At 43.3% G+C, this 53,927-nt stretch overlaps 1 protein-coding gene across 2 annotated transcripts; it reads right to left on the reverse strand.

Moving 5' to 3' along the window:
• Window positions 1–2,600: 2,600 nt before the first annotated feature.
• TP53BP2 (tumor protein p53 binding protein 2) lies at window positions 2,601–47,731 on the reverse strand. Of its 2 annotated transcripts, none has more exons than XM_045537100.1 (18): window positions 47,601–47,731; window positions 34,919–35,066; window positions 29,187–29,300; window positions 25,515–25,597; window positions 23,486–23,587; window positions 20,836–21,010; window positions 19,964–20,145; window positions 19,445–19,609; window positions 18,828–19,056; window positions 17,400–17,510; window positions 16,938–17,086; window positions 15,723–16,185; window positions 13,772–14,544; window positions 11,804–11,941; window positions 10,953–11,086; window positions 9,191–9,357; window positions 6,235–6,434; window positions 2,601–3,402 (listed from the first exon to the last, which is right to left on the reverse strand). In XM_045537100.1, the coding sequence occupies exons 1-18, from the start codon at window positions 47,625–47,627 to the stop codon at window positions 3,361–3,363; spliced, it is 3,402 nt and encodes a 1,133-aa protein (XP_045393056.1). In that variant the 5' UTR covers window positions 47,628–47,731; the 3' UTR covers window positions 2,601–3,360. The 2 variants fall into 2 exon arrangements, with proteins under 2 accessions (XP_045393056.1, XP_045393057.1); XM_045537101.1 differs by lacking the exon at window positions 47,601–47,731 and adding an exon at window positions 40,086–40,179.
• Between the last annotated feature and the right edge of the window lie 6,196 nt (window positions 47,732–53,927).

Consider the following 53,927-nt stretch of genomic DNA (forward strand, 5'->3'; position numbering starts at 1 on the left):
ATGACGCCATTAAAAATCATGCTCACCTTCACGACACAAGGTTGAGCATAAAGCAAGAGAACACAGAATTACTTAAACAGTACACCCTCGACTATGCACCTAAAGAGAAAAAAATCATAGTGAGACAACAAAGAAATATGCCCAAGTGTGAATAACGCCTCCAGGGTGGTCTTCCCCCGCTCCTTCGTAACTTTTTCTGTGCTTTTAAATACTTCTATAAGGAGGTTTGATATAAGGAAACTTTAATAACAAAATAAGTAAATAAATAAGTAAATAAATAAGTAAATAAATAAATAAATAAATAAATAAATAAATAAATAAATAAATAAATAAATAAATAAATAATGGTGTTCTGAGACTAAGGAATATAAAACTAAGATCATCGCAGTTTTCTAACTTCCTTCTTCGTATATTTGCGTAATTCTTTATTTGCCAAGTACCTTTGTGCACAGCACTTAGTAGGATGGTCCACAACTCCGAAGCACGCAGAGGCAATGGGGTCGGGAAGGCAAGGTTCCTAGGCAGGCTCACGGGATGGATCGGTACATCCAGCAGCCCAGGACTGGAACCCGTGTAGCCTGTCTCCTATTGCTGTTGAAACATAGTAACACAATCTCGTAGTTCGCAGATCAGAAGTGCAACACTGGTCTCACTGGGCTCCCGCGTTCTTTCTGGAAACCGGGAAGATTCCTTTCCAGGCAGGCCCATTCAGGTTGGCAGCGTGCACGTCCACGTGGCTGCAGGACCGAGGACGCCGTGTCCTCGCTGGCTTTCAGCTGGGGTGTTTCTCAGCTGCCACAGTCCCTGGCTCACGGCCCCCTTCGTCTTCAGAGCCAGCAAGTGCAGGCGGGGGCTGTTCCCACGCCGTCCTCCCTCCCCTCGGCCTCGGTGCTCCTGCATCCTCTTTGCTTTGAAGGGATCTGATGACACTGGGCCCACCTGGCTGATCACCCTATTTGAAGGGCAGGTGATTAAATTAACTGAAATCTGAAACGTCCCTTGAAGCAGCATACAGTAAGTCATCACTTACTGTCACGGGCAGGTTCTTGGAAACTGTGACTTTTAAGTGAAAAAATGTGTAACAAAAAACAGCAGGCCCTCAAATAACATAGTTTCGTTCAACATTGTTTCATTATAATGATGAGAAAAAAAACTGGTTTCCTTGTATGTCATTTCACTTAAAGTCGCAGTTTCCAAGAACTTACCCGTGACGTTGATACAAGAGAGCGGGTCTCAAAGGGGGGTCTGGACAGAAGGGCCAAGTGGGTTCTTGGCTTCCTGCAGGAAAGAATTCAGGAGTGAGCCGACGGAGTAAAGCAAAACCAAGTTTATCGAAGTAACAATGAAACAGAAGGAAGGGTACTCCACAGGCGGAGAGTAGCCCAAGTTTCTGGGGTTTTATTTTATACTTTTAAAAAATTTTATGTTAAACAAGGATTATTCATAAAGTGTCTGGGACAGGGATGGGGAATTCCCAGAACCGAGGGTCCCCCCACTTTCTAAACCATATGGGGTAACTTCTGGGAGTTGCCATGGCATTTGTAAACCGTCATGGCACCGGTGGGAGTTTCTTTAGCATGTTAATGAATTGTCACTGCATAAAAGCAGCAGTGAGGGCAGCCAGAGGTCACTTTCATCCCCGTCTTGGTTCTAGCTGGCCTTGGTCAACGAGGCCTCCGGTTTTATCCGAGACCTTGGTTCAAGTCAGGTCTTACGACTGCTTACTGGGCAGGGCCTGCTGTTTCCTGTCCCAACAGTTAAGTGAGGACTGGCTGTACCGAGATTAGTGCTGGACTGAGTCACCAGGGAGCGGAGGTGGACGGGGCGTCTTTAGAGTTCTGCCTGCCACACGTCTCTCGCGCTGAGTTCATGCTGTCGCTCCTCCTTCATTACTCTGCAAGGCATGGCATGTTCTGCCTTTCATCTACCTTGCAAAAATGGGTGATCACTGGTTCTTCATTTGTATCTTCTGTTAAATGCAATAGTCCCACTAAGCAAATGGGTTCCAAAGCAATTCACAAACTCAGTAACACATTAATAAAACTGTGTGGAGATTTTGCCTACATAATTTTTCACTCCACAACTCAATGTTCACAGCTCTATGAAGAACTTGAAATAAAATGAGTAAACTAAAACTGTCCATTAGAGGTTCCAGGTAAAAGGTATTAGCAGGCTTCTGTCACCGTGATTTCTAAGATCTTTTTTTTAAAAAAACCTTAATTTTATATCAAAACACACTCAGCTGGGCTTGGTGGCTCATGCCTGTAATCCCAGCACTTTGGGAGGCTGAGGCAGGAGGATCACTTGAGGCCAGGACTTCATGACCAGCCTGGGCAACACAGCAAGACCCCATTTTAACAACAAAAAAAAACTGAAACCATAAAAAAAAAAAACAACCAAGCTCATGAATTGCAAAAGTTTTCTGTAAGCAAAGAAATACTTTCTACATTTGATCACTTGGCTGCTAAAGAAATCTTATTATAGTACATACATTTGCATTAGGCAGTTTGTCATTTTTCAGCTGAAGAAGATATCCCAATAGCTTGTGACCTTTAAACAAGGGCTGTTTATGACATCAAAAATGAAAACCAGTGAAAAGCTTAGAGTCAAAAAGTTCAATTTATTACAATTGTTTCTAAAATCAGCTATGATCTTGACAAATGTTATGGGTAAGTCTATAGCAAATCTCTAATTTCTGAGATACAAAAGGCAATAAATATAGATTCAAATTCAGGCTAAAAACAAGATTCTAAATCTAATTACCAGTAGTGTAGCTTAGTTTCAATATTCCAAATATATGTATAATTCTTAAGATGCTACAAGAACTCAGACAATGAAGTCATTGCTCACTGACGACCAGCTGACAGCTCTTCACTGACAATATACACGAGTATGGCGCCGTCCGGCCTTCATGGCGGCCCCCGAGGGCCTGCTGGTGCTGGGGGACAGTCGGAAACAGAGCCACGATGACACCTGTCCTTCTTGGCAGGAGGACTGGCATAGAAGCAGGTGCTGAAAATGCCCACTGAGCAGGACATAAATGTGACTTCCCAACCGTCCAATACATGGTCCTATTTCTTGTAGAGAGCAGGATCGTCACTGTGTTTTCCGAGTGCTACGTGGGCACCTCTGCCCGGCCCCGGGTGGCGTGCTCACTGATCAGCTCCACTGCAGCATGCTGAATGTTCTCCAACAGTGAATTTTTCCATCCTTCATTTTTTTCCAGAGACATTCTTCATTGCATTGAAGCTACATAGTCATTAAAATAAGTCTTTTAAAATTTTTGCCAAAAACAAGTGTAGTACTTCTTCTCAGTGATAATAGAAATTAATTCTTCATTAACGAAAATTCCATGAAGTTTCAGGCCAAGCTCCTCTGCCGTGGTTTAATTCTTGGGTATAGCTGTAAGACAGTTAAAAAATGTTTACATACTATACAGATGTGTGGGAGTACAACAAATTTTCAAGAAGTAATGGAGGGGCTGGGGACGGATGTCACAGGAGGGAAATCAAACTAAGAAAAGTGCTGTTTCTGGCGTGTGAAGCCCCCACAGCCGCCCAAGTGCACAAAGGCTCATGTTCAGCAACGTTCCATCAGCCAGGCTGCGAGAGACAGTCAGAGGTCACACATATCCGTCACCTGTGACAATACCATGGAACAGTGATATAAAAACACACAGCAATTCTAGGCATTAAATCAGTTTGCACGGCTTGTTGAACTCTCACCGACATCTAACAAGGAAGACAAAGGGGACCTGCAATGTGCTGCGTGCCCCAGCATTTGGAGCTGCTATTACCAGGGAAGAGAGAGACGAAGTCTCTTTTAACTTTACTCACAATGGATGTAACATTGTGTCATGACCTGAGACTGTCGGTCTACAAATTTAAGGAAGGACAGGTGGAGTTTTCTGCTTCAGAGTTTTGTAGGTCTGTTTTCCCTAACAAGAGCTGGAGGGGAGAATGTTAGTGAGGGTTGCAAGGTCTCCACTCTCGAAGCCAGGAGCAAGTCAAACTAGTAATTCAACTGCCAAATGGAACAAAAACTTCCCTTCCCTCCTCCCTTTGACAAAAGGGAGAAAAAGGTTTACTGAAAGAAAGTAGAGTCAGACTTCCAGCCAAAACTGAAAAACTACTGGTGGATCAAATAAAAGATTATTTTTCTATCTGACAAAAGATATTTAACCAGTGCAATTTTTTAGACTCATATCTGAGCCCAGACTAAAACTTCAACATTTATGCACTTTCCTGTTTTGGGGGAAAAACATTGAAAGAAACCAAAAAAAGTTGCATAGGGGAGACTTCTAACCAGAAAAGATTTCCAAAGGACTAAGAATATCTAAATTGGGGGCCAAAATGGAAATTTTCAGGCCAGGCTGTTGCGAGCCATACACACAAGATAGAACTCAGAGTCTCTGACCAGCTGCTTCTACACTTGGGAACTAATTCTCGCTGTTCTATTAACCACAGGACCTCTTTGAAATTTAAATAATTCAAGAGATCTACTATACAACATGGTGACTATAGTTATGTATACTTCAAAGGTGCTAAGAAAATACTTTAATATTCTCACCACAAAAACGTAACTATGCGAGGTAACACATGTCTTAATTAGCTTGAGTTGGCCATTCCACAAGCACACACGCTGCAAAACACCATGTTTTATACCACAAATATATAGTTTTTGTCAATGAAAAAAAAAAGAAAATTAAAATAAAAGGCTCAAATAAGCAATCAGCTCTAAGAAGGTCGAGCCCTTTCCCAGATGAGACTCCAGCGAGGGAAGTGCCCGTGGACCGTGGGGTCCCTGGGGGAGGACAGCGGCCGCGCAAGACGGTGCCCGTCTGTGCCAGGGGCTCTGCGGAAGCAACGGGTGGCTTGAAAGGGAACCACCGCTACGTTTCCACTGTCCTCTGGTATCTGAAGGCTTTTTTTTAAAAAAGGGTTTCCATACACTAATTTTTTTCACTTTCGTTATTCTTTATAAGGTAACTACGGTCACACAAGTGGACACTGTCTCAACGCCAAACGTCTGTGTCACAGCGAGCTCTGCATCAGGGAGGCAGCAGTCACAACGCAGGAAGTCACGACACTGCACGTGACAGGGACAGCAGCGGGGAGGGCCGGGAGGTGCCGGTGCGAATCCAGACGCCACGTCCAGCGCTGCGGTCGGGCCAGGGAGGGCAGGGGACGGCCCGACGCCAGAGGAGAGCCCCCGCCTGCCTTCCGCCTGACACTTGGCGAGAACACCAAGAATGGCACCTGCTGGTCGCTCTCCAGGAGCCCCTGCGCTACCCTCGCGACAATCCCGCCTTCCTCCGCCGCCCGGCGACAAGCGCTGCAGGCAGCTCTGAGGGGACGTGGCCGCCACCTGCACACGGGCACCCCACCTGCACACGGGCACCCCACCTGCACACGGGCACCCGTACCACTCCCAGCCTCCCTCAAGCCCTTCCTCACTTCCTCACCAGAAGCGGATTTTGCAAACAGTTTTACGCGTTTATCTCAATCTCTCAATTACCCTTATAGTTTCTCTCACTCCCTTCCACACACCCAACCCATCCTGTGCACGTGCCAGTGCACAAGAGAACGGCTCAGTCTACGAAAGAGCTTGTACAAAGTCTTGGGACTCGGTGTTACTCTCGCTTTCCCTCCTGTCCCACCACACTCCAGCCCCAGAGCGGGAACCTGCGGCCCTGGGGCCACATGCGACCTTCTGGATCCTTGAGTGTGGCCTTTTGACTGAATCCAAATTTTACCAGGAACAAATCCTTTTAATAAACAGATTTGTTCTGTGAAGTTCGGTTTCGGTCGAGGGGCCACACCTGGGGACGTGGAGGGCGGGCCACATGTAGCCTTGAGGCCACAGGTCAGATTTTATTTTCTTGGTTTTTATGAAATTTAAATCAAATAGGAGAGGAAAAAACAATGACTCCTGTCCTTCCTGCCCTGTTCAAGCTCTCTCCTAGATGTGCAAATCCTGATTGTATTGTCCAGTCTGTTTACAAATGCAGGCAGGACCAGGCAGGGCCCCTGACCCTGGGAGCTGGCAAACATCTAAATGTGCTACGGAATCACCGAAAGTGTGGCTTCAAGTCGAAATCCAAGACTACCGAAATGTTTAAATTCTATGTCTCACCAGCCAAGGGCAGCAAGGTACACGTGTCCATAACACACAGCAGCTTCGGCAAAGCCCTTCCTGACGCACAGAAACGCCGTGAGCACCGGCGAAACTCACCCCCAGCAAGTTGCGCGGAACGTAGCCCTCCCTGTCGCTGAGGCGCGCCCACCACCACTCGATTTCATCCTCGTCCTCCCTGCGGACGATGGCCATGCAGTCTCCTTCCTTCATGGGCAGCTCATCGTCATTCTGAGGTTCGTAATCCCAGAGTGCGTAGATGACTCCTTTATTCATTATGCCCATTTTCTCCTGAACTCCTGAAATCGTGACAGGAAGATACAGGGCAGAATATGCAAAGTAACTTTTAGCTACAGGAAACACAATGGCAACCAACGGGTACAGGATGGAACGTTAGAACTGTGACATTAAACATCCCATAACTCAGTTTCCCAGGTGGGGCTGGGGTGTAGTGGAGGCCAACAGCGTACAGGGAACACACAGACACGCTGAGCTTTGCGACCATCTCTAATGCCCTCCACCATCCAGCACCGTACTAGCATCTCTCAAAACTGGTCTTATTCGGAGTACAAAAACTTTTGCAAGCCCAAGAGCTAAAAACAGAAGTGTCTAAGCCTAGGATATTATAAAAGTGACTGCCATGCCTATCGGATGTCACCCTGCTCCTCAGTGTAAGGACTAAGGAACTCTAAACACATTACATCATTCTTTACCTAAAACTCAGAGCGGATGGGAAAAAAGACCAGAAGTATTGTATCTATTAAAGTGGTTTCTATCAATTTCCAAATGGGGAAAGATAAAAGAAAAAATTATGAAGTATGTCAGAATGCAAAAATTTGGCACCTTAGACATTACATAAAAGTCTATGTACAGTCAACTCTAAAATAAGGAGAATCGGAATTCTCAGATGTTGAAATCCACAACCTGGGGAGGGGAAAATCCTCAGAAGTCCACTTTTCACCACAGTTAGTAACGGATTTTCAAATTAACTACTTTAAATTTTACGTTTCTCCATTCATACCTTCCTATCCTAAAGGGCAGTGCTACTAAGAAGTAACAGTCATCACCTGGCAGGCGAAAGGAAGAAAGCAGACAAGGAAAGGAATTAGACAATAAAGTCTCAGAAATTCAGAGTTAATTATTATTTTCACACCTTTATGGTTTTACAAAAGCCAGGAAAATATCTGCTTGCTTTTGAATAGTCAGATTTTTCAATTTATGTGAGCACTAAACTATTAATTATGAGCTGCTGATTCCTGTACTAATTAATATGATATAGCACGCAGCACATCTCTCTCACTCTGGGCAAAACTGAAACAAGAAATGAAACTGCCTTTTCCAGAAGAAAGTTCTACCACTCTAAAGGGTCAGGTAAATGTCCTGTTTAAATGAGACATGCAAAGCACGACAGATTCACAAGGACAACACAACCTGATGAAACTACAATTCCACAAAGTTTTGAAGCGGCCAGACGCACTGTCTGTCTGAGATGGGAACAGAGAAGGGGACAGGAGAGAGATTCTGGATATTCCAGTACACTCAAAACAACAGTTCAAGTCCCAGTTTCCAAGAAAGCATTAAGAATGGAAGAAAATTTCTCACTACTTTGCTATTTACTAAATTAAGAGCTACAAATTACTCTTTTAAAAGTTTTTTGAGGGGCCTAAAAATATGCTCAATATTACTGGTAATTTGGGAAAAGCAAACTAAGGCCACGGTGAGGTTTCATTCCAAATCCACAGAGAGTCACAGGAACTCCCTGCTAAATGTGTGTCACCGTGACCTGGCAATTCTACTGGTAGATACACGCCTGAAGACAAGCACAAAAATGCTCACAGGAGCACGGAGGGAAGTGGGAAGGCAGGCCGGCCGGGAGGGAAGGAGGAAAAGAAGGAGGAAGGAAAGAAAGGAGACAGTTCACATGTCCTTCAAAAGTAGAATGAAAAGAAAAACTGTAGTATAGTCATCAAATGGAACAGTACAGCACAGTGCAAATAAACTACAGCTACATGCAGCACAAGTGAATCTCAAAAACAACGGTGAATGAAAAAAGCAGGCCATATATTAATGTATACTAAGATATCATATTAACTTCAAAATATCATGTCACTATATCAAAATATCCTATGGTTTGGAGTTCAAAACAAAAAAGTGATCAAAAATATCAACAATAAAAACTCACAGTTGACAGAGCTGAAGAGGGAACTTGAGGTTTGTGGTTCTCACTCTGACCCCTTCCCTTCTCGCCTGGCGCTTGCAAACAGGCGGAGACGGGGAGTCGGGGGGACCGTCAGACACAGGCAGAGGGGTGACTCTAACTTTAGGGGTCGTTCAACCAACTGGTAAGGAGTCTCTGAGAGCTTGAGCAGTATGGGGTTCTGGGACGTCCTCAACTGTCTCTGTCTTCCCTCCTCCCTCAATTCCTCTCAGGCCAAACTGAAGAGAAAAATTAACCTCAACTTCTAAGCCTTGCAAGTAAAAACGCCAGCCAACATACATCCACCTAAAACTTCAAGTCCATTTTTCTCTAGGCACAGATCTGACGTTAGCAATCAGAATCATAAACTCAACATCAGGAAAACAAAAGAGCAAAAAATTTAGCTCCAAAATATGTGCTACCTTTATTTTACTTTATAACAAGTTTGATTTTTAGGAAGCTTGGACCATTTGGATTATTATACTGATTCTGCATTTCTCTTGATCATCCTGGAAGGAGAGGACTCTGCTTGCTTATCTGCAAAGATACGCCATCCCGGGTAAGAGCTAAAGCCTTAACAGAGCGTCTTTTGATGGCCAGAAGCCATTAACCGCAGTGAGGCAGTGGCCGCAACTGTCTTTTGCAGCTGAAGGCGGCCCTGACAATAGCTGTTTCTAGGCACACAGACAGAAGCCGTATTATTATCTGTGACCAAGGCTGTCCTATTTTCAATGCCCAGGACTGTGTCTAACACGAAAGATTTTTCCCAAATAATAAAGATACTTACCGAATTATATGCTACAGATACAGGATAAACGGATGCAGTAACTAACACATCTGCCTCTACTTGCCACGTACCGTAAAGAAACTGCGAGCACTGAGTGTAGCCCTCCTCCATCTCCTCACACTTGTCTGCCGCCGTCTGCATGTCGCTGTAGGTCATGGCAAACACCGCGGCCCCCGACTCCACCAGAAACTTGCACACCTGGACGTTGTTGCAGGAGGCAGCGCAGTGCAGGGGGGTCCTGCGAGGGGAGACACAGCAAGGGCTAGACATGGTTTCCCAAATCGCATGACACCTGCTGCGACAAGGCATCTCTGGAGAAAGTCCTTGAGTCTCTCACCTGTTAACACTAAGCCCTTTCTTACGAAAACCTCTTAAACGGTTTTTTAAAACCAGCTCAACATGGGTGACTGAACCCAGCAAAGAATTTTACGGCCACAAATGAAAATGTCACAGAGGAACAGACCACACTGGGGCTAGGAGCTTGGGGAAGGGTGAAAAGGATCAAGGAAATGAATAAAAAGAAATCTGTATAATAATTTAAGAAAACCAGGATAAAGCCTGTTTAGTCCCATGTTCCGGAACACCTAGCCTCGTTATTTCTGCCAGGGTGGAGGACCTAACAGCCCTTAAATTGCATGACTTCGCTCCAAACATGTACCTTTAACTACCCCTTTATCATCACCAGTGTTGCAGGAATTAACTTGTACATAAGAACTACCATTGTACGTTTAAAATCCCAAATTAAATTATAATTGAAAAAATATGTCAAATCGATTCAGACCAGAAAAGTGACTGTAAAATACACACATTTCAATCTATTTTAGGTCGCTGGTTAGCAGGAACCTATTAATGCTATTAAAGAGAATCTTCTCCAGCATCTGAAAGGTCTCGCAATGCCTTACTTACAAATGACCCAGACCAACAGTAAAGGTGTAAGAAGAGCCGGCAGCACCCAAACTCAGAACCTGAGTTCGAGAATGTCAGTCAGGCTCCGAAATACTTAAGATTTAGTTCCCTTACTCTTTCCTTTCCCCTTCATTTTATTCCCCTCGGGTACAGTCTTTAAAAAAAAATTTTTTTTTTATTCCTCATCTCCCATTCCAGAACACTATTATTAATGGTCTGGTGACTATTACTACAGATTTTTCACTGCATGGTTTTTAATAATAAACAATTATATACAATATAAACTCCCAATATCAGGGACACAAGGGTATCAGGACACATTAAGAATTTGCTGTGTACGCTGTAATGTTAAACCAAAAAATTGCATATATATTAGCAGCTTAACTACATTTGTATAAGCGTGTAAAAAAGAGCTTGTAGGAAATACATGAAAACAGTAATAATGGTGTTTATCCCTCTAGACTGTGGGGACACAGATGGTTTGTTTTCCTCTTATTTCTCTATTTTGTACATTTTTCCACAGTGTACACACATTACTTTTATAAATATAAATTTTTAAAAATTGCAACCAAAATGCTTCTCCAAGTATTATTTAGAACAAAAAAATTGGCAAACAACCTTAATGTCAACAAGAGGGAGACAGTTACAATGAGTATACAGTCAGCTGGTAGCATAATGAGGCTCATTTAAATTTATGCATATTGTGTATGCAATTTATATATGCATACAAGAGAATGTGGTGTTATAACTGCTTTCAAGATTAAGAAAGAAACAGGCTATAAGATTAAAATACTAAATATATAAATATAGTGTGATTACAGCTTTTTTTTCATCCTACATAGGAAAAAGCCCATTTTTTGTATTCTTCCACAAAAATAACACACTATAATTTAAAACTAAAGTTTGGAGCTTAAAAGGAAAGCTTACCATCCGTCACTGTCAGCAGCATTTACATTGACCCCAAACTGCACCAGGAACTTGACGATCTCCGTGTGGCCCGCACACACGGCATTGTGCAGCGCGGTGATGCCTTCGTCGTTGGGGAGGCTCGGGTCATCCACCTGCAGCAGCAAGAAGCGTCAGCGTTACTCCAATTTCTGGTCACCTGAACGAACTGTCACAGCTAACTGGCTCCTTAGGGTCAAGAGAACAGAAATAGGCTCTTGTGGCATTTTTAAAACTCATAATTAAAACCTATAGGAGCCAAAGAAACTACACCAAGAACAATTCTAGAAATAAGACAGACAGAATAACCACATTAAGTAGGCAGTCACTATAAAAAAGTTTTAAAAAAACTGAAGAAGTACCAGAAACTATATCCTTATAGTCATTGTTGTTTATGTATCCTCCCAACTTTCCACCACAAATTAGTTTCTAAGTAGAAGTTACATTTGCTATGGAAGGGGAAGAAAGGTCAACTAAAAATATTTTAAATAGTAGCTTCTGAAAAGAAAGGACTGCATCTCCAACTAAATACTGTACGGCACAAACCTACACATGAACAATGTTTAAAGGACAGAAATGATCTCCTTAAGAAAGAAACGTATTCTGGAGGACTCCAAGTGAAAACTGAGCTGCTACATCACCAAAATGCTACAATCACACTTTTAAAACAGCACAGCCTATTTTGGAGCATGCTCAAAAACCCAAAAAAACCCACAATCCAAAAAAAGAAAATGATTTAAAAATACAATTTCTCTACGGCGGCGGCTTTCTAATTACAGCTCTAAAACAAAATACAAGGTCACATTTAACAAATTTACTAATTATAATCATACCTCATAAATAATTCTCTGTACAAGGTCAAATTCTCCCTCCAAAGACGAATCTAACAGTAAAGCCAGGGGGTTGAATTTCACCCTCATTCCATGAGCAATGCGCTCCGAGCCGGTTTTACGCAGGTTTGTCCTTTTGCCCTGCAAAGGAAATGGGTGGAAAATTAAGGATCCTGGTCTAAGCAAAAGAGACCATCAACAACAAATGCAAAGGAACAACTTCTCAGCTAAGTTAGTGAAAGGAACTTTAAAAATATATTTTTAGCACATTTTATTCGAGTATAAAGTTATTCAAAAAAGCATTCAAATCAAATACGCAGGTTAATGAATTTTCACGAAGTAAAGAGCCATGTAGCAAAGTGGGAGGAACTTTATGAAACCGAATGAAATCCCATGTGGGTAACACATCACAGCACCAACTAAGCCAAACCCACACTCTTCAGCTGGGCAACAGCACAGCTCAGAACTACAACAGCTAACATATACTGAATGATTATTCATTCAACCCTCACAGAGACCCCATGATCCCTGCTTTACAGACAAGGAGCTAATTAAGGCACACAGCCAGGAAACCGGCAGAGCTCAAGTTCAAATCCAGGTACTTCCTCTTAACCAATTCACACTGCAATGCCTCTTCAGGGGTAAGCATCTAATTAAGGTAAATAACACAGATTATTAGTCTGTCTGAGATATACCGCGGAAGAATCTTACCAGTCTTAAACTGTTTTAATGAGTCAAGAAAAAAAAAGAGAGGAAGCAAAATTTTAAACATCCTATAAAACAGGTTTCTTAAATACATCCAGCAAAGTGGAAACATTTCCTGAGGTGTGAGATAGATACACAACAACAAAAAAGGAGAAGATATAACAAACAGCTGTAGTGTGGACTGGCTTTGGCCAATTTCCTTCCTTTTGCATGTTTAAAACTCAGATGAAGAGAATCAAGCCTGTGAACTTAGGAGGCACAGAGTTGTTTAAGAACTGTTGACTTCTATTTAAAAACTTTTTCCTAGTTTCAAATGTTTACTACATAAAAATTGTAAGGAAGTGTTTACTGTAACCAACAGTTAAAATAACTCTGGACAATCATTATCTTTGAACACTATCATTGCCTAAAAGATATAATAAGGGATCAAACACATAAAGTACATTTTAAAAAATCCTCCAAGAAGTGTTACTTTGCTTCTGACCAGGTTTTAAATTCACAGCTCAGCATCCTCCTTCTTGCTGTGCTTACTGAAATAAAATGACTTCAAATTAAACTGCGAAAAAGCAAACTCCATTTAGATATTTTGGGATTTTTATTTTCTCTCATCTATTTCAAAATGACACGGTAAACTTTCAAACAAAGGCTTAGTATTGGGAAGGAGTGTGAAAAACCTGCTCAAGTCGAAACATGCCAAGTTTTAGGACTTGCTGTTAAACTACCAAGAAATCTTAGGGGCCATCCTGTGAGCAGAGATTTTCAAAGGGGTGTTCATCACACCCCCTGCCCTGAGACCCTCCTTGGTCCCACGTTATCCGGAATCCTTCCAATTTTAACACTGTTCTGAGATTTCACCTGTGTCATTAAAAAAAATTTTCACTGACAGAAAAATTTTGAAAAAGAAGAAAATCACCAATGAGCAGTTACACCACCTGACTTCACACAGCCAAGCCAGCAATCAGAAGTTTCAAACCCAGGTCCTTTTAGTCCCAGTCGAGTGACGCTTCCCTACCGTGTGACGTCAGCCGGAGAGGAAACGGCGACTGTGGTGTTTATGGGACTAAGAACAAAACTCTGTCTCCTCCACAAAGAAATGGGTTCTTTCTAAAGTACAAAAATGTTCTGTATAGTGGATATATCGCATTTTGATGACATTTGTAAGATCAACTCTGTGCCAAGGGAAGTGTAAAAGAAACAGGCAAACTGGAGAAGGAGAATGTGACACCCACAGAGACCGAAATGGCCCCGAGCCGGCGCGTTACTTACAGGAGGCAGAGAGACCTGCCCGGTGATCTCGGGCGGGCGCATGCTCCCCGCGTCTTCTCCCGGCCCCTCGGGCTCCCCGGAAGGGTAGGGCGGGGGCGGGTAGGGAGGGTACTCCTCCAGGTACACGTCGAGGAGACGGGGAGCCTCTGGGTTTGGTTCTTCCGCGTCCTGCTGGAGGTCCGGGCTGCTGTCTGGGACTCCTTCGGGCACATAGTCAAGGCCCGGAGGAGCCGGCATGTCACTGTTCTCCGGACTGGCACTCCCCACAGCCTCGGGGGACAAGGGTTCAGGAGCCAGAGAGACCACCTCCTTCTCGGGCTCCACTTGTAAATACGGATTCTGGATTTCTGTTGGGCTTTCTGAGCCGGCAGGCCCTGAAGTCGACTTAGATGGGTACGACGGGGCAGAGATGGTCTCCATGGCAGCAATGGTGGTCCTCTGATACAAGAGTTTCTGAATATTTGGCCCATTAGGACCTTCGGGCTCTGTGATAGAACTACGCTTCTTTAGTGGCCTTGGTGCGTTAGACAGTTTCTTCCGCAGGGCTTCTAGGTCAGCATCGCTCTGGTTTCGGTAAGGATTCGATAAGAAAGGCAGTAACTTGGTCGGGCTGAGCGGTCGAGGAATTCTCTCATTTTCATGGTTCTCCTGAACTGAGGAAACGGGCTCCGTGTCAGGTTCTGGACTGCCGGGCTTGCCCTGCCCGCTGGAATAAACGTTCTCTGGGTGCTGCTGCTGATTTTGGGCAGTGGCAATCACAGGCTTGCCATATACTAATTGGGAAAGGAGGGGGGAAGCCCTGATTAGCATTAATTAAACAAAACTGGCCAAGTAACAGAAATAGCTAATAATAACTAAAGCCTCTTTGAATTTCATAGCTATTACTACATAATGCCCTTCAAATATAACTTTTTGAAAATAACAAATGACAAAGCAAGGGTTACATCTTTGCATAATAAACTTATTACAGAATCAAACCCCCTATTGACTGTAACATGCACCATTATCTCATGAACAATAAGAAATGTTGCCAATTATAAGAAATCACTGATTGTAGCATCTGAATTTAGACCATCACAGTGTGAAAAACGTTTAGAACCAATGAGAACTGGTAATCTCCCATGTGTCCACATTACAACTAACAGGCATACTTTTCAAAAGCAAATTAATGTGAGAAATCATATTTGGCTCATAAAATTATTAAGAACCACTTATATTTACCACTCCCAACATTCTGATTATGTCAAAATTATCTAATTCCCCAATTATTCAGTTTTCACCAAAGACCCATGAAAAGAAAGGAGTGAGAGGTAGCACACACATTGATTCTTTGCTGTCTAATTCCCGTTATGACATCTTAGGTTCCAATTACATGCTTATTTCATGACTAAAAAGCTATTTCATTCAATTAAAACACGGTCAATTTTATTCCAGTGCTATAAACTAGTAATTTAGAAAGAACCCAATAAATTTCCAGATTGTGTATGTTTAACACAAGCAAATCTTATTATGTTTTTACATTTAACTAGTGGCTCTGCCCTCATTAGAATGACTTAAAATACAGTAGAGAGTGTTATTTTTCAGAAAATATACAGACAGGGGCAGCTGTCCAACCCTGTATGTGCCAAGACAGCTGATCAAACCGACAGGGAAGGTGCGCGAAGGTGCAGCCTGCCAAAGCGTCATGCCCTGTGCGTTTGCCCCCTGCTCACCAACGAGCCCCTTCAGACCCGAGACCACGCTTCATTCTCCTACTATCTTCAGAGCCCACTGCAGGAGCTGACATTAGCCGCACTCTTTAAACTCCCAATAAAGAACAGAAGCCAGAATTAAACACAGCTCCTAGAACAACATCAGTCAAAATGGGGACTAGTTATTTTGCCGTCTGCTGAAAGACGGCAGCTTTGGCACAGGACTTAAGCACGTCACCCGTGAGGGTACAGAACCTTACCACTGGGGAAGTGTGGCCCGCGGGTGTGCGTCTTGGTCAAGGCGCTCTGCACGGCCTGCTGGAAGTTCTTCCCCGGAGCCTGATGCTGCGTGTACATGGAGTATATCGAGCTCGCCGCCACGGTCTGGGGCTTTCTGAAGGGGGGGAGCAGGGTGTCTTTGGAGGGCTGGGGGGTGAAGGGCCGGACAGCAGCAGCAGGTGGACTTTCTTGCTTTGAGCCTGGAGAAGGGGTCTGGTCTTGGCCAGCGGAAGGCACACCGGGAGACAGCAGCACTCTGGGCTGCTGCCCTGCGGGCTTGGGTTTATGTCCCATGGATGCGGCAGTTGCTGACAATGGCTGAGGATTTCCATCGGCCTTAATGTCTGAAGGCGGCTGATTAGTTTGTCCAAAATAAGGCAAATTAATCTGTTTTGGTTTTGTAGGAACAGGAGGTGGTACCTTAGCTACATTTTTATTTGAAGCCTGTAACACACACATATACAAAGCCAGTTAAAACACTGTATAACCAGGTACACAGGATGGTCTAGACAACCCAATTTCACAAGTCTAAGTATAGACTATAAAAATATTAGCTCTACATTTTTAAATTATTAAAATCTCTGTATTTAATCACATTTAATACAGGACTTCATTAATGCAATACAATTCCTCCCCATATGACTTTCTCATTTCCACTCCCTACTGGGCAACTGTAGGTGCCCGCTTGAAAACTTTTAACTGCCAGCCGTCTTCGATAGCCACAGATGGCACCGATAAACAAAAACCATTCTTGTGCATTGGAACTTCATGCAGTCTGCCACTGTGGTAAAAAACACCTAACTTGGAGCACTTACCCATAACCTGGTTAGCAAAGATTAAAATCCTAGCAGTTATAGAAGATTCACCATCAAATTGTTTGATGTAACCTAAGCTCCAAGTTTTGAAGAAATAAAGATATTTGAACAGCACAAATAGGATGCTCTTTAATGCACTTACATTGTTTACAGAAAGACACAAAATGACCCGGAAGCAAGCATGTTGGCCACTCCCCAACAGGGTCTGAGAACACAAACGGACTCAAGCAAGGGAAAGTAAAACACCACAATGCTGTTCCATTTTGCAATCTTCCAGATGCATCTTGTTTCTTCTACTCTCTCATATAATCCTTAATCCCTCCTAAAAATAGCACTACAGAATGGCTATTAGATTTTAGAAACCAGGACATGCTTAAGTACCTGAGCATCCCTCAAGATATCCTCACTGCTCTGGTTTTTCCTCAGGGTGCCGAAGGCGGGCGGGGCAGCAGCCTGGTCCACTGTGTCAAACATGGAAAAGGGACGCACCTTCTTCTCCTTCTCCCTCAGCGGAACCTCTCCATCATCAACTGAGGGCAGAAAAAATCACAATGATATTCCAACTGTTTGGAACAAAATTTCTCATTCACTCAAAAGTTTCTCTCTCCTACATCTCTCTGAAACTCTATGCCTACTAAGTGCTTTCCCATTTTTAAATTAAACTGATAAAAGAATAACCCAAATGCTACAATGATAGTATCATAATTGCCCAGCTAAACTAAGGTGTTCTGGTAATAAATACGAGTTTGAACACACTAGAAAACGAACTCTCTAAAAAGAATACACAGCACCTTTTAGCTGAGGAAAATACAACGGTCAGGAGTAGCACAGGTCAAACCCCACCTGGGTCCAGAGCGTTGCCGGCACCGTGAGGCGCAGACGCAGGGCCCGGGCTCGGGAAAAGATCTGCACTTGCCGGACTCCAGTCAGGGCCGGCCGCGTGGATTTTGGAGCCTGGAACGCAGAAAAGCAGCTACAGGTAACTCAACATTCTGAAGAGATTCTTAATGGTTCATTTTATCGCTAAGACTTTTAATCTCTAAAAACAGCTTTAAATTCCAGACTCACAACATCCTAATAAATTCACTTAGAAAGTACTGTATTTGATTTTACATTTCTAATTTAAGATTCTCCCATCTGACTCAAGCAATTTAAAATTAGTCATAGCAAACAGAAAGTCTGCTAGAACCAGTAAAGACGTTATTCTTCAGTGTTAGAAAACATCACCATCACAGCCAGAAAGTGAGTTCCAACTCTGCAGACCGAAAAGTCTGAGGTGTATCCTATAAAGGATAAACTCAGTGATGCACAACAAAAAGGCAAAAGTGTGGACTTTTAAGCCAGGACTTCAACCAGTCTTTCACAAATCAGTATATTCAGGTTTTAACTAATTTTAAAAGCTATGCTTTTTATTTTTCCTTATAGAAACAAAACAAATGTAACTTTCTACAATAAAATCCAGACCACATGGCACTATTACGCCACAGTAGTAATTATGGCAAAATATCGAATACTTTTAAAATTAGCTATTTCTTGCACATGACAATGATTAGGGAAAAGAGCCAATACTGTTACTTTTTCCCTCCAAGGGTCTGAAAGATAAGGTCATTAATGGATCTTTTACTCTGCTTTTCCTACAAGTCTCTTTTTATTTTCTCCTCCCACTACGAAACTCTGCCTTGCACCTCCCCATGCATCTGAAGATCACACAGAATGCAACAATGACTAACACAAACAGCCTCTGCTATTTTCACTTTTAATCTCCCAATGTTTACCTTTATTCTAAAAATTATCAGCAAATCCTCATGTGCAAGCACACATGAATACTTAACAGCATTCATCAACAGAACAGATTCACAACCTCACGTTTTGTAAAGATGATGCCACTGACACTTGCATGTATGGTGTTTTCACACAAAAAGAAAAGTTCTCAAGTTATTCACATCTGATCAAAATGTCCTTAGTAACAAGAAAGAATTTTTTAAAACAATTTTCAGATTTGCGAAAATATTATTTCATTTCCTCAACAGAATTTTATTATTTAGGGTTAAAAAAAAACCTTATTATTGCACAACTATGATATATCTATAAAAAATTAAAAAAAATAAAAAGTTATCCTTGCCCTAGCAGAGAATACAAAGGACTTTTTAGAATTTAAACATGAACAATGAATACAAGGACAAATTTTTTTTAAACTCTAACTTGGGAAAAAGAACACGAGGATGGGAAAGAATTATGCTGTGTAAAGACTTACAAATGACCTGTTTTTACCTTTAGTCTGCGAGGCGGCTCCGGATCTCATGTTGGGCAGGGTGTGCGTTTTCATCGGCCCCTCTGAAGGCTGCGTGACCAGGGGACCGTCTGGCAGGGCCGGCTTCACCAGCAGCTCGGGCCTGGAGGGCATCCGTGGCATCGTAGAGGACTGGATGTAGGGACCTACCGCAGCCACGCGGCTTGGGGCTGACACCGCTTGCTGGGGAAGATTCCCATCAGACGAAACCTTCAGGAAAAAGCGCAGGTCCTTCAGCATTAAAAGTCACAGTGGATGAGGAAACTCAGAAAAAGCTGTGAAATTTTCATAATTTTTAAAATAAGCCCTTTCAGAATCTACCCATAGAGTTTATAAGAAATGCTCCAAAATAAACACACTCCTCAGTGACCTCTCACCCACACTTTATTACAAGTATTAGAAAGCAAGACGGAGCTACGTAGGTAATAACATCAAACAGTGAAAAAGCAGTGGGTTATCTTTTGAGGATGCAGAAACTCCATCTGTTTTCTGCGGGTGCACTGAGTAGTGACTGAGGAAGCTGCTTAGGAACCACTGACCTCACTGGGCTGGTCATCTTCTCCCTCCTCCCCCGCCCGTCACCAAACAGCCCACTTACTGGCAGATTTTCTTTTTGCTGCAGAGCTGCCTTCTTCTTCCAGAGCCGGTCCCTCAGCTCATTAACACGCTTGTCCATGACTGCCACTTCTGAATTACGCTTATTCAAACACTCCCTCTGTTGCTGTAGCTTGGCATTCTGCTCTTGATTCAATTTGTTTCTTAACTGAATAAAACAGGGAGGGGGGTAAAAAAACATAGCCAAGGAGTAGGAAGAAAAATCTCTCAAACAGAGAAAGAACCACATGGTTAACTATTATACAATTTCTAAAAATGTAAGTTCCCTCCTCCCCGTCCACACTTCTCATCCCATGGTTTAAAATTAAGTGACGTCTGTGCTAGACCACCAGCTGTGGTCAGGAGGAATGCGTCCAGTTTCCTGTCTCAGGCACAAGAAAGTTTATTCTAGATTCTCTGGTGTTTAGGTTCCCCCCCCACAGCCCTGCCCCCTTCCAGGGAAAGCAGCTGAAATCCAGCACTTCCTGCTACAGCTCCGCGTCCCGGGGACGGCGTGGTTCACCTGCAGCTCCCTGTACAGGCGATCGAGCTCGGCCACGGCGGACTGGCCGTCATGGTGGCCGTCGATCCTGCCGTTCTTGAGCATCTCCAGCTGTCTGGAAAGTTCCTCCACTTTTGACACAGCCAGAACGAGTTCCCTCTGCTTCTGTTGGAACAGACTGTTCATCTGTTCGATTTCCTCCACTAGAATGAGAGAGAGAACAGCAACAACAGTTGGAAAAAAACAAAAAGAAAAAAACGGGCTACTTCCCAGGCAACCGGGCTTTACAATAAACTTTCTAATAAAAAGTAGAAAAATTTTTCAGAATGTCCTAGAACAATCTATCTCTTTTAGAAGAAACTGAAATCAACACAGACATCTCTAAATGTCTGTGCTTCTGTCTCAATGTAATCTTTATCTAGACTTTGTATTATGAATATTAAATATCAAACTCTAAATTTTAGAAACAATGAAATTTCTTTAGAACTTTCCTCCTAATTTTATAATGGTAGATAGAACTATTAATTCACTAAAATTTTGCTTAAAATGGCGTTGTAATAGATGGAGTCATATGAATAAAAATCTTTGCCTTTATCAAATTTTCAGTCAAAAAATATTTAGAGGGGGGGAAAAACTACGACATATTCCAAAGGTATCTTAGAAACCTTGTCTAAAACTTTTAGCAGCTGAATTCAATTCAGAAGAACCAGAAGCATCACAACTGCAGTGAATTATATTTTTCTAAGAATTTCTTTTACAGTTACCTACGAAGACTCACCTTATTCTTCTTACAACAATTTATATAAACTTACTACACCAAGGTGATCTTTTACACCAAAACAATTTAACATGTAGCCTTTGGTATTACAGTAAATCTACTAAGAGCAACTCACCAAGCTTCCCGTTGCTTAGCCTCTTCTGTTCCACGTGGCCTTTAAGTGCTCTCACTTTTTTAAGCTTAGCTTCCTGATTCTCAGCTATTTCTTTTAGTTTCTTAAGCTTCTCCTGCTCAGCAGCCTGTTGCTGTTGACGCTGATCTTGTTGTTTCAAAAACTTCAGGCGTTGTTCCTAAGGATAGAAGCAATCATTCGGTGTATCACTTTAAGCAGGTCTACCACTAACCTCGAAACGATCTATCTGACCACAAGCTGTAGGTGCTGAGACTGCGGTGCACCTGCAACACTGCTCTGGTCTCAGCACACATCCTGCACACGGCCATCAGAATCACACTGGGAGTTTGTTCAAAATAAACACTCCTGAGCCCACCCTAGAATCCTCAGAGGTAAGATCCAGGAGTCAGTATTTTTTTTGGTGTTGCTGTTGAGACAATCTTGCTCTGTTGCCCAGGCTAGAGTGCAGCAGCATGATCACAGCTCACAGCAACCCCAAACTCCCGGGCTCAAGTGATCCTCCTGCCTCAGCCTCCTGAGCAGCTGGGACTGCAGCCACCACACCCAGCTAATTTTTTCTATTTTTGGTAGAGATGGGGCCTCCCTTTTGTTCAGGCTGGTCTCGAACTTCTGACCCCAAGTGATCCTCCCGCCTCTACCTCCCAAAGTGCTGAACTTATAGATGTGAGCCACCATGCCTGGCCAGTTTTCATAAACTGCTGCAAGAATTTTAAGAAGTTGTTCATACAGAAATGAGCAGCAGTATAAGAAAGTAGGATCTGCAGTAAATTTAGAGTCAAACCCAAGCTCTGCTACTTATTAGCTATGAGACCTTGAACAAATTCATGTAACCCCACCAAGTATACAAGTCTATGTTTCCTCATCTGTAACATACGGCTGATCAATAGTAACTACCTGTTACTGCAGTGAGGATTAAATGGAATGCGAAATGTAAACCTCTGAGCAGTATCTTACCTAGTATAGTATACACTCAATAAATGGTAACTGAAAGAGCTTAACACCTTTAGAAAACTGCAATTATGAAATGTGAAATTTTTTTTCAAACTGAGTAACAGAAACAAGTTATAAATCAGCAGTAAACTACTTCTTAGATCAAAATGCCTAAAACATATAAATAACATGGAAATAATTTCAAAATAAGGACCCTGACGTTAGAGATTTATTCTGTAACAATCTTTTTATTTGAATACAGAACCTCGCTACTCAATGTCACAGCGCATCAGCATCACCTGGGAGCTTGTTAGAGATGCAGAATCTCAAACCCTATCCTGTACCTACTGAATCAGAATATGCATTTGCAACAAGATCCCTGGGCGATTCACATGCATGTCAAAATTTGAGAAGCGAGAATACACAGGATTTTGAAAAAGATGGTATATTACAAACAGAAATGATACATAGGAACCCTAGGAAGTATTACATGTAAGTCCACAGTGTGTGTTGAGAACTGCCTTCAAGAACCACTGGGACCGGGCGTGGTGGCTCACGCCTGTAATCCTAGCACTCTGGGAGGCCGAGACAGGAGGATCGCTTGAGGTCAGGAGTTCAAGACCACCCTGAGAAAGGGCAAGGCCCTGGCTCTACTAAAAATAGAAAAAAAATGAGCCAGGTGTGGTGGTGCCCACCTATAGTCCCAGCTGCTCAGGAGGCTGAGGCAGGAGGATCACTTGAGCCCAGGAATTTGAGGTTGCTGTGAGCTAGGCTGACACCACTGCACTCTAATCCAGGTGCCAGAGTGAGACTCTGTCTTAAAAAAAAAAAAAAAAAGAACCCCTGGCCATTACTTCAAAGCCCTACTGGGTCACCTGCCATGTCAGACCATCAATTGTCTACCCCAGCTACAGTGAACTTACAGTCACCAAAGGAATGGTCAGTTGCGGATACTGGGTGCTTAGCCGAGGGATTGAGAAACTACAGCCTACAGGCCAAATCCAGCTTGCTATCTGCTTCTGTACACAAAGCTTTATTGGAACACGGCCACACCTATTTGTTTCTGTATTATCTACAGCTGCTTCCAACAGCTGAGTTGAGTAGTTGCGACAGAGGCAGGACAGCTTGCAAAGCCTAAAACACATGTGTGTAGCCCTTTACAGAGAAATGTCTGATGGCAACAGGTTTCGATTAGAAGCTTATGGGCGGCAGCAGAAGCCCCAGTGAGACTGATTCTGGTGGTTATGGAGAGCCTTCTCTTATTTTTTCCTGTTGACGACCAGACCCAGGATCAATGTGTAGGTAAAGAATGTCCCCAGAGAGAGGCAAGCAGGTTGTCAGCAGTGCCCAGCAGCAGAGGGGACAGTCTCAGCATCAGTAAACTCTAAAACTCCTCTTGTCGGGGCCCAGGGTAGTCCCTAGCAGCAAAGACGCAGGGCGCTCTGTGCCTTTCCCATGTGACCGACGCCCAGCACAGCGCAGTCGACTTCGATCAGAACCAAGGGTCAGAGTATCTGGACAACCAGGACGGTAAAGGCTCCCAGCAAACGCTGGCGTGAGGGTTCACAGAAAGCACCAACAGCAGGTGACTTTTAAGTTGACAGCATCAACTCGTATCTGTGAGGTAACTGGCTTAATAGTGAGGGTAGAATGTAAACAACCTCACACATACGTTGACAACAGTGGCCTGTTAAGACACTACCTTAGTGGCCAGCATTTGTTGCTGGGCCTCAATCTGCTGCTGCTGGCGAGATGCCATTTCCTGAAGTTCAGCAAGAGTCAGATCCATCCTAGGACTATTAACCTACAAGTGAAAATACAAACACACACAACCCAGCTTACTCTAAAATGATCACAGAAGATTCCTCCCTCAAAGGTTTGTTTATACAGACCACGGATCTTTCAACAGTTAGGGACATAAATGGAACAACTGAGAATTACTTTGTTCTGTAGTTAATTTATATCAGGACAGTGTTTGATCATATTAAACATAGTACTGAGGAATCGACAGCAAATCTAGAATGCAGTCACCAGAACATCATTTAAAAACACTTATAGCACTAAAAAATTCAAGATACAGGCCGGGTGCGGTGGCTCATGCCTGTAATCCTAGCACTCTGGGAGGCCGAGGCGGGGGGGATTGCTTGAGGTCAGGAGTTCGAGACCAGCCTGAGCAAGAGCAAAATCCCATCTCTACCAAAAAATGGAAAAAATTAGCCAGGTACAATGGCACACGCCTGTAGTCCCAGCTACTTGCGAGGCTGAGGCAGGAGGATCGCTGGAGCCCAGGAGCTTGAGGTTGTAGTGAGCTATAAAGATGCCACTGCACTTTAGCCAGAGCAACAGAGTGAGACTCTGTCTCCAAAAAAAAAAAAAGAAAAAAGAAAAAATTCAAGATATAATGCGTCCTCAGGAATAAAGCAAGGACATCTACTCTCAAAACATCTACTCAACAATGTCCTACAGGTTCTAGCCAGTGCAATAAAATAAGAATGGAATTAACAGCATCTGGATTGGTAACAAAAAAGTTAAAATGCCTTTATTCATAGACAACAAAATCATCTATGAAGAAAATGGTATGGAATCCATAAAAAGCTACCAGAACTTGCATTCTAGAGCTTGGGAAGCAAGAAACGAAAAAAGAAAAACAAAAGCTACCAGAACTAATACGTTATGTAGCAAGATTGTGGACTAAAGATCAATATGCAAAAATGAATTGTATTTCTATAGATTAGCAACAAGAAGAAATTAAATTTTTTAAAAATGGCATTTACAATAGTATTGGAAATATGAAATACTTAGAAATAATGTACAGTGGCAGGAAGTAGACCCAATAACGATTCCCTGGGAATGGGAAGGGAGGCAAGAAGGAAGAATTACAAAAGGACACAAGGAAACTTTTGGAGGTGATGGATGTTTTCATCACCTTGATGATGGTGACAGTTTCACACATGTATACGTCTGTCCAACTGTATACTTTAAATTTGTGCAGTTTACTGCACATCAATTATACTTCCATAAAGCTGTTTTTTTGAAAAAACAAACAAACAAAAAAAAACCTAAACCCCAGGAAGAAGGGGATACATTGTGTCCCGACGCACTAAAAAAAAATCCTGTTTATGGCTCAAATCATTTTATGACTTATAAAATCTTCCTTATATCATCCTTTCATCATTGTAAGATAACTATAAGATCAAAGGATAGAAAAAGGGAGAATCTGAGGAAAGGCACAATACGAGCAAATGGTACTTCTGGATTTTAATGTAAATTTACTGGAGATCAGAGAAAGGTACTTTAGCTATTAATTAAAATTCTGAGCTCTGAAATGTCGTTAAGCATACCAAAGATACGTGCTCATATATATACACATGTACATGATTTATATGCAACAGGAGTATAAACATATGATTTTCCATTTTCCTAAAAGCAACAAATAAAATCACCAAAAACAAATAATTCCCCAAACTTGTTCAACATTTATTTTGTTCTCAAGTTGTGAACAAACATTTATTTTGTTCTCAAGTTGTACATTCAGCATATAACTTCCTATGATAAACAGCCATGTAGAGATCACTAAAATTAATATTTTCTATGAAATAAATTTAAAATAATCTTTAAAATAGGACCATCCTTAACCAGTTGAACAACAAAGTAATGAAGAATGAGATTTAAAGGTTAAGAAAGCGGTATCATTGTGGTACATATAGCATGGACTAAAAACGCTCACTTACGCCATTCTCCTTTCTTCGATGTTCACCAGGAACTTTTACACCATTTCTTTTTAAACTTGGATCCTGAGATCTTGGTCCACTTACTAAGCACAAAATTCAAAAATTATGCATTAACACTGGAGTTGAAAGATATTATAAGTACCAGTTCATTTCTGAATTCTGTTATTGCTGCTTGATACTTTAAAGTTGAACATATACTTCAAATAAAATATTTTCTATTGTCAATGGAGTTAAGATCTCCTAATTCCGCCTATTTTGGAAAATCAATTACATGGAACAGTGAATAGTTAGCATTAAGAATATCATACGCCACTTATTCATTAGGAAAGCTGCCTGATTCACATACCAAAGGAGGAAATATTAACAAAACTAATGCACTTCTGACTACAGGTAATTCATAGAATTTGTTTATAGTTGCTCCTCCTAGTTCTCTGTTTAGCTACTCAGTAGCAAAATCAAGAAGAGCTTCACTGAAGAAAATAACTAAAAATTAAATCAATCCATCCTCATATTCATTAACAGTGTTTTTAATTTATTATGGGAAGGAAGCACTTGAAAATAGAACAAGTAGTATTTTGATTATTTGGTTTATTAAGAACATATTGTGGTAATTTGTAAGTACTGTGAAGTACCTCCCCACTTTTAAGAAAAAAATCTGTTTTCTTAGTTTGGGAAAGTACTGACTGGAAAACACTGTGTATTCCACTCTTTTGGCTAAAAAGAATTTTTCAAGCCAAACTATATGGGTCTCTCAGTATTACTTAACGCATCATAAAAAGAAAAGTCATAATTTAAACTAATATAAGAAATAAATAATATCAACAAAGAAAATTTTAAAAATAAATTAAGCTCATACCTATACTTCTCAGATATTAAAACAATTATCAAATTACCTCCTAAGAAATTTTAGATTAAAATTTCTTTTTAATCAAACATCTATTATACCAGCCAGCACAAATTCCCATGTCAATAAATACACGTGTCTCTCCTCAGAGCCTGGGGTCACACTTATATCTAACTCTAACACGTTAGCTTTATTTTTTAAATACTGCTCAAGGCCGGGCGCGGTGGCTCACGCCTGTAATCCTAGCTCTGGGAGGCCGAGGCGGGTGGATCGCTCGAGGTCAGGAGTTCGAGACCAGCCTGAGCAAGAGTGAGACCCCGTCTCTACTAAAAATAGAAAGAAATTATCTGGCCAACTAAAAATATATATACAAAAAAAAAAAAATTAGCCGGGCATGGTGGCTCATGCCTGTAGTCCCAGCTACTAGGGAGGCTGAGGCAGGAGGATCGCTTAAGCCCAGGAGTCTGAGGTTGCTGTGAGCTAGGCTGATGCCACGGCACTCACTCTAGCCCGGGCAACAAAGTGACACTCTGTCTCAAAAAAAATAAATAAATAAAAAAAAAAAATAAATACTGCTCAATTCTCTGACAAAATAGCTCAGGTAATCTGTCACAACATTTCTGTAAGAAAAGAAAACTTCTATAATTTAAGCATAGTTGCTTTCTTTGCTGCCTCAAAGAGAGCAATTTAACTAACTTCTCTTTTGTATAATCAGTTACATAATTAGAGCAAATAGCAAGAGCTTTAAATATAATTTCATATACATCCTGGGTCACAGGTCCTAGTTAAATTTAAAAAAGAATATACTAACAGTCTCCTAATCCTTAACCTACAAGTCTGAACCAAAAAAAGCAAATTAATTCCTTACTAAAGGAGACTGGAACGCAATCCTGTTTTACTCCAGTTTCAACACTGTGTGGCACTGGTGTTGTGGAACACGGTGAAAACAGCTCCTTTATCTTCAGATTTTATTTCTCACGTTACAAACACACTGAAACTGCACATTGCACTATTGGGAGACTATTTAATAATTTACTTAGTACTATACCGCAAGATATTTGAATTGGTAGATGAACGGGTAAAATTCAACTCATTCATTAGAAAAGGATGTATGCAATGTAAAAATAAAAATAAGATTCAAATGCCAATTTAAAACTACAAAAAAGAGGGCCTCAGGAAAAAAAAATACATGCTTACTTAAAATAAAATGACAGACACCAGTGATACTGAAAGGCAAGCAGGTAGCCTGGCTGAGGTGATTCAGGTTCCACTCCTGGCCCTGCCTCTGGGTGTGTGGCCTCTGACAAGTCACTTAACCCCTAAGTATCAGCATTTCTCATCTGCAGAGTAGAAGGGGCCAGACTGAGTCAAGTCTGCCCCCACCCCCACCCACATTGTAAATTTAATCACTTCTAATGGTCAGACACCATACGGACACTTTGTATTAAAACAACAGTTAGTAATAAAGCTGAGATTTTATAACATTCATAATGAACATCCGTTACCTACATTCTTACTCCTAAGAATTTATATATGGAAGTCACAAATTACCCTCAACTTCCCACTTTAGAAATGTCATCGTTTTGCAAATACGCAGTAATCCTACTTCAACCCCGGCCCCCCCTGAGAACACAACTTCCCTGTGGATCTCAGATCTGAAACTGCCCGTCCCCCATCCTGCGAGACCTCCAGGCCACAGGGACCGCTGTGTCCCCAAGGTCTAGTGCTGCTTCCAGCACTCTCTCTCCACACTCCTTACTGTCATCTACGAACTCTGGTCACAAGCCCCGGTCACTGAAGACGCGACCAGCTGACTCCCGTGCTGTCTCCACCTCCAAGGCCTGGTCGAGGACTTTACCAGCCCAACGCTGGCTCCCAGTTCTTTCCAAGGCCCAGCTGGGACCACACCACCCAGATGCGCTCTACCTCTGAAATTTCCAATTCAAACATTCTACTTTTGACCACAATTTCCTTTCCATCTGCCTGTCTCACTCACCTCTCACTGACCTGTTCGTTCATGGAGCTGAGACCTGCAGTCCCTAACCCCCTGTGCTCTTTCCCCACAGCCGCCACCTCCACTTCTTCCCCACCCAGTTCACTCGTCACCTTGTCTCCTCTCCCCGTCCCACTGACCTTCCATGGAATTTGTCTGGATAGATGGGTCAATCCAACTGTTTCCCTCTCCGTACAACCCGCCTGGGCTGCAGAGCACCACCGGAGAAGAACCCCGTATGATGTCCTGGTCTCCAGTTTCAACAGGCCCCGTGGCTCCCGGCAGCCTGGCTTCCCCAGGAAGCACCTCCCCTCTTCTGCACAACAGCCCCAGCTCCCACCCACCCCCACCATCGCTTTCAGATGACTCTGCCTCCCACCGCAGAGACAACAAATAAGTTTCCAGATGAGAAATCCCTCAACCGACTCCCACAAAATGCACAAATTTAACAGCATCTGCCACAGTTTTCTTTCTGTCCTGTCACAACAGAAGAGGGATCCAATCTCTCCATCAGGGCTGCGGAAGCACGTCCTCAACAATCCTGGCCTCTCAAGTATTCCCTCTTTCTTAGAGTTCAACTTCCTGCCCGGTTGACCCCTTCCCACCTACATTAAAAAACCAGAGTCAAACTTCTCCCATCTTCAAACAAACCACACCCTCTTCTCACCCCCAACATTCAGGTCTTAAAATAGTGGTCTACCTCCACTGTCGCAACCTCCCAACCTCTCCTTCACCCCTCAAATCACCTGGCTCCTCATTGTGTGCCATCTACCATTCCCGGCTACTCTAGTGCACAAAATGAAAGCTCACACATCTGTCAGGATATGCTACCTACCAATGTCCCTGCCCGGGGGTCGTTCATGACGAAGGAAGAAACGAACTTCATTCCTCTGACTTCCAAATCGTTGAAGAACATCAAACATTCGCTCATTATCAGCAACTGGACGTTCTAAAACAAATGCATAGAAATCACATTATCTTTAGGTAAAAGGATGACAAATATGTCATTTACCATCCATCCTTCAGGCAAAGCGTACATTAGGGATGTAGGAAATACCTAGCATCTTAGATACTTTTTTTTTTCATTGTAAGAACTCTTAGAAAACACAGTATCACAGATTTCCACACAAAAAATCAGTGTCAGGCCAGTGTAGAGTACTAGAAAGAGGATGGATCTCAGCTTGCTGTCAGGAGGTTGAGAGTCTAACCCGGCAGCTCCTTACTAGCCACAGGCATGGCATTTAACTTCTGTAAGTTCCAGAAGCTTCTTGAAAACCTATTAGATTAGATGGTCCCTTCTAACCTAATATACTATGATTTTCTAAATATACAAAGAAAAAATAAAAGCAACTTTCTAAACAGCCTGGTTTTTAAATTATATTTTCTAATATAGGCTATTTTGAAATTATAATTTTATAAACAATGTTAAAAAAAAATCAGACATCCATTTCCAAATAAAAGGCTATTTACTGCAGTGAAAACATATCCATTTGGCCCCTCTTGCAGCAAGAATGCCAGTGCCAGAACTTTCTGAAGACAAAAAGGGCACAGCTAATAAAAATGGCAGCTTCAGGAGAAACAATGTATGTCAAGCTCTCCTCAAAAAAAATCTCCAATCTCAAGGGAACTAGATATGAAACTAAACAGACAGAGGAGGCAACTGCTTAAAACCAAAGAAACTCCAGTAATGTCAACATAATTTTTAAACACAAGAATGTTGAAGAAGCCTAAGAGAACTCCACACACTTACCAGTGATCAAAGACACTATCTCAGCACCTTAAGTCAACAACGTGGCCAGAGGAGGCAACAGCCAAGCACAGGCAACTTCGTGAACTACCCTGAGCCTGGCTGCCACAGAGAAAGCAGTTCTGGTTCTACTTCCAGTAACATAATGTGCTGTGTTGACAGAGACCCTCCTTTTCCACACCACACGAATTCTAACTAAGACCCTCCGAAAGGAAACACCCACAGCTGAAGAGATATCTTCCAAGAGAAATTCTGAGTAGACCCTTCACCCACCCCCACAAACACACGCGCACACACACACCACAAGCTGTACTCAAAAGAAGTACAATCTCCAGGTTCCGGGAGCAGAGAGAACTCAAAGGAAGCGAGGCAACTTCCAGGCCACGCTGGCTCCCAGAAGGGCGTGGACCTTCCTACAAGCTCCAGGTGCGAGGAGCCCCATGGCCCTCTGAGGGCAGAAGGTCGGTGGAGGCCGACGCAGGCTGAAACAGAAACTTCAACGGCTCTCAAAGCCCCTACGACACCCTGTGCTCCACCCACACCCACAGACGTCTCAGCCAAGGACAGACCACATGTATGATGGGGGTCCCACAAGACTGTAACACCGTGTTTTCACTGTGCCTTCTCTATGCTTGGGTATGTTTAGACACACACACTTACCACTGTGTGACAACTGCCTACCGTATCGGTACAGTAACAGGGCAACAGGGCATACCATACAGCCCAGGTGTGCAACAGACTGCACACCACCTCGGTTTGTGAAAGCACACTCTCACGAAGCTCACACGGCAACGAAACCATGTAACAACACCTGTCTCAGAATGCAGCCCCACGGGGAAGGGACGCGTGACTGTCACCTGTCTCAGAATGCAGCCCCACGGGGAAGGGACGCGTGACTGTCACCTGTCTCAGAATGCAGCCCCACGGGGAAGTGACGCGTGACTGTCACCTGTCTCAGAATGCAGCCCCACGGGGAAGGGACGCGTGACTGTCACCTGTCTCAGAATGCAGCCCCACGGGGAAGGGACGCGTGACTGCAGCTCCCTGCCACGGCACTCCTGCTCTGTGAAGCGGAACGTGCCACTCCTGGCCCTCCTCACCCTCGCCAGCACCCGGCTGCCCTGCAGGTGGAGCACATCTGTTCCCGCAGTCGTCACTGAATCACCCGTGTCTGTGGACACCGCGTCTCTTTGTGCACTGCAGGGTACCTGACGGCGGCAGGTAACTTCCAGGTGACCCTCTCGGTCAAGCACAGTCCCCAGCTCTTAGCAGGTGTCCAAGAAACGTGCACTAAGCGACTACACGAGTGGGCAGGGAGGACACGGCAATGGAAGGGGAAAGAAGGGCAAGAAAAGGTAAGGCTTTAACACAGATGAAATGACAGGAGAATACACTTGTAGCTCTGAAATAAGGAACGGTTTTTTAAAAATAATACACAAATAGGTCTGAGATCCAGAGTAGAGGTTTTCTTTTTTTTAAAATACGTACAGATCAAGAGGGAAAGGCAAAAGCCAAAGGAAACTTGATCAAAGGATGGCCGGGCGCGGTGGCTCACGCCTGTGATCCCAGCACTCTGGGAGGCCGAGGCGGGAGGATCGTTTGAGCTCAGGAGTTCGAGACCAGCCTGTGCAAGAGCGAGACTCTAGTCTCTACAAAGAATAGAAAGAAATGATCTGGACAACTAAAAATACATAGAAAAAATTAGCCGGGCATGGTGGCGCATGCCTGTAGTCCCAGCTACTCGGGAGGCTGAGGCAGGAGGATCATTTGAGCCCAGGAGTTTGAGGTTGCTGTGAGCGAGGCTGACGCCACGGCACTCTAGCCCGGGCAACAGAGCAAGACTCTGTCTCAAAAAAAAAAAAAAATAGAAACTCAATGACCAATAAACAAATGAAAAAACAGGCAGCCTCACGGGTAATCAGAAAAATGAAAATTTAAAGAAAAGACAAGTTTTCAGGTATCAGTTTAGAAAAAGTTAAAATATTATTACAATTGTTGATGAGGGATACTCTGAGAAATAACTGGAAGGGGTATGAAGTGATATAATCTTTGTGTAGGAAAATCTGGCAATAGATATATATACATTTTAAAATATGTAAAATCTTATGTTAATTTGCTTCACTACAGTACCTTTTTGCTATTATGTATCCCATCACATCATGTTGTATACCTCAAATACATACAATAAAAAATTTACTTAAGAAAAAATATGAAAACTTTTAACCAAGGAATTCCACTTCCTGGCATCCACCCCCTACAGAAATACTTGCACATGATCAAAAGAGGTTCCTAAAAGGATTTTTACTACAGCACCTACAGAAACAAGAGAATTAACTTAACTGTTTGTTAATAAAGAAATCACTAGATCAACTTTATGCATCCTGTGGAAAATTATGTGACAATTACAACACATAATGATGTCGACTTACACATACTAATCTGAAAAGACCTCCAAGCTACGTTGTAAAGTAAAATAGTAAACCGCAGGACATTGATGTATATGCTACTATTTACATAAAGAGAGAAACAAAGCACAAAACTATTTCCATAGTTACTTATAAACAAAGAGAAACGGTCTGAAAAACTATCTGTTAAAATCATAAGTGATCAGGCCGGGTGCGGTGGCTCACGCCTGTAATCCTAGCACTCTGGGAGGCCAAGGCAGGAGGATGGCTCGAGGTCAGGAGTTCGAGACCAGCCTGAACAAGAGCGAGACCCAGTTTCTACTAAAAATAGAAAGAAATGATCTGGACAGCTAAAAATATATATATAGAAAAAAGTTAGCCAGGCATGGTGGCGCATGCCTGTAGTCCCAGCTACTCGGGAGGCTGAGGCAGGAGGATCACTTGAGCCCAGGAGTTTGAGGTTGCTGTGAGCTAGGCTGACACCACGGCACTCACTCTAGCCTGGGCAACAGAGCGAGACTCTGTCTCAAAAAAAAAAAAAAAAATCATAAGTGATCACATAAAGGGATCAGGGATGGGCTTAGGAGAGAGACATTCATTCTGTTTGTATTATTTCCTTTATTACAATCTAGAACACGTTTAGGTGTTATTAAAATTTCTTTAATTAAAAAATTATAAGAAATGAAACCCTTTACACATCGCCATCACACAGTAAGGTTACTAAACTCAATGAGCAAGATGCTAGAGAGGAAAAGGAACAGGTAGAATCAAGAGTTTCAAGGAAGAGATTAAAGCCTTCGCAAAGAAAGAACACTCCTTCCTCTAAGAAAATGAGAAGGGCGGGTGGCAAGAGAGAATCTGAGCTACAGGGAAGAGAAACTGCAGAAGCACACAGCGGATGGAGTGGATTATCACAGTAAAGTACAAAGCAAGGTAATTTGCGGAAGGAGGTTACCGCAAAGAGCTCGAAAGCTCAAAAGTTCGGTTACTCATTCGGTAAATATTTACTGAGCACCTACTAGGTGCCAGGTACTCTCCTGGAGCTGTGGATACGGCAATGAACAAGACAAAAAAGGTCTCTACTCTTAGATAGTTTACACTCTAGAGCGTCTGTTTGGGGCTACAGGTATTAAAGAGGTGATAAACTAATATATACACACAAAATCAGAGAGTGGCGTGCACGCTGCAAAGAATTAAATCAGGGTGACGTAACTGAGAACTAACTTCACAGCTACTTTTAGCAGGGAGCTCAGGAAACCTCCCTCTGAGGAGGCAATGTTTTAGCTGAAATGCAAATGACCAGAAGGAACCAGAAATGACAAAATCTGGAGGGAGAGCGATATAGGCCATGGAAATAGCTCCTGCCAATGACTCTAACGTAGGGTACAAGAGCTTAGCCTGTCTAGTCAAGGAACATTTAAAAAGCTGCAGGAGGGGACAAAGAGGAAAATGGTACCAGGTGACAGCAAGGACAACGAAGCTACAGGCCTTCACAATCTCAGATAAAGAATTTGGATTTTATTTTAAGAGGAAGAGAAGACACTACACAATTTTAAGCAGGAAAAGTGAAATTATCCAATTTTATTTTAAAAAGATCACTTGGGCTTCTTTACATGGTTGTTCCAATCTGGCTTCTACGGAAAGAGAAAAAGAAGAAAGTAATTCAGAGAGAGTGCAGAAGAGCTTCTAGAACATCCAACTGTAGGAAAGTCAACCAAAGATGAATAAAAGGACTTGCTTGAAAAGAAGTAGGGCTCAGTTGACGTTAGATACCATGAATGGTGTGAGCTCAATTAACACAGTGTGTAACTTGCTCTGGGGACAGGTGGCATCCCCAGAGGAGAAAAAGGAAACAGTGGGAGTTCACCCAGGCTGTGTAGAAACAAGGCAGAAATGATGAAAAATTACTCCCAGATCCACCAACTCCTGTGGGGCCAAAAAAACCCACGCTGCCCCACTTTGGAGCTCCAAAGAACCACGCTGAGGGACTGATTTCGAGGCTTACAATAACGCCCACGAGTTCCCCGCTGCCACCTGCCATGACAGCTCCTCAACACTGGTAGCTTTCCCTAAAAACCTACAAAAACTTTGGGAGGGCAAACCAATCGGGATGCCTCAGATTAATTAGTAAACCCTCAACATACAAAAGATACTTTTGAGCACCACAGGTTTGACCACAGGAATCCCAGGTGACCTTTTATATTTTATTCTATGGTGTTTTCACTTTACTGCAGGAAAAGAAAAACAGCAAAAAGACTTTGTATGCCACAACAAAGCCGGACTGAGAACACCATGTTCCGATGGACACGCTACTCTACATTTCTCCGCGGAGAAACGTGAGCACTCACTTAGGGCCACGTTTATAAAGCAGAATGAATCAAAGCGGGACAGCGCGCAGGCTGTCTGGTCTCTTACCGGAGCCACACCACACCTCAGCCAAATGGCAGTCGCTCTCACCAGGCTCCTTGCACAGGTCTACCACGTCTCTGCATATTGTTTCGGGAGTAACTGGGACTTCCGTGAAGTGCTGCTCGTTGTTACTGAGGTACACGGTAAGAAACATCTAAAAATTAAAAGAGAAACAGTTACCAGCACTGTCTGCATTGACGGTATTCACCTTAGATTCCTTCCTCCCGACAAAATCTCATTTGGAAGGGCAAATGTATGCACTTCAGGTTTTGGAATATTTGTAGATAACCAGTTGAGCATCCCTAATCCAAAAATCCAAAATCCGAAATGCTCCAGCGAGCATTTCCTTTGAGCATCGTGTAAGCACTCAAAAAGTTTCAAATTCTGGAGCATTTCAGATTTTTGGATTAGGGATGCTCAATCTGTATTAAATTATCTTCAATTAAAAGATAAGATCCAACATAGATGAAGCTGTAGGAAAGGTATTCACTCAAAAATATGATGATAGTATTATAAATTGTTAAAAATCACATTTGGAAAGTAAAATAAATGATGTACCAAAAGCCACAGAATTATGTATGCCTCATTACCTTACTCCTGGGAATTTATCCTAAAGAAATAATTGAAATGTAGTACAACCTCTATGGAAAACAGGATAGAGATTCTTCAAAGAAACAAATGCAGACCTGCCATTCAGCCCAGCAACCCCACTGCTGGGTACCTTCCCAAAGGAAATGAAGTCATTTTATCAGAAAGACATCTGCACTCGAATGTTTATTGCAGCACAATTCACAAGTGCAAAGATGTGGAGTCAATCTAAGTGCCCATCCATTCATGAGTAGACAAAGAAAATGTGGTATGTATATACCATGGAGTCCTACTCAGCCATAAAAAGCAATGAAATAATGTCATCTGCAGTAACTTGGATGAAACTGGAGACCGTTATCCTAAATGAAGTATCTCAGGAAAGGAAAAGCAAATACCACATGTTCTCACTAATAAGTGGGAGCTAACAGATGGATACACATGGGCACAAAGTGACATAAAGGACGTGAGAAACCAAGAAGGGGGAGGGTGGGAGTAGGGGCAGAGTATAGGATACAAACTTACCTACTGGGTAAGTAGAACACTATTCTGGTGATGGGCACACCAAAAGCCCTGACTTAAGCATTATATAAGGTACCCATATAACAAAAATGCTTGTACCTCCCTTAATATTTGGAATAAAAAAATAAAAAATAAAACACATAAATTTTTTTTAAAAATTGAAATGATGAAAAACTCTAAATGCCTGAAGATTTTCACTACAATGTTGGATCTATATACAGTAAGATGGAAAACGAAATATCCAGCAACGTGGAAAAGCTTTCAAACAGGGAAAACTTAAGTTAAAATTATTTGCTGGCAGGACTATGACCCAGCTACCTACTACTGTAAGTATAGAGTGTTAGGAAAATGTTAAGATAAAGTTATAAAACAGAATAATACTCAGTTGTTTTATAACTTTAAAAATATATGTACCATCTAAAATATATGTACACATGAAATGACTTGTATGGAATACATAGAAATAAAATCAGTGACATGAGAGGCAGGTAGAGATACCACTTTTAAATTTTTTAAATCTCAATGATAAAATATTTTTACAATAATTTACAATTTAAAAGTATACTTAATAAAATATAAACTGTGATAAAAGAATGCGAAAATATTTCATGAAAAGTGGTAAATGTGATTACTACTTGTTTCTACCTCTTATAGTCATCAATTTAAAGAGAAAGAAAACTCAGGGAAAGGTAAAACCGCCATGCTAAGCTGTGCCAGGCAACCTACAGACACACTGCACAGTAATTCACGCCAACGTCACATCCAAATGAAGACTTGCCCTTCCAAAAATTCAAGGTCACACATAATTTCCATTTTAAAAAAGAATGGGTCATAGATTTATTTTAAGAGTCCTGTTTTTATAGAACATGTACTCACTGTAACTACAATGTCATGCTATTGATATAAGAATGACTCATTTTCAAAGAGGAATTATTTCAGATTAAAACTTGAAAGACTTTTCCAAGAGGAGATGCAAAAAAAAAAAAAACTGGCTAGAGCATTTACAAGACATTTACTTTGAGTCAGACGCTAAAGTGTATTCATTTGATTTAGAAAATCACGTGAAGCTGCACGAGAAGAAAAAAGGAACCAAGAGTATAAGATGTTCCCTAGCACAGGAAGGAAATTAAGCTTTGCAGTAACACCTTTGGAGTTTTGATTTATAAAAACTCAAATCCCTCAGGTTTACTTAAGAGAAAAGAAGAGAAAATTATGCTTTAAAGAAAAATGAACGATCTGTAAAAAGAGTGACATCAATCCCCCGCAAACTTTGCAACTCGCAGGCAACGCCCCACGGGAACAGCCAGGAAACTATGCTAGCAGTGAGGCTGGAGAAAGGCCTGAAGGGTTCCTGGTTTAACAAGTCCTCCGTGAGAGGTAAATGTAAAGCATTACTTATTCTTTATCTGTGGTACCCCTCATAAAGGAAGGCCCAGATCACTTTCTGTAAGAGGACTCCACTAGGCCTACTAAACCCTGCTCAAGCAAAAACACCTCTCTCAACACGATGATATAGAAAAGGGATTTAATTAAGACATAACCAAAGCTTCTCCCACCCTCTAACTCACACACAGCCGTTTAGCCCGACCGTGGCTCACAGCACTGGCAGAGGTTTGGCGATGAGGTGCAGACCACTCTGGTCTCCAGGACCCCCCGCCTCCTGCTCCCCGAAGACCCGGCTGTCTGCTCCAGGGGCCATAGCCGGCAGGGCCCGCACACGGAGGGTGCTGGTGACCATCTGGCTCCCCAATTCAGACAAGAGCCACCCTGGCTGTGGGCGAGGCTTCCAGCCTCCTGCAGGAAGGTGCTGCCCGGTCACCCCAGCCTGGCCGGTCACCCCCACCTCCCCAGTAGCTGAGTGGCAGCCCACAGGGGGACACCGCATCTTTGAGTCCCTTCCCTCAAAGAGACACTCTCTACTTCCCTAACGATGGGTTCCGACCTTATTACGGTCATCGCAGGAACACGGCTTACAAAGGCCTATTATGATTTCTCAGCTGTTTCCCCAGCCTAGAGTTTACTCTTGGGGCCACTAAACTGCTTTTTAAAATCTTCATCAAGTACCATGATTTACGTCTACCCATGTTCCATCAGGGCTCAAGGACATCAAACCTACTTCCACACTAAGCGCACTGCTTTTTACCAGGCGTATTTTTAACGTTACCCATCAGTTTCTACCAACCAAATTTGAGTTATTCAAAGCAAAATCATAAAATCATATTCAAAGGATTTTTTTATATATCATAAACTATTCCTCTGGTCATTTACAGCAAGTTAACATAATATGGAAATCAATAACACAGGAAGGCCCAATAACAATTTGAACAATATTCTGATTAAAAAAAGTTAATCGCACATGGACTATCCTGGCCATTCACTCAGTATCATCTAGAGTACATAATCATTTTCTGAAATAATCAACGTTCTAGGGGTGAAAAATGAAAATGAGTATTCTATCAGAAAGCAGCCTGCTAGTCGCAGATGTCTCGTAAGATAACTGCTTCCCGTACATAAACAGGTAACAGGCAACTCTGAGAGTCACAGGAGTGATACCGTATCAAAGTCAGCCTCTGTAAGGAGGCTCCTGGCTCTACGCCTGCTTCTCGGTCCTAACTCCTTGCTGACTCCAACATCTTTCATTCATTCATCTGTTAGGATTTATTGAGCACCTACTGCACAAGCACAGTTTAAGCAATGGGAATACGGTGATGAGAAAGCTTGCATTCTTCTGGGCAGAGAGGAGAGACTGGTGAGACACAGATGAGCGCAGTGCACACAGTGACATGACAGAGAGACGTACAGAAGGGACGAAGGGGGGACGGCTGATCATGATTAGGAAAGGCACCTAAAGGGAAGGGGGGCATGTGAGCAGAGCCTGACGAAGCCAGCCCCTGGAAACATCTCGGGGAAGAGAGTCCATGAAAAGCCTCTGGGGTGGGAATAAGCCTGGATGGTTCCGTGACCTGAGAGAAGGCCAGTGTATCCGGAATACAGACACACACCAACGAGGGCAGAGGGGGAACCAAGCACCGCCTCCCGCAGGGCCTTGTAAGGCAAGAAGGAGGAGTGAGGGTCTATGGCAAAGCGAAAGTCACTGGAGTTTTCAAAGTGTGGTCCCCAGACCAACAGCATCAGCATCACCTGGGAACTTGTCAGAAATACAAAATCCCAGCAGGACACAGTGGCTCACATCTATAATCCCAGCACTTTGGGAGGCTGAGGCAGGAGGAGTTCAAGACCAGCCTGGGCAACACAGCAAGACCCTACCTTATAAAAAATTTTTTTAATTAAAATTTTTAATTTTACAGGCATTTGCCTGTAGGTCCTAGCTACTCCAGAGACTGAGATGGGAGGATCGCTTGACCCCAGCAGTTCGAGGCTGCAGTGAGCTATGATTACACCACTGTACCCCAGTTGGGTGAGAGTGAGACCCTATCTCTAAAAAAAGAAAGAAAGAAAAAGGAAAGAAAGAAATACCAAGTCTCAGGCCATGCCCCAGACCTTCTGAATCAGAAGACGGAGAGGTGGGGCCCAGCAATAGCACTGAAGTTTAAGGACCACTGCATTAGAGGGTTTTGAGTAGGGAAGCAACATGAAGCTAAGTTTCTGAGTAAATTGCCATAAATAATATACAGTGTCAGTTACACTAGCAGATAACAGCAGAGTATATTCATCTGTATAGTATATATTAACTATCATAACGCCAAGAGTTAACCCAATAACAATACTGAAACAATCACAATCCATATACATTGGTATTTATCTTTGCATATTTTGAATTTCAGGGAATTTCAATTCAACTATAAGAAATATTAAGACCTAAAACTTATTTTAAATTATCTACTCCACAGTTATACCCTCAGATCAGCAAATGAGAAATCTAAAGACACCCACATTTTCCTCACTTCTCTCCGTGGAGTAGCTCACCTGGATCCCTGCGCCCGGTCCCACAGTGCTGATGTCATCCTCACAACGAAAAGACCACAAACTTCCTCCCACCCGCCCTGCACACCCCGATCTCCACCCAGAAGTAAACTTTCTCTCTGCCCCTCTGACCACCACTCACACTGTAGCTGTGTCTCTGTCTTGTCGTACTGTTCTACGCATGTCCTTAGGACAAAGGTTTTGGTTCCTAAACGCTTCCAGTTTTTCTCCCCCTCCATTACATCTCAGTCCCCAAAAAACTATCTCAGATATTACACTCAGCATATCTGCAACACGTGTTTGTTCAACTAACCGATGCTGTGATTCATGGATTCCAAGTTCCATGGAAGATGGGAAAGTTAACGTTCTGATGAGAACATGACCAAGAGCATGTTCACACCATGAGGCATCAAGAAATGTGTGTCCATAAATGGTATGATCTCAAAGTGAGCTTTTCCAAAACCAGACAATATCTCAACAAGGCATTCTGCTTGTTTTGGGATACATTAAGAAATCTTTTCTCTCTCTCCCAACTATGCCTGAAGCCGAATTTAGGTAGATTTGAAATTCTGAATATATCCTCCACAGCAACTCACCTTAGGGCTACTCTGCTTTCAATATCAGTCATAAACAATGGACAAATAAAGTAAGAGAACTAAACAAACATTTAATTCCTCCCCTGCCTCAACTGTTTATAAGTTAGTGTTGGTCCGTTTCCTTCTATGCTGAGCACAGCTGCTTTGCAGGCACATACATCTTGTTTTATATAAAGGTACTGTTATATATTCCATTCTGTTTTGTACTTTTATTCACTAAGCACATTTTTAAGCTCCATTCATGATGCTAAGAGTACAACCAATGCATTGTTTCTAGTTCTTTCCCTTCTACCGCCCACTTTGCTATGGAAGTACTGGAAGGAACTACCCTCACCAAAGAAATTCAAAAATAAGTCCATAACCATTGCAATCTTGAACACAGCATGAGTTTGCAGGAAGGCTTAGTTCAAATCTCATTTCTGCCAGTGACCAGGAGTAAATCACTTAAACCCTTTTGAATCTCAAATTCTTTACCTGCTGAATGAGAATGGGAAGATCAACTTCCCAGTGTGATAAGGGGATTAGACAGGACGACCAACCTAAAACATCCTGCAGCGTCAGGCACACAGAGGTGCTCCACACCTGCCCTGGGAGGGAAGTTAGAGAGACTTCCAACCCACCCCCATTTACACATAAATTGTCTGTTCCATTTGGGAAGAACAGTAAATTGCCCAACCATTTTTTATTATTACTACCACCAGTAGTTTAAACTGTTATTCTATAATAGGTTATTCATTATAGTTTTCTGTACTTGCCTATGCTTGTGTCTTAAGGGATTTTTGGTTGAAATGTTTGAAATTTAAACGAAGTTTTACTAAGTTATAAATCCGTTTCTAGAAAAATAATTGAAGTATGCATTTCAAAAGTGAAAGTTCAGTACTTACCAGCCAAATGAACGTTTTCATTGAAAATCTGGTTCTATTATCATCCAAATAAGTAGTCTGCTTTTGAATACATTTTATGTAGGAAGAAAATTAAAATGACCATAGTTGCTAACTCTATCAAACTACTTTTTCTGCCCATCACCTAACAATGTTTAAAATTTGCATTTCTTCGATAAGACAGATTTCTTTTGATAAGAGAATATGCAACGTGTTTTAAGAATCACTGCCTCCTTAATACTTTGTGCTCTGAAAGGATCTCTTAATAAAAAACTTTTTGGCTTGCCCCAATAAGATGTAGAACTTTAATGCCTCACCTACCACTCCAACATAAGTATACACTTCATACACATTCACATCATCTACGTTTTCTTTTCGCGATTACATCTGATTAAAGAAAAATGTTCTGTTCAGTACTTAGCACACCAGCAAAAAACAAGTATTTAACAACACACTGACTGCCGTGAGTTGTATTTAGCTCATGCTAGTATTGAGCCTGGGGCCTCGTGAAGCACATATAACTCACATGTCTCTTTACCCTGGGAGCCGCGTGGTGCGCAGGCAACTCTCGCTGCCATGCCGTAGCCTACATGTTACATGATGGGTGGCCCCTGGGCAAAACCCTGCAGTTGGTTAGTGAAAATCTTACTGGTTGATGTTCTTATTGTTACAATTAATATTGACAATTTAATTCTAAAAACATGGATTAAATGAATAGAAGCCAATAAATTTTGTTTTTCTACTTATGTTTACCTTTAAATTACACTTAAGCCTGAAAAGTCAAGAAAAACGCTATACCCTTATGAACTATTTTCAAGTTTTCACATTATTTTTTATATTACTAATTTTCAAGTTTTTATAACACTTTATTGAAAAAACAACAAAAATGATAAATTTCTCATTAAGTTAAAAAGGATCATTTTGTTTTCAAAGTTCTTAATTCTATTTTCGTAATAAAACGCCATGGTCGCAAGAAAAAAAATTTTTTTTTCTGGTGTGGCAGTCGACGTGTTAATAATGTTCAACTTGATGGCATGAGCTGAAAAGAACACTCTGGATTCCTAAACTCTCATATCCCATTCTTCTTATTCTTTCAGATACGTGTTAGTAGAGAACACTGGTGAGAGGCTTATAACACATGACAAATCATAACAGCATGCACAGGTATGCAGTTATCCTATCTGAGCTGAAAAGAGGCTGAAGAACATGAGCTTCAAGAACGCTCAGTGTTAAATTAGCTTTAGAAAGACTTTTTTTTTTTTTTTTTTTTTTTTTGAGAGAGAGTCTTGCTCGGTTGCTCGGGCTAGAGTGCAGAGGTGTCAGCCTAGCTCTCAGCAACCTCAAACTCCTGGGCTCAAGCAATCCTCCTGAGTAGCTGGGACTACAGGCATGCACCACCACGCCTGGCTAATTTTTCTTATTTTCAGTTGTCCAGCTAATTTCTTTCTATTTTTAGTAGAGATGGGGGGGGTCTTGCTCTTGCTGAGACTGGTCTTGAACTCCTGACCTCAAGCGATCCTCCCACCTCGGCCTCCCAGAGTGCTAGGATTACAGGCGTGAGCCACCACGCCAGGCCCAGAAAGACTTTTTAAGGAGGGCCACACACGATGGTAGATTACCAAAAAGAGACAAAGTCTACAGTATTCCTTAAAAGCTCCAGAAAAGAAAGTTTTGTTTTACTGTTTTTACTGTCTGCTAGGGAGAGAGAACCATGAAGAGAGAGGAAAAACAATTCTTCCTAGAAGCAGTGTATCAATAAATGACCCTCTATGTCCCTTCCAGATAAATTCTCCATAAGTTAATTTTTTAAATATAAGCAGGTGTATGCTTAAGTTTCTCTGCAAAGTCTAAATCTGGTTTCTCTGAAACAGGTAGAAATACAGAAATTCTTAAATGTCTTTCAGCTTTTAATTAATATAGCTAAAGTCACAAGGCAACAAAACTAACTACAACAGTTGAAATGTGAGATATTTTGCACATTTTTAAAAATAGATGATTTGTTTAACAGCCTTTGAGAATTACAATTCTATAAAGATAGGAATCTATCTTTAGGGACCTAATCTAAACTTTATTCTGGAATAAAACCTGATCTAAGCTAACTTGCTACATACATTATTACTCAACAAAAAGGTATTCTTTCAGAACATGCTATAATCATAAAAATACAATGTCCCAAAACTGTAACTTGCAAGATTTTTTAGTTTCAAACCACAATTTCAGTTTGGAAAGCATGTGCAAATAAAGCCAGACTTTTGAAAATAATACATTTGAAAATAATACGCATTTAAGCAGAAACTAAGCTATTGGTCTGTGGAGCTGTACGAGTTGCATACAGTCACGTTCAGAAATATCAAATTCTACTGACCAGGTGGTCAAACTGCCAAAGGAGATACAGCAACATCCCATTTTTTTGGTCTAGACTCCCCAAATTAGCAGCTTAACCAACCACATGTTATTTTACAGTATCACAAAATAACTACGAATAATCAAAATGCCTTTGCAGCACTGAATGATAAAATGCCATAAATTTTTAAATTAACCATGATCAGTTCAACTGAGCTTTCCGTATTTTATATTTTATTTCTGAAACAGGGTCTCACCCTGTTGCCCAGGCTAGAGTGCAGTGGCATCATCATAGCTCACAGCAATCCCAAACTCCTGGGCTCAAGCGATCCTCCTGCCTCAGCCTCCCAAGTAGCCGGGACCATGAGCGCAGGTCACCACACCTGGCTAATTTTTTTACGTTTTGTATGTAGAGAAGGGCTCTCACTATTGCCCAGCCTGGTCTCAAACTCCTGGCCTCAAGCCATCCTCCCACCTCAGCCTCCAAGAGTGCTGACACCATAACCAGCCTCAAGTGAGCTTTTTAAAATAAGCTATTATATTCCTGAAAATACTGTCTATATGATGGCATTTGGTTTGACTGCACTGTCAACACAGTAGCCACCAGGCACATATGGCTATTTAAATATAACTACAGAGGGAAGTAAAACTCAGTGGAAATGGGGGGGGGGGCTGAAAACCTACCTAATGGGTACAATGAACACTATTAGGGTGATGGGCACATCGACAGCCCTGACTCAAGCATTACAAAAGCTATCCATGTAACCAAAAACATTTGTATCCCCTTAATACCTTGAAATAAACACATGTTAAAAAAATTAAAATTAAAGATATATTGAAGTTCAGTTCCTCGGTCATTGGCCACATTTGAAGAGCAGCAGCCACATGTGGCTGGTGACTACTACAATGGACAGCGCGGATACAGAACACTTCACTGCAGCTGGGCATACGTGCCAAATATATGGCATCTCCTGCTACTAAATGACACAGGCAAATTCAAGTCCTCTGGCCTCCAGCCCACGTGTCACTGCCGAATACTACGTACAGTTTTGTATGTAATTTTTTTTTAATTTACCATTTCAGCAGCAGGTACAAACAAAAATTTTCATAAAACTATTATCTGAAAAGAGCAGGGAATGCTTTTAGAGTTAGCTAAGTTCTTTCATAAAAATACATTTTTGTTTGAATGTAACACTTCACGAAATGAAAGTAATGAATAAAAGATACATCATTTTCAAATGGCTGAGAATTTTTGCTTTTGATAATTGCCTCCCTTTATTTGATAATCAAATACAATGAGTGGATCACTAAAAAGCCACTCTCAAAGTACAAAGTATCCCTTCTTTAATGAGGAAAAATAAGAAGGTATCAAATACGAAAGAATAATCAGTTTCTCCTCACCAACTGTAGAAATACCATCAGAGCAGAGTATAGTATCTCTATACTCAGCACGGCAGGTATCTGAAAATGAGAGTAATTATTGCCCCCATTTTTGCAATACCCTATCATTACCTCTATTGTGGTTCTCAGAGTTTGCCTATTTATTTTTAGTTGGCCTTCTAAAATGTATCTTCCACTTCTGGTTTTGGATCCAATTATCACTTCATGTCCCACGTAAAAGAAAACCACTGATCCTGTACCATTTGGTGAGAAAACACATGAACACAATTTATTTGCACATTTTTAATATGATGCAGTCGAAATAGCAAACCATTATCTTTAGAATGCCTTTAAAAGCAAACCAAGGAATGTACTTAATGCCACAGAACTGTACATTTAAAAATGGTTAAAATGGTGTATTTTATGTGATATGTATTTTATCACAATAAAAAGGCATATTAAGGTAATTGTCCACATTCTGAGCCTACCCATTTTTTCATATTAAGCATGATGCTTTGCCTGATAAATTGGTTAGAATTTTTCAAAGTAATAAAACAAAACCTCACTCATGTTGGAGTAAAAATCCAAGCATATGAAAAGCTAAAAATGAGAAATATTTAAGAACAATAGTTTTATATTCAAATGCCCCAACTATTATAGTATAAAAACACATATAACATGAAACTACTACATGAAAATTTGTTTTATGTTTTTAAAGTATCACAAGCATAAGAATCTCCAGTTTAACCAATATTCAAAATTCTTACAATTTCAAACACCTATAGCACCTATTCCAAGCTAGATGCTGTACTAACCACTTCCTTCATGAACAGTAATTCTAATCCTCAAAATCACCCTAAGAGCTGAACACTATTATCCCCATTTTAAAAATGATAAAACTGAGGGACAAATCATTTTTGTAAAAAAAGTGCCTATGGTCACTAAAGGTAGCAGCTGAGCAAACACTGAAGCGTCTGAGTACAAAGCTGGTGTACATGCCACCACACCAGTCTTGCGTTAAGATTCTATCCTGACATGAGTAAGGCAATCAGAAGAACCATATTGCTAAACAATTTAGTCACAAGAGCCACATAACTTTTTATGAATTCTGATGATCGGGTATGCAGCTGGGAGAAGGAACCTCCTTACGTTTGAAAGAAGAAACACCAAAGGATTCCCTGACATAAAAGTGACCTTTGAAGAAGAAACCACATAGCACCAACCAACACTTGTCCTCTTGCTCTTATTTTTAGGAAAAATTCACAGACAACCTGCAAAACTTATTTCAACACAAAGAAACGTAAATCCAAGCAATAAAAATCTTAACAGCAGAATCTGTCACCCTTATCCATGGTCCACATTTTAACACTGGTGTTCACATCACAAACCTGACTTCATAACCTGGTATTAAACTAAAATGAGATGCATAATGCTATTGACTCTTCCAAATTTCGTCAATCCTGGCAGGACAAAATATCCTGAACCATCTAAAGCCAATTACCAATTCTAGTAAATTGTCAAGTTTGCCCAGTATGTGAAAGTTTGGGACGCCCTCCATGCGTGACACAAGTAGGGGGGCCAGGGGACAGGGTATTACACTTGGCACGTGTGAATGCAAATCAACTTTGCCATCACTCCATTCCACAGATCTTGTAAAATAAAAAGAAAGTCGTTTGCCTCTTTGTTCGAACGAGTGAGGCCGTAAAACCCTGGATGGCCGCAAGAGGATCCCGCTGCGGTGGGAAAGGTGCAAGAACGAGTTCCACGAGGACATTCCCAGCTCAAGTCCGCAGCAGCCACCGCATCGCTCCGGACTCTGCGACCGCCGAGGGACAGACTCAGCCATTTCAGAAACGTCTCAGACCTGCGCTCCCCCTGCGGCCTGGGGGCCAGGTCCGTGCGGACTCCCGGGAGCTCCCTCGTCCCCGGCAGAGTCGCCAAGCCGGCGTGGGGACGCAGCGAGCCCGACACACGCGTCTTCCCGCGATCGAAAACTTCCCGGGTTGCGTCTGCTAAGAGCAGTTTTCACAAAGAGGCAGACTTGGCTGCTGCTGCAGATATCCAGATCCAAACCCAACCGAAAACGGAGCAAAGGTGCCCTGATAAGTATGTTTCTCTCCAGTACAAAGTTGTTAAAGAAAAAAAAAACAACAAAGCCCAGAGCAAAGTTCCCAGTTTCCCTCCCGACCTTCACGCACGAGGGGAAAGTCGGGGCGGCCGCCCCGCTCCGGGCGGCGGGACCCCCTCGCGGCGAGGCTCTGGCCGCCCCCTCGCCGGGACGCGCGGGGAGCCCCGAGGACGCAGCCCCGGCCCCCCCGCAACCCGCCCGGGCTCGGAACGCACCGACCCGCCCCCTCCCGGCGCGGCTCCCGCCGGGTTCCCTTCCCGACCGGCCCGCGGGCACCCGCCGCCCCCGCCCGCCCCCGGGCCCGACGCCGCGGCCGCCCGCCCCCTTACCGGCATCATGCTGGAGCCGAACCGCATCGAAGCGCGCGGCCCGACCGCGGCCCCGGCCGAGCGGAGGCGCCCCGGGGGTCGCAGGCGCGGGGGAGGGGAGCGCAGCGCGGGCGGCCGACCTGTTGCGAGGCGGCGGCACGCGGGCCCGCGGCGCCACCGAGCCCCGGGTCCACCCCCGGCCGGGCCCCCGGACGCGGCTTTGTCTCTTCTGCGCTCGCGACGGCCCGGGCTCCCTCCCCGCCCCGAAACCAACTAATCCCGGGCCCGGGCCCCGCCGAGCCCGCGCCGGCTCCGCCCCCCGCGCTACCCCGCCCGCGGCGCGCCGGGAGGCCTGGGGGAGGGGAGGCCGCGGGGGCGGGGCTGCGCGCGCCTGCGCGGGCCCGCGGCGGGGGCGGGGCGAGCGTGGGGGCGGGGCGAGCGGCGGGTGGATGAGTGGCGGGGGCGGAGGAGCGACGGGGGCGGGGCGAGCGGCGGGTGGATGAGCGGCGGGGGCGGGGCGAGCGGCGGGGGCGGAGGAGCGGCGGGTGGATGAGCGGCGGGGGCGGGGCGAGCGGCGGGGGCGGAGGAGCGGCGGGGGCGGGGCGAGCGGCGGGGGCGGGGCGAGCGGCGGGTGGATGAGCGGCGGGGGCGGGGCGAGCGGCGGGGGCGGAGGAGAGGCGGGGGCGGGGCGAGCGGCTGGGGCGGGGCGAGCGGCGTCTCTGACTTCGCTTCCGGGCCTGAGAGCGGCCGGGGGCGCGCGGCGGAGCGACTGGCGCGCGCGCCTCCTTGCGGGGCCGGGCAGGCGGGAGGCGGCGCCTCCGGAGAGCACAGATAATGGAAGGCGCCGAGCGGGCCCCAGGGCCGCCGCCGGCGCCTCCTCCGCGGTTCCGGCCCGCGCGAGGGAGTCAGACCCGTCGCCTTCAGAACCGCGGGCCCGGCCCGGTGTCCCCTCGGCCGCGCCGTCGGGCGGGCGGACGCGCGGGGAGGCCGGGCCGCGGCGACGCGATCCCCGGAGGCGGCAGGGCCGGCCCGTCGCGACACAATGGAGATTCCCGAGTCGCTTCGGCCGCGGCACGGTCCGAGAGTCCCTGCTCCGCCTGTCGTCTCGTTTGCCGGGGTCCCGGTGCTGATCTGAACCCGTGTCCTGCTTGCTCCAGTGTTCAAAAACGCACGTTGCAAACCGGACAACGTGGCTTTGTGTTATGCATGTCTTACCACAATAAAAGTAAATAAGCACCCCCAAAAAAGAGGCCCCCAAAACGCGGCCTTCTGAGGCGCTTCCCGGCTCTTGGGTCCCGCGTCCGGAGGGCTCGGAACCCGCCACACACGGCCCGTGACACGCGACGCTCGTGCAGGGGAAACCAAGGCCCAGGGCGGTCTCCGCTCCGTCCTCCACCCGCCGGGAGACAAAGACTCCGGGAAACTTCACTCCCAGCAAGGTGTCCGTGCAAGCTCGCCCAGAGTCCCTTTTTCCCCTCTCTTTGCACATGATTCTAGAAAGTTAAGTGGAGGGAAGCCCCTGGGTTAATGTAGCTTCAAGAACAGACACTTGTTTCTTAGCCCAGCGTAGCCCTTACGAGACTCTCCATCGGACTCCCTACTGCACTATCCCAGCTGCTGCGTCTGCAACTATTCAATTATGGCTAATTCAAGTAGAATTTAACGTTCCCCCCAAAAACCGGGTTTAAATTCTAATTATTTTAAGAGGACTATCCTGAGTTAAGTAAATTCATCCGTTCGTTCAGTAAATATTTATCAAATACCTACCATGTGTTGGGGTTTCTCCAAGGTACTGGGGTTATATTAATGGACAAAATTAAAGTTCAATGGACATGAAAACCGATGGTTTTATTGGCAGCCCAGGCATATTAATGATTACCATGGAAATGGAAGCAAGGAAAGAAGAAATGGGATAAATGGTCCGGTTTTATTTCTTTACTGTCTTTTGTCCCACGTGCCCTGCCCGAGGGAAGGGCGGGGAAAGGGGACAGCAGTTGGCAATTTGTCCTGAAACTCACTGCCAGCCAATTGAGAATTCCCAGCTGCCAAATAGCAGGTATTTCAATGTTGAGAGCCTTTTTTTTTTTAAGCACAGAAGCACGAAACCAAAGGAACCTTGTCTGTGCTTTGTTTTCATTCCCTCAAATTCAGTACCACTCACGTGTGGCTCTAAAATGGGTTGTTTGTTCCCTTCCAGGTTTTACTTTTTCATTACTGCCACTCTCACCTGCTTATTCTTTCAAGAGCCTCTACCTGGTTCTCCCCACCTTATAATTCTGTATTCACCTCCAAGAAAGATAAGTCATATTACCACAGCCTGAGTGGGGAGGTCCTGTCTTTTCTTTCAGACCTCACCCCACCCCTAGGCACAGTACAATTAATTATCTGTTTGGCTTGAGTTCAAATGTTTATGTTCCCAAGTTCCTTCCCAAGTTCTCTTGCTCATTTCCCACAGATCGTCCAAACCTTCAATCAATCCCTCTCTCCTCTCAGAAGATGAACTCCCATCTTACTTGGCCAGGGACATGGAGGCTCCTGGGCTCACACTCCTGCAATATCGTTCCCTCCACCTCCAGCCCATCACTGTGCTTCCCTACCCTCCTCCCACTCCTTTTGTTGGTCTGCTACATTAATACTCTGGTGCAGCTATTTTGCCAGGCACAGTTCTAGACTTTAGATGCAACAAGCAAAGGCCCTGTTTTCATGAAACTTACAAAATGGGGGATGAAGGGGGGGTATAGGCAACAAACAAATGAAAAAGGTAATAATAAATGCTATGGGGGGAAAAGCAACTAGGTTGACCTAAGAGAGTAGCGTCTGTTTTATATAGGGGGGCCAGAGGAGAGCTCTAAGGAATGAAGGGAGTGAGGGAGGGAATCAGACTGTCGGCAGAGGGAACAGCAAGGGCTGAGGGCCTGAGGCAGTCTTGTGCTTGGCATCTCAGAGGAAGAGCAAAAAGACCGGCGTGTGGGTGAACCAGGAGAGAAGTGGAGAGAGCTGGAAGACTTAGCCAGTGCCTGGATCACGCAGGACCATTCACCGTTCCACCACTTGTCCTCTCTCCTGAAACCTGAGAAACCGCGTTTTTACAGGTTTCTATTTTTTTAAATTCTCCACCCACCCTTTACAGGTTTCTAGCCTACAAATTTATTCAGATTTCTCCTTGATTCCCCTCAAGTTAGCAGTAATCCAAAAGAAAGACACAGGGCAGAAGCTTGTGTTTCAAGACCCTTTGCATCTATTCATGCGTTTCCCTCTGCCTTAAAAACCTTCCCCCTTTCCCTGTAAGGCAAACTTCTGCTCATCTGTCAAGTCCTACCCAAATGTCATTCTTAAAGTCATGTTTGATGTTTCTCAAGCAGAACTAATCAATATCTCATCTATATTCCATAATACCATGTTGTGATACATAACGTAGAAAAAAACACATCTGTCTCCCCAACTAGTTTCAATGGCAAAAACTATTTCTCATTCATCGATTTGTGTATCTTCAGCCCTAACGTTGTGCCTAGGGCACGGCAGCTACACCACAAATGCAGAATGGATGGTACAGAGCTTGGTAACTACTCACCATGCTGTCTTGCCTTGTTGCTGGGTATAGGGATATGAGGTTTTGCTCCTGACTCCTGCAGTAGCCTCAGGCAGGTCTTCCTGCTTCTCCTCTTGCTCCAGTTCATTCTCTACCCCAGGGGTTGGCAAACTGCAGGCCGAATTTGGCCCTCCCACCTGTCTCTGGATTGCCTATGAGCAAAAATAGTACATTTTTAAATCATGAGGGGGGAAAAATAAAAAGAAGAATATTTTGTGACACATGAAAAGTATATGAAATTCAAATTTCAGTGTCCATAAATAAGGTCTTATTGGGACACGGCCACACTTATTTACTTACATATTGTCTAGGGCTGCTTTCAAGCTACGACAGCAGAGGTGAGTAGTTGCCATAGAGCCTGGCTGGCTGGCAGAGCCTAAAATATTTACTATCTGGAAGTTTGCTGTCCCTTGCTCTACCCAGCAGCAAAAAATGATCTTTTTAACACAAGTGTAATCATGTCGCTCCCACGCTTAAAACTTTTCAGTCTAAGTGGATGAGGGTATAGATGTGTCAGGACTACAAGCTGAATGGTATTGGAGCCAGGTGATGAACAGTACACGTGGAAGTGATGAGGTATACTTCTGTCTCTTCTTGTGCATGCTATGCTCTAATTTGAGACAATAAAACGCTTTTTTAAAACAAGGAATAAAATAAAAACTTTCTATTGCTTTTTATTGTTGTTAGGATAAAAAATACTCATTGACATGGCCTCCTGGCCCTTGCTTGGTGTAGCTCATCCCCACTCTCCAAGGTAGTTAGGGTAGGAAGGGAGCTCAGTAGATGTGTACTCCTTCATATTTATGACAAAACATTCAAAATTGGTAACTTCGTAGGGTAAACTCAGTGCCTTGAAGGTGTCTATGATACTGACTCCACCTTGATTTGGTTTAAGCAATTCTCTGCTGTATTGGTAACTCCTGGAACTCACGATTTATCTTGTGTTGTCAGTGCTCTCTCCGTTACCTCACCTCCCTCGCACTCACCTCATCTGCCTGGTGGCCTCATCCCTCCGAAACAGCTCTTGGCAAAGTCACAGTGACCTCTGTTTCACTGATGTAATAAGCATTTTCAGCCTTCGTCTCCCTTGACCTTCCAGAGGCACTTAGCGGTTGCTCATTCCTCCCTCTCAAAACACTCTTTGCCCTTGACTTTTATGACAAAGCTCTTACGGTTTTATGGTTTTCCTCCTACCTCTCAGATTGCTTCTTCTCTGTGTCCTTTAAAGGCTCGTTCTTCTTCACCAGCCTTTACAAGTTGAAGGTCCTTCAGTCTCAGTCCTTGCCATTTTCCTCTTTTCACTGACTCCCCTCTTCTCTGGACCGTCTTTTTTTTTTTTTTTTTTTTGAACCTCAATCCTGTTCCTTCTGAATTCCCTAGAGTGTTATCTACCATCTTAAATCTCATGTATGCATGTCTCAACGTTTTATGTTTCCAATCCAGACTGCTCCTCTGGGCTCTAGAACTGCACTGTCCAATGCAAAAGTCACTAGTCACATACAGCTACTGAGCACTAGTAATGTGGGTAGAGCAACTGAGAAACTAAATTTTTTAATTTTAATTAATTTACATTTAAATGGCCACATGTGGGTAGTGGTTAAAATATTAGACAGTGTAGATATAGACTACTTCCCTCATCAGAGAAAGCTCTACGGAATACTGCTGGATATCCATATCCAGTCTCATCCAACTGCCTGCTTGACCATTTCTTCTTGAGAGATGTCAACGTGTCTCAATTCAGCATGTCTAAAACCAAATGATAGTCCTTCTTCCCAATCCTGGTCCTCTTCCAGTATGTCCTGTCTCAGTGGATGGCATAACTGATCCTCCATTTTTTCAAGCCACAAATCTGGAAATCATATTTGACCTTATTTCTCCCTCATCTCTAAGATCCATTTAATCGCCAAGCTCTGTCCATTCTGTCTCCTAAATCTCTCTCCAAACTCCCTTTCTTCCATCACCACAACCGTGCCATGCAAGCCACCATCATCTGTCACCCATCTGATCATATGATAGCCGGCTTAAACAGCCTTCCTTAACTCTGCCTCCAAGCCCTTGAATGTCTGTCCCTGCCCATCCTTCAGCCTTACCCGGTAACATGGTCCTCTCCCTCCCTGAGACTCGGCCACACCATCTTTTTTCAGTCCCCTTTGCCCTCCATGCTTCCTCTAGCACATGGTGCAGCACAGCTCCAAGGACCTCACTTCACACCATGTGTCACCACGGAATATTTTCACTGGTTTGTATTACTGCTGCTACCTAACTAATGTTGGTCTTTCCCACAATACCGTAAACCACAGAGTAGGGACTTCTACTCATCCCTGTTTAGCACTGATTCTTCAGTACCTAAAACAGGACTCCATACACAGTATAATGAATGAGCAAAAGAGTGGATAAATGAATGAGTTATCCATTTGTCTGTAGCGCATGTGGCTCAGGTCAGTGTTCTGTATGCTTCCCAATCCTATGGCTATAGATTAGACTTGTCACCCCAAATGGCCATCTCATAAATGCCTACAGCAAGTCCTCAGTGAACAAAGGTGAAAGGATTTATGGACCCCTCGCTGGAATACAAACTAAAGTGCTTGTCCTCTGATGGCTGGCCAACAGTGTCATCATTCATAAAGGACTATATGTATAATTGCTATGCAGCATTTGAAAAGAAACTCTATTGATGAGATTACAGAGAGAAGTTAAATTGAGGCTTTGCTATTGACAAGCAGGAGAAGTCTAGCCTAAAATGCTGAAAATAGACACTT

The sequence above is a fragment of the Lemur catta genome, chromosome 25 (genome assembly GCF_020740605.2).
Source record: "Lemur catta isolate mLemCat1 chromosome 25, mLemCat1.pri, whole genome shotgun sequence".
In the NCBI taxonomy this organism is placed as follows: Eukaryota; Metazoa; Chordata; class Mammalia; order Primates; family Lemuridae; genus Lemur; species Lemur catta.

Coding starts and splice junctions, on each gene's coding strand:
- TP53BP2 (XM_045537100.1), bottom strand. CDS start 47,627: ATGCGGTTCGGCTCCAGCATGATGCCG. Junction 23,588..25,514: donor ATCGAAGAAAGGAGAATGGC/GTAAGTGAGCGT, acceptor TTTCACTTGTAG/GTTAATAGTCCTAGGATGGA. Junction 17,511..18,827: donor AGCCGCCTCGCAGACTAAAG/GTAAAAACAGGT, acceptor TCTGCGTTCCAG/GCTCCAAAATCCACGCGGCC.